This window comes from Anomaloglossus baeobatrachus, chromosome 11 (genome assembly GCF_048569485.1).
Source record: "Anomaloglossus baeobatrachus isolate aAnoBae1 chromosome 11, aAnoBae1.hap1, whole genome shotgun sequence".
In the NCBI taxonomy this organism is placed as follows: domain Eukaryota; kingdom Metazoa; phylum Chordata; class Amphibia; order Anura; family Aromobatidae; genus Anomaloglossus; species Anomaloglossus baeobatrachus.
Window position 1 is genome coordinate 122326581 of NC_134363.1, and position 72089 is coordinate 122398669.

At 42.2% G+C, this 72089-nt stretch overlaps 2 protein-coding genes across 2 annotated transcripts; both read left to right on the top strand.

Moving 5' to 3' along the window:
• The first annotated feature begins 27028 nt into the window (after positions 1 to 27028).
• LOC142255834 (olfactory receptor 5V1-like) lies at positions 27029 to 42270 on the top strand. Its single transcript, XM_075327281.1, has 2 exons — positions 27029 to 27055; positions 41326 to 42270. The coding sequence occupies exons 1-2, from the start codon at positions 27029 to 27031 to the stop codon at positions 42268 to 42270; spliced, it is 972 nt and encodes a 323-aa protein (XP_075183396.1).
• Positions 42271 to 55228: 12958 nt separating this feature from the next.
• LOC142255835 (olfactory receptor 5A2-like) lies at positions 55229 to 56146 on the top strand. The gene has a single exon (XM_075327282.1). It carries the CDS (start codon positions 55229 to 55231, stop codon positions 56144 to 56146), a length of 918 nt encoding a protein of 305 aa, XP_075183397.1.
• The last annotated feature ends 15943 nt before the right edge of the window (positions 56147 to 72089 follow it).

Here is a 72089-nt window from a genome sequence, read left to right on the forward strand (position 1 = left end):
TATCTATACTATCAACAGGATTGTAATCCTATAGAATATAACCACAATGATCATAAAAATCAATCATGAATATATCAAGTGGTATAACCACCAAGATAATTCCCCAAGTACCAACAATCCTAAAAAAGGAGGGACAGGATCTCAACCAGACATATGGAAATAAAGACAATATATAAGATTGGTGCCAGAATACAACATTTCAACAACGGCGCTAGACATATGAAAACCTCATTCCCAATGCTGCAATATATGGCAAAAGTTATAACAAGCCAAAAGGGCCATAGCTACAGTATCAGCATTGGTAAACCTTTAAAGAGTGGCCAAGCCGGCCATAGGAACCGACCTTAACACAAGGTGATAAGCCCACAAAGACACACACCTACAAGATGTTAACCTGAGGGTAAAATATACCCCAACACGTGTTTCGCAGAAAGCTTCTTCCAAGGGGTGCTAATGATAGTCAGTACCCAGGTATATATACCCCCACTCACCAGCGTAATGTGTGACAGCGGCGCTCCATCGCAGCTCCACTATCGCGCACATGGGGTCCGGCGTCTGACGTCACCATGGTCCGCCCATGTCAGACGCGTCATAACATGGGAGGAGCATGGCGAGATAGAAAGACACGTCGCCCCAGAGCGCAGAAGGTGGGCGGAGAACTGGAGCGCTCCACACACGCTGGGAGATAAAAAGATATTGCCATTGAAGCAAGGCAAAACAACAATGTGTCAGTGGCACGCAGCTAGAGACCATCCATACTAACATGGATTACACAGAAGTGCATGCAAAGTTCCAGGCTGAAATAGAATATAAAATATAAAAAAAGATTGAGAGAAAGAAAACTTACAATAATTATATGAAAAGGAGACTCAATCCTTTTAATATTCAAAATAGGAGAAATATATATATATAAAAAAAGAATATACGAAGAAAAATATAAAAAGATGCAAAGAATCAGTGCATAAAAATGCATGAACACATATATATCTTAATGCAAGCATGTATGTGTAAACATACACACGCATGCCCTTACAAGGAATCTACACGTGAATATAATATAAAATAACCATGTGACAATTACATATGAAAATGTTAAAAAGTGCAAAATACAGTACCAATGATGCTGTAATTTAGAATAACAGTACAAAAGTGCATAGTGCAATATAATTCTGATACAAAAACGCAAAATGGTAAAGGTATAAAGTGCTTCACATAATACTAAAGGTGACTCAACATGATTAATAAAATACATACAAAAAAGCGATGTGTCAGTGGCGCACATCAAAAATCAACCATACTGATACTTGGTGCATATGGTGCATACAAAGAGTGTTCGAAACCAATATAAGGACAATGCAAAAGAGGAATAGTGAAAGAAATATATAGAGGAAAAAGAAATATATGTAAAGGAGAAAAAAAGGGGGGACAGATGGAAGACTACAGAAAATTAGGCATATAAAAACATGATATCTTTATTATTTCATAAAAGGGAAATAGTATAGTGAAAATAAGAATGAAATAGAATAAATATAAATACATAGCCATACGTACACACATGTATGTACATATATATACATATACGTGCACATACATGTACATACACACACACATATAAAGAGGATGGTCACATAATTAAGATAAAAAATGTGCCAATGATATTACAATTAAAATTACAATACAAAAAGGGACGAAAGTGCATATTGTGATTTATAGAAATCCACTTGTAAAGATGTCAGCAGGGATAAAACTAAAAAACAAACAAAAACAGGGGAAGATTAAAAACATATTTATTATAAAAACATACAAATAAAATATACCAATGGGCATAGACTAAAAAACACGAGATTAAAATTATAAGAATGGGACAAAACTCATAACGTCATTAAGACCATATGGACGAACAGAACCAATCTTAGAAATCCAACGGGTTTCCAATTGGGCTAACCGCTTCTTGAAATCACCTCCTCTGTTATCCAGAATCACCTTGTCAATTCCGAAAACCCGTAATCCACTGCTATTACAGCCATGCTTAGACTTAAAATGTCGTGGAATAGGTTTCAAGGTGGAGGTATCCTGAATAGTAGCTGCCTTTTCAATGTCACGTACATGTTCTCTAATACGTGTTTTCAGTGGTCTAGATGTAAGACCAACATATATAAGGTTGCATGGGCATGTGGCATAATATACCACATGCGTCGTATTACAGGTCATGTGTTGGGTAATCCGAAATTCGTGATTGCCATCGCTGGACTTAAAATTCAAGGCTCTGACCATGTTTGGGCATGCAATGCAGCTGCGGCATGGATAAAAACCCCATTTGGGTCCCGTTGTTCCGAAGGAATTGATCTTGGGGCCTTCATAACAACTATGTGTAAGAAGATCTTTCAAATTAGGGGATCTCCTATAGGTAACGGCAGGAATAGGTGGAAGATATTTAGACAGAGTTGGATCAGACCGAAGAATAGGCCAGAATTTCTCCAAGATTGTTTTGACTTCTTGCCATCTATTATTGTAGGTAGAAATAAATCTTACCTGCTGGTCATTCTGCTTCTGCCTATGCGAATGTAACAAAACTTCTCTCTTCGTGTTCTTGGCTCTCAAAAACCCTTTCTTAATGCTCCTATTTGAATATCCACGATTCCTGAAGCGATTGCTCAGGTCCTCAGCTTGTTTACAAAAGTTCTCTTCAGACGAACAAATTCGTCGAGTCCTCAGAAACTGGCCTGTTGGAATACCAGAAATGAGGGAATAAGGGTGCGATGAAGTGGCATGTAACAATGCGTTAACAGACGAGGGTTTCCGAAAAACCTCAGACTGTAAAAATCCATCCACATCCTTGGAGACAAAAACATCAAGAAATTCAATACTAGATTGACTATACTTATATGTTACCTTGATGTTCATGGAATTCAGGTTGAGCTTCTGTAGAAACATCACCAAATCTCCCTCTGAACCCTGCCAGATCATAAAAACGTCATCAATATATCGTGTCCAAACAAGAACTTGTTCAATATACTCAGAGAAGTCAGGTGAGAAGAAGACGCCCCTCTCCCACAGCCCCAAGAACAAATTTGCATAAGAGGGCGCAAAAGCCGCCCCCATTGCAGTGCCTTGGAGCTGCAGGTAGAGGGCGCCCTTGAACAGAAAATAATTATGGGTGAGAGCAAAATCAATAAGGGAAAGGAGAAAGTGTATATCATCCTGATCCATCGTGGTCATGTTTAAAAAAGTTTCCACAGCTCTCATCCCATCGTGATGGCGTATGGACGTATATAGTGACTCAATATCACAAGTCACCAGCCACATATCAGCATCCATTTGGATATTCTCAATTTTACGGAGGAAGTCATTGGTGTCTTTTAAGAAAGATGGTAAATTTTCCACAATGGGTTTCAAATAGAAATCTATGTACCTACCCACGATTTCGCATAGACTCCCATTTCCAGATACGATTGGACGCCCAGTTGGTGACACTGCGTCCTTATGGACTTTCGGTAATAGATATAGGCAAGCCGTCCTAGGAGACTTAGGAATAAGGCCCTCTTTCATCTCCTTATTAATTATACCATTTTCACAGGCCTCTTCCAGAATGGCAGATAACTGTGTGTGAAAAGAAGATGTGGGATTGAAAGTAAGTTTCTTGTAGCAGGTACCATCATTCAGCTGCCTGAATGCTTCCTTTTCATACATCGCAATGGGCCATATAACAACATTACCCCCCTTGTCGGCAGGTTTGATAATTACATCCCTCAATTTCTTCAAATCCTGTAAGGCCCTTCTCTGAGATTTTGAGAGGTTATCATTTTGTACCTTAGTGGGAATTCTGCTAAGTTCTTCAGAGACCAACCGTACAAATACATCTATATCAGGATACATGGTAAGGGGAGGAAATTTCTTGGGTTTCGGAATCATAAACTTACCACACTCAGTAGAAGCATCCTGTTCACCACTCAATTCTTTAAGAATTTCTATGGCCTGTAGTTCTTCACTAGACCAACCATCTGATTTTTCATGAATTTTCTTTAGGACAAGTTTACGAGCAAAAAGATGTAAATCTTTTATGGCTGTAAAAGAATCAAACGAATAGGTGGGGGAAAAACTCAGACCCAACCTCAGGACATCGATTTGATCAGTTGTAAGAAGGGTATCAGATAAATTAATTACCTTCAATTTAGTATCCGGAAGATGAGGAGTCTTTTTCTGTGCAATACTCTTGCCAACGTATTTACGCTTCCCAAACCGATCATTCATATTGCTCCTCAAATTATATGTTTCCAATTCATCTTCAGTGGAGGAAATAGACGTTGATGCTATGGATCGTCTAGGATGTCCCTTATTCTGTGTTGTCCCCTGCCATCTATACACTCTCTTAAGTTGATAATCCTGAAGGTCTCTCTGAAATTTCTTAACTTTCTGTTCTTGAACTTCCTTCTCCCAAATAAGAAATTGCTTGTCAACTTCTACTTTAAAAGATTCCATGCTCAGTGTGGACAGGATCTCATTCAATTTCATCTGGTTATTTTCAATCTCCTTTTCCACAGAAGCCAAACTGCTTTGATTAATTTCAATTAGCAGTCGGATCAAGTCCTTGGAGCAGGTATCACAAACCTGTTCCCACTTAGTTCTAAAATCAAGGTCTTCTACAGGAAAAGAGGGTAAAATTCTTACCCGAAGGCCCCGAGGTATCAGGTTTTTACTCAAATATTTTTCAAGGGTAGCCTTACCCCACCAAATCCTAAGTCGTTTTTTCAACAAATATTTCAGATTGTTCTTGATTTCAGAGGAGTGTCCCATTCCTACTGTCTCATTGATCGTGACCTCATCATTAAACAAGGTATCAATACTGGACAACCAATTTTTGTCACGGGATTTAATATCCATAGTTGGGTCGATCTGTAAACCACAGAAAAGATATAAGAACCAATTAAATGACCAAAAAATAAATGGTAGCTACACTCATTCAATAATAAAACCTATAAAGATGTGAGTGAACAAGCCAGATAAAAATGTATATTCTTTATTGAAAATTTTGATTAAAACAAACAAGAATGAACAATGACAAGGACACATTCAAATACCCTCAGGTAGACAAAATATTAGGGCAATAAATAGCATGAATGCATAGTAGCCGTGTGTCAAAAAACCATATGAGATGGTACATCAAAAGGATCAGATGAAAGATACCTTTAATATTTCTTTAAGGAACCAATAGTCTTTAGCTAGATGAAAAATAATGTCCTGAAGAGAATATATGGGGATAAGGTATATACAATCAATTCATGCCAAACAGAGCTTTTCCTTCACTGAAGACTAGGCATGTAAAAGCCTCATTCCTAATGCCATAACATGTGGTAGGTATCAAGGGAAGTCAAAAAGAGCATATCTATACTATCAACAGGATTGTAATCCTATAGAATATAACCACAATGATCATAAAAATCAATCATGAATATATCAAGTGGTATAACCACCAAGATAATTCCCCAAGTACCAACAATCCTAAAAAAGGAGGGACAGGATCTCAACCAGACATATGGAAATAAAGACAATATATAAGATTGGTGCCAGAATACAACATTTCAACAACGGGGCTAGACATATGAAAACCTCATTCCCAATGCTGCAATATATGGCAAAAGTTATAACAAGCCAAAAGGGCCATAGCTACAGTATCAGCATTGGTAAACCTTTAAAGAGTGGCCAAGCCGGCCATAGGAACCGACCTTAACACAAGGTGATAAGCCCACAAAGACACACACCTACAAGATGTTAACCTGAGGGTAAAATATACCCCAACACGTGTTTCGCAGAAAGCTTCTTCCAAGGGGTGCTAATGATAGTCAGTACCCAGGTATATATACCCCCACTCACCAGCGTAATGTGTGACAGCGGCACTCCATCGCAGCTCCACTATCGCGCACATGGGGTCCGGCGTCTGACGTCACCATGGTCCGCCCATGTCAGACGCGTCATAACATGGGAGGAGCATGGCGAGATAGAAAGACACGTCGCCCCAGAGCGCAGAAGGTGGGCGGAGAACTGGAGCGCTCCACACACGCTGGGAGATAAAAAGATATTGCCATTGAAGCAAGGCAAAACAACAATGTGTCAGTGGCACGCAGCTAGAGACCATCCATACTAACATGGATTACACAGAAGTGCACGCAAAGTTCCAGGCTGAAATAGAATATAAAATATAAAAAAAGATTGAGAGAAAGAAAACTTACAATAATTATATGAAAAGGAGACTCAATCCTTTTAATATTCAAAATAGGAGAAATATATATATATAAAAAAAGAATATATGAAGAAAAATATAAAAAGATGCAAAGAATCAGTGCATAAAAATGCATGAACACATATATATCTTAATGCAAGCATGTATGTGTAAACATACACACGCATGCCCTTACAAGGAATCTACACGTGAATATAATATAAAATAACCATGTGACAATTACATATGAAAATGTTAAAAAGTGCAAAATACAGTACCAATGATGCTGTAATTTAGAATAACAGTACAAAAGTGCATAGTGCAATATAATTCTGATACAAAAACGCAAAATGGTAAAGGTATAAAGTGCTTCACATAATACTAAAGGTGACTCAACATGATTAATAAAATACATACAAAAAAGCGATGTGTCAGTGGCGCACATCAAAAATCAACCATACTGATACTTGGTGCATATGGTGCATACAAAGAGTGTTCGAAACCAATATAAGGACAATGCAAAAGAGGAATAGTGAAAGAAATATATAGAGGAAAAAGAAATATATGTAAAGGAGAAAAAAAGGGGGGACAGATGGAAGACTACAGAAAATTAGGCATATAAAAACATGATATCTTTATTATTTCATAAAAGGGAAATAGTATAGTGAAAATAAGAATGAAATAGAATAAATATAAATACATAGCCATACGTACACACATGTATGTACAAATATATACATATACGTGCACATACATGTACATACACACACACATATAAAGAGGATGGTCACATAATTAAGATAAAAAATGTGCCAATGATATTACAATTAAAATTACAATACAAAAAGGGACGAAAGTGCATATTGTGATTTATAGAAATCCACTTGTAAAGATGTCAGCAGGGATAAAACTAAAAAACAAACAAAAACAGGGGAAGATTAAAAACATATTTATTATAAAAACATACAAATAAAATATACCAATGGGCATAGACTAAAAAACACGAGATTAAAATTATAAGAATGGGACAAAACTCATAACGTCATTAAGACCATATGGACGAACAGAACCAATCTTAGAAATCCAACGGGTTTCCAATTGGGCTAACCGCTTCTTGAAATCACCTCCTCTGTTATCCAGAATCACCTTGTCAATTCCGAAAACCCGTAATCCACTGCTATTACAGCCATGCTTAGACTTAAAATGTCGTGGAATAGGTTTCAAGGTGGAGGTATCCTGAATAGTAGCTGCCTTTTCAATGTCACGTACATGTTCTCTAATACGTGTTTTCAGTGGTCTAGATGTAAGACCAACATATATAAGGTTGCATGGGCATGTGGCATAATATACCACATGCGTCGTATTACAGGTCATGTGTTGGGTAATCCGAAATTCGTGATTGCCATCGCTGGACTTAAAATTCAAGGCTCTGACCATGTTTGGGCATGCAATGCAGCTGCGGCATGGATAAAAACCCCATTTGGGTCCCGTTGTTCCGAAGGAATTGATCTTGGGGCCTTCATAACAACTATGTGTAAGAAGATCTTTCAAATTAGGGGATCTCCTATAGGTAACGGCAGGAATAGGTGGAAGATATTTAGACAGAGTTGGATCAGACCGAAGAATAGGCCAGAATTTCTCCAAGATTGTTTTGACTTCTTGCCATCTATTATTGTAGGTAGAAATAAATCTTACCTGCTGGTCATTCTGCTTCTGCCTATGCGAATGTAACAAAACTTCTCTCTTCGTGTTCTTGGCTCTCAAAAACCCTTTCTTAATGCTCCTATTTGAATATCCACGATTCCTGAAGCGATTGCTCAGGTCCTCAGCTTGTTTACAAAAGTTCTCTTCAGACGAACAAATTCGTCGAGTCCTCAGAAACTGGCCTGTTGGAATACCAGAAATGAGGGAATAAGGGTGCGATGAAGTGGCATGTAACAATGCGTTAACAGACGAGGGTTTCCGAAAAACCTCAGACTGTAAAAATCCATCCACATCCTTGGAGACAAAAACATCAAGAAATTCAATACTAGATTGACTATACTTATATGTTACCTTGATGTTCATGGAATTCAGGTTGAGCTTCTGTAGAAACATCACCAAATCTCCCTCTGAACCCTGCCAGATCATAAAAACGTCATCAATATATCGTGTCCAAACAAGAACTTGTTCAATATACTCAGAGAAGTCAGGTGAGAAGAAGACGCCCCTCTCCCACAGCCCCAAGAACAAATTTGCATAAGAGGGCGCAAAAGCCGCCCCCATTGCAGTGCCTTGGAGCTGCAGGTAGAGGGCGCCCTTGAACAGAAAATAATTATGGGTGAGAGCAAAATCAATAAGGGAAAGGAGAAAGCGTATATCATCCTGATCCATCGTGGTCATGTTTAAAAAAGTTTCCACAGCTCTCATCCCATCGTGATGGCGTATGGACGTATATAGTGACTCAATATCACAAGTCACCAGCCACATATCAGCATCCATTTGGATATTCTCAATTTTACGGAGGAAGTCATTGGTGTCTTTTAAGAAAGATGGTAAATTTTCCACAATGGGTTTCAAATAGAAATCTATGTACCTACCCACGATTTCGCATAGACTCCCATTTCCAGATACGATTGGACGCCCAGTTGGTGACACTGCGTCCTTATGGACTTTCGGTAATAGATATAGGCAAGCCGTCCTAGGAGACTTAGGAATAAGGCCCTCTTTCATCTCCTTATTAATTATACCATTTTCACAGGCCTCTTCCAGAATGGCAGATAACTGTGTGTGAAAAGAAGATGTGGGATTGAAAGTAAGTTTCTTGTAGCAGGTACCATCATTCAGCTGCCTGAATGCTTCCTTTTCATACATCGCAATGGGCCATATAACAACATTACCCCCCTTGTCGGCAGGTTTGATAATTACATCCCTCAATTTCTTCAAATCCTGTAAGGCCCTTCTCTGAGATTTTGAGAGGTTATCATTTTGTACCTTAGTGGGAATTCTGCTAAGTTCTTCAGAGACCAACCGTACAAATACATCTATATCAGGATACATGGTAAGGGGAGGAAATTTCTTGGGTTTCGGAATCATAAACTTACCACACTCAGTAGAAGCATCCTGTTCACCACTCAATTCTTTAAGAATTTCTATGGCCTGTAGTTCTTCACTAGACCAACCATCTGATTTTTCATGAATTTTCTTTAGGACAAGTTTACGAGCAAAAAGATGTAAATCTTTTATGGCTGTAAAAGAATCAAACGAATAGGTGGGGGAAAAACTCAGACCCAACCTCAGGACATCGATTTGATCAGTTGTAAGAAGGGTATCAGATAAATTAATTACCTTCAATTTAGTATCCGGAAGATGAGGAGTCTTTTTCTGTGCAATACTCTTGCCAACGTATTTACGCTTCCCAAACCGATCATTCATATTGCTCCTCAAATTATATGTTTCCAATTTATCTTCAGTGGAGGAAATAGACGTTGATGCTATGGATCGTCTAGGATGTCCCTTATTCTGTGTTGTCCCCTGCCATCTATACACTCTCTTAAGTTGATAATCCTGAAGGTCTCTCTGAAATTTCTTAACTTTCTGTTCTTGAACTTCCTTCTCCCAAATAAGAAATTGCTTGTCAACTTCTACTTTAAAAGATTCCATGCTCAGTGTGGACAGGATCTCATTCAATTTCATCTGGTTATTTTCAATCTCCTTTTCCACAGAAGCCAAACTGCTTTGATTAATTTCAATTAGCAGTCGGATCAAGTCCTTGGAGCAGGTATCACAAACCTGTTCCCACTTAGTTCTAAAATCAAGGTCTTCTACAGGAAAAGAGGGTAAAATTCTTACCCGAAGGCCCCGAGGTATCAGGTTTTTACTCAAATATTTTTCAAGGGTAGCCTTACCCCACCAAATCCTAAGTCGTTTTTTCAACAAATATTTCAGATTGTTCTTGATTTCAGAGGAGTGTCCCATTCCTACTGTCTCATTGATCGTGACCTCATCATTAAACAAGGTATCAATACTGGACAACCAATTTTTGTCACGGGATTTAATATCCATAGTTGGGTCGATCTGTAAACCACAGAAAAGATATAAGAACCAATTAAATGACCAAAACATAAATGGTAGCTACACTCATTCAATAATAAAACCTATAAAGATGTGAGTGAACAAGCCAGATAAAAATGTATATTCTTTATTGAAAATTTTGATTAAAACAAACAAGAATGAACAATGACAAGGACACATTCAAATACCCTCAGGTAGACAAAATATTAGGGCAATAAATAGCATGAATGCATAGTAGCCGTGTGTCAAAAAACCATATGAGATGGTACATCAAAAGGATCAGATGAAAGATACCTTTAATATTTCTTTAAGGAACCAATAGTCTTTAGCTAGATGAAAAATAATGTCCTGAAGAGAACATATGGGGATAAGGTATATACAATCAATTCATGCCAAACAGAGCTTTTCCTTCACTGAAGACTAGGCATGTAAAAGCCTCATTCCTAATGCCATAACATGTGGTAGGTATCAAGGGAAGTCAAAAAGAGCATATCTATACTATCAACAGGATTGTAATCCTATAGAATATAACCACAATGATCATAAAAATCAATCATGAATATATCAAGTGGTATAACCACCAAGATAATTCCCCAAGTATCAACAATCCTAAAAAAGGAGGGACAGGATCTCAACCAGACATATGGAAATAAAGACAATATATAAGATTGGTGCCAGAATACAACATTTCAACAACGGCGCTAGACATATGAAAACCTCATTCCCAATGCTGCAATATATGGCAAAAGTTATAACAAGCCAAAAGGGCCATAGCTACAGTATCAGCATTGGTAAACCTTTAAAGAGTGGCCAAGCCGGCCATAGGAACCGACCTTAACACAAGGTGATAAGCCCACAAAGACACACACCTACAAGATGTTAACCTGAGGGTAAAATATACCCCAACACGTGTTTCGCAGAAAGCTTCTTCCAAGGGGTGCTAATGATAGTCAGTACCCAGGTATATATACCCCCACTCACCAGCGTAATGTGTGACAGCGGCGCTCCATCGCAGCTCCACTATCGCGCACATGGGGTCCGGCGTCTGACGTCACCATGGTCCGCCCATGTCAGACGCGTCATAACATGGGAGGAGCATGGCGAGATAGAAAGACACGTCGCCCCAGAGCGCAGAAGGTGGGCGGAGAACTGGAGCGCTCCACACACGCTGGGAGATAAAAAGATATTGCCATTGAAGCAAGGCAAAACAACAATGTGTCAGTGGCACGCAGCTAGAGACCATCCATACTAACATGGATTACACAGAAGTGCATGCAAAGTTCCAGGCTGAAATAGAATATAAAATATAAAAAAAGATTGAGAGAAAGAAAACTTACAATAATTATATGAAAAGGAGACTCAATCCTTTTAATATTCAAAATAGGAGAAATATATATATATATAAAAAAAGAATATATGAAGAAAAATATAAAAAGATGCAAAGAATCAGTGCATAAAAATGCATGAACACATATATATCTTAATGCAAGCATGTATGTGTAAACATACACACGCATGCCCTTACAAGGAATCTACACGTGAATATAATATAAAATAACCATGTGACAATTACATATGAAAATGTTAAAAAGTGCAAAATACAGTACCAATGATGCTGTAATTTAGAATAACAGTACAAAAGTGCATAGTGCAATATAATTCTGATACAAAAACGCAAAATGGTAAAGGTATAAAGTGCTTCACATAATACTAAAGGTGACTCAACATGATTAATAAAATACATACAAAAAAGCGATGTGTCAGTGGCGCACATCAAAAATCAACCATACTGATACTTGGTGCATATGGTGCATACAAAGAGTGTTCGAAACCAATATAAGGACAATGCAAAAGAGGAATAGTGAAAGAAATATATAGAGGAAAAAGAAATATATGTAAAGGAGAAAAAAAGGGGGGACAGATGGAAGACTACAGAAAATTAGGCATATAAAAACATGATATCTTTATTATTTCATAAAAGGGAAATAGTATAGTGAAAATAAGAATGAAATAGAATAAATATAAATACATAGCCATACGTACACACATGTATGTACATATATATACATATACGTGCACATACATGTACATACACACACACATATAAAGAGGATGGTCACATAATTAAGATAAAAAATGTGCCAATGATATTACAATTAAAATTACAATACAAAAAGGGACGAAAGTGCATATTGTGATTTATAGAAATCCACTTGTAAAGATGTCAGCAGGGATAAAACTAAAAAACAAACAAAAACAGGGGAAGATTAAAAACATATTTATTATAAAAACATACAAATAAAATATACCAATGGGCATAGACTAAAAAACACGAGATTAAAATTATAAGAATGGGACAAAACTCATAACGTCATTAAGACCATATGGACGAACAGAACCAATCTTAGAAATCCAACGGGTTTCCAATTGGGCTAACCGCTTCTTGAAATCACCTCCTCTGTTATCCAGAATCACCTTGTCAATTCCGAAAACCCGTAATCCACTGCTATTACAGCCATGCTTAGACTTAAAATGTCGTGGAATAGGTTTCAAGGTGGAGGTATCCTGAATAGTAGCTGCCTTTTCAATGTCACGTACATGTTCTCTAATACGTGTTTTCAGTGGTCTAGATGTAAGACCAACATATATAAGGTTGCATGGGCATGTGGCATAATATACCACATGCGTCGTATTACAGGTCATGTGTTGGGTAATCCGAAATTCGTGATTGCCATCGCTGGACTTAAAATTCAAGGCTCTGACCATGTTTGGGCATGCAATGCAGCTGCGGCATGGATAAAAACCCCATTTGGGTCCCGTTGTTCCGAAGGAATTGATCTTGGGGCCTTCATAACAACTATGTGTAAGAAGATCTTTCAAATTAGGGGATCTCCTATAGGTAACGGCAGGAATAGGTGGAAGATATTTAGACAGAGTTGGATCAGACCGAAGAATAGGCCAGAATTTCTCCAAGATTGTTTTGACTTCTTGCCATCTATTATTGTAGGTAGAAATAAATCTTACCTGCTGGTCATTCTGCTTCTGCCTATGCGAATGTAACAAAACTTCTCTCTTCGTGTTCTTGGCTCTCAAAAACCCTTTCTTAATGCTCCTATTTGAATATCCACGATTCCTGAAGCGATTGCTCAGGTCCTCAGCTTGTTTACAAAAGTTCTCTTCAGACGAACAAATTCGTCGAGTCCTCAGAAACTGGCCTGTTGGAATACCAGAAATGAGGGAATAAGGGTGCGATGAAGTGGCATGTAACAATGCGTTAACAGACGAGGGTTTCCGAAAAACCTCAGACTGTAAAAATCCATCCACATCCTTGGAGACAAAAACATCAAGAAATTCAATACTAGATTGACTATACTTATATGTTACCTTGATGTTCATGGAATTCAGGTTGAGCTTCTGTAAAAACATCACCAAATCTCCCTCTGAACCCTGCCAGATCATAAAAACGTCATCAATATATCGTGTCCAAACAAGAACTTGTTCAATATACTCAGAGAAGTCAGGTGAGAAGAAGACGCCCCTCTCCCACAGCCCCAAGAACAAATTTGTATAAGAGGGCGCAAAAGCCGCCCCCATTGCAGTGCCTTGGAGCTGCAGGTAGAGGGCGCCCTTGAACAGAAAATAATTATGGGTGAGAGCAAAATCAATAAGGGAAAGGAGAAAGTGTATATCATCCTGATCCATCGTGGTCATGTTTAAAAAAGTTTCCACAGCTCTCATCCCATCGTGATGGCGTATGGACGTATATAGTGACTCAATATCACAAGTCACCAGCCACATATCAGCATCCATTTGGATATTCTCAATTTTACGGAGGAAGTCATTGGTGTCTTTTAAGAAAGATGGTAAATTTTCCACAATGGGTTTCAAATAGAAATCTATGTACCTACCCACGATTTCGCATAGACTCCCATTTCCAGATACGATTGGACGCCCAGTTGGTGACACTGCGTCCTTATGGACTTTCGGTAATAGATATAGGCAAGCCGTCCTAGGAGACTTAGGAATAAGGCCCTCTTTCATCTCCTTATTAATTATACCATTTTCACAGGCCTCTTCCAGAATGGCAGATAACTGTGTGTGAAAAGAAGATGTGGGATTGAAAGTAAGTTTCTTGTAGCAGGTACCATCATTCAGCTGCCTGAATGCTTCCTTTTCATACATCGCAATGGGCCATATAACAACATTACCCCCCTTGTCGGCAGGTTTGATAATTACATCCCTCAATTTCTTCAAATCCTGTAAGGCCCTTCTCTGAGATTTTGAGAGGTTATCATTTTGTACCTTAGTGGGAATTCTGCTAAGTTCTTCAGAGACCAACCGTACAAATACATCTATATCAGGATACATGGTAAGGGGAGGAAATTTCTTGGGTTTCGGAATCATAAACTTACCACACTCAGTAGAAGCATCCTGTTCACCACTCAATTCTTTAAGAATTTCTATGGCCTGTAGTTCTTCACTAGACCAACCATCTGATTTTTCATGAATTTTCTTTAGGACAAGTTTACGAGCAAAAAGATGTAAATCTTTTATGGCTGTAAAAGAATCAAACGAATAGGTGGGGGAAAAACTCAGACCCAACCTCAGGACATCGATTTGATCAGTTGTAAGAAGGGTATCAGATAAATTAATTACCTTCAATTTAGTATCCGGAAGATGAGGAGTCTTTTTCTGTGCAATACTCTTGCCAACGTATTTACGCTTCCCAAACCGATCATTCATATTGCTCCTCAAATTATATGTTTCCAATTCATCTTCAGTGGAGGAAATAGACGTTGATGCTATGGATCGTCTAGGATGTCCCTTATTCTGTGTTGTCCCCTGCCATCTATACACTCTCTTAAGTTGATAATCCTGAAGGTCTCTCTGAAATTTCTTAACTTTCTGTTCTTGAACTTCCTTCTCCCAAATAAGAAATTGCTTGTCAACTTCTACTTTAAAAGATTCCATGCTCAGTGTGGACAGGATCTCATTCAATTTCATCTGGTTATTTTCAATCTCCTTTTCCACAGAAGCCAAACTGCTTTGATTAATTTCAATTAGCAGTCGGATCAAGTCCTTGGAGCAGGTATCACAAACCTGTTCCCACTTAGTTCTAAAATCAAGGTCTTCTACAGGAAAAGAGGGTAAAATTCTTACCCGAAGGCCCCGAGGTATCAGGTTTTTACTCAAATATTTTTCAAGGGTAGCCTTACCCCACCAAATCCTAAGTCGTTTTTTCAACAAATATTTCAGATTGTTCTTGATTTCAGAGGAGTGTCCCATTCCTACTGTCTCATTGATCGTGACCTCATCATTAAACAAGGTATCAATACTGGACAACCAATTTTTGTCACGGGATTTAATATCCATAGTTGGGTCGATCTGTAAACCACAGAAAAGATATAAGAACCAATTAAATGACCAAAAAATAAATGGTAGCTACACTCATTCAATAATAAAACCTATAAAGATGTGAGTGAACAAGCCAGATAAAAATGTATATTCTTTATTGAAAATTTTGATTAAAACAAACAAGAATGAACAATGACAAGGACACATTCAAATACCCTCAGGTAGACAAAATATTAGGGCAATAAATAGCATGAATGCATAGTAGCCGTGTGTCAAAAAACCATATGAGATGGTACATCAAAAGGATCAGATGAAAGATACCTTTAATATTTCTTTAAGGAACCAATAGTCTTTAGCTAGATGAAAAATAATGTCCTGAAGAGAACATATGGGGATAAGGTATATACAATCAATTCATGCCAAACAGAGCTTTTCCTTCACTGAAGACTAGGCATGTAAAAGCCTCATTCCTAATGCCATAACATGTGGTAGGTATCAAGGGAAGTCAAAAAGAGCATATCTATACTATCAACAGGATTGTAATCCTATAGAATATAACCACAATGATCATAAAAATCAATCATGAATATATCAAGTGGTATAACCACCAAGATAATTCCCCAAGTACCAACAATCCTAAAAAAGGAGGGACAGGATCTCAACCACACATATGGAAATAAAGACAATATATAAGATTGGTGCCAGAATACAACATTTCAACAACGGGGCTAGACATATGAAAACCTCATTCCCAATGCTGCAATATATGGCAAAAGTTATAACAAGCCAAAAGGGCCATAGCTACAGTATCAGCATTGGTAAACCTTTAAAGAGTGGCCAAGCCGGCCATAGGAACCGACCTTAACACAAGGTGATAAGCCCACAAAGACACACACCTACAGATTGTTAACCTGAGGGTAAAATATACCCCAACACGTGTTTCGCAGAAAGCTTCTTCCAAGGGGTGCTAATGATAGTCAGTACCCAGGTATATATACCCCCACTCACCAGCGTAATGTGTGACAGCGGCGCTCCATCGCAGCTCCACTATCGCGCACATGGGGTCCGGCGTCTGACGTCACCATGGTCCGCCCATGTCAGACGCGTCATAACATGGGAGGAGCATGGCGAGATAGAAAGACACGTCGCCCCAGAGCGCAGAAGGTGGGCGGAGAACTGGAGCGCTCCACACACGCTGGGAGATAAAAAGATATTGCCATTGAAGCAAGGCAAAACAACAATGTGTCAGTGGCACGCAGCTAGAGACCATCCATACTAACATGGATTACACAGAAGTGCATGCAAAGTTCCAGGCTGAAATAGAATATAAAATATAAAAAAAGATTGAGAGAAAGAAAACTTACAATAATTATATGAAAAGGAGACTCAATCCTTTTAATATTCAAAATAGGAGAAATATATATATATAAAAAAAGAATATATGAAGAAAAATATAAAAAGATGCAAAGAATCAGTGCATAAAAATGCATGAACACATATATATCTTAATGCAAGCATGTATGTGTAAACATACACACGCATGCCCTTACAAGGAATCTACACGTGAATATAATATAAAATAACCATGTGACAATTACATATGAAAATGTTAAAAAGTGCAAAATACAGTACCAATGATGCTGTAATTTAGAATAACAGTACAAAAGTGCATAGTGCAATATAATTCTGATACAAAAACGCAAAATGGTAAAGGTATAAAGTGCTTCACATAATACTAAAGGTGACTCAACATGATTAATAAAATACATACAAAAAAGCGATGTGTCAGTGGCGCACATCAAAAATCAACCATACTGATACTTGGTGCATATGGTGCATACAAAGAGCGTTCGAAACCAATATAAGGACAATGCAAAAGAGGAATAGCGAAAGAAATATATAGAGGAAAAAGAAATATATGTAAAGGAGAAAAAAAGGGGGGACAGATGGAAGACTACAGAAAATTAGGCATATAAAAACATGATATCTTTATTATTTCATAAAAGGGAAATAGTATAGTGAAAATAAGAATGAAATAGAATAAATATAAATACATAGCCATACGTACACACATGTATGTACATATATATACATATACGTGCACATACATGTACATACACACACACATATAAAGAGGATGGTCACATAATTAAGATAAAAAATGTGCCAATGATATTACAATTAAAATTACAATACAAAAAGGGACGAAAGTGCATATTGTGATTTATAGAAATCCACTTGTAAAGATGTCAGCAGGGATAAAACTAAAAAACAAACAAAAACAGGGGAAGATTAAAAACATATTTATTATAAAAACATACAAATAAAATATACCAATGGGCATAGACTAAAAAACACGAGATTAAAATTATAAGAATGGGACAAAACTCATAACGTCATTAAGACCATATGGACGAACAGAACCAATCTTAGAAATCCAACGGGTTTCCAATTGGGCTAACCGCTTCTTGAAATCACCTCCTCTGTTATCCAGAATCACCTTGTCAATTCCGAAAACCCGTAATCCACTGCTATTACAGCCATGCTTAGACTTAAAATGTCGTGGAATAGGTTTCAAGGTGGAGGTATCCTGAATAGTAGCTGCCTTTTCAATGTCACGTACATGTTCTCTAATACGTGTTTTCAGTGGTCTAGATGTAAGACCAACATATATAAGGTTGCATGGGCATGTGGCATAATATACCACATGCGTCGTATTACAGGTCATGTGTTGGGTAATCCGAAATTCGTGATTGCCATCGCTGGACTTAAAATTCAAGGCTCTGACCATGTTTGGGCATGCAATGCAGCTGCGGCATGGATAAAAACCCCATTTGGGTCCCGTTGTTCCGAAGGAATTGATCTTGGGGCCTTCATAACAACTATGTGTAAGAAGATCTTTCAAATTAGGGGATCTCCTATAGGTAACGGCAGGAATAGGTGGAAGATATTTAGACAGAGTTGGATCAGACCGAAGAATAGGCCAGAATTTCTCCAAGATTGTTTTGACTTCTTGCCATCTATTATTGTAGGTAGAAATAAATCTTACCTGCTGGTCATTCTGCTTCTGCCTATGCGAATGTAACAAAACTTCTCTCTTCGTGTTCTTGGCTCTCAAAAACCCTTTCTTAATGCTCCTATTTGAATATCCACGATTCCTGAAGCGATTGCTCAGGTCCTCAGCTTGTTTACAAAAGTTCTCTTCAGACGAACAAATTCGTCGAGTCCTCAGAAACTGGCCTGTTGGAATACCAGAAATGAGGGAATAAGGGTGCGATGAAGTGGCATGTAACAATGCGTTAACAGACGAGGGTTTCCGAAAAACCTCAGACTGTAAAAATCCATCCACATCCTTGGAGACAAAAACATCAAGAAATTCAATACTAGATTGACTATACTTATATGTTACCTTGATGTTCATGGAATTCAGGTTGAGCTTCTGTAGAAACATCCCCAAATCTCCCTCTGAACCCTGCCAGATCATAAAAACGTCATCAATATATCGTGTCCAAACAAGAACTTGTTCAATATACTCAGAGAAGTCAGGTGAGAAGAAGACGCCCCTCTCCCACAGCCCCAAGAACAAATTTGCATAAGAGGGCGCAAAAGCCGCCCCCATTGCAGTGCCTTGGAGCTGCAGGTAGAGGGCGCCCTTGAACAGAAAATAATTATGGGTGAGAGCAAAATCAATAAGGGAAAGGAGAAAGTGTATATCATCCTGATCCATCGTGGTCATGTTTAAAAAAGTTTCCACAGCTCTCATCCCATCGTGATGGCGTATGGACGTATATAGTGACTCAATATCACAAGTCACCAGCCACATATCAGCATCCATTTGGATATTCTCAATTTTACGGAGGAAGTCATTGGTGTCTTTTAAGAAAGATGGTAAATTTTCCACAATGGGTTTCAAATAGAAATCTATGTACCTACCCACGATTTCGCATAGACTCCCATTTCCAGATACGATTGGACGCCCAGTTGGTGACACTGCGTCCTTATGGACTTTCGGTAATAGATATAGGCAAGCCGTCCTAGGAGACTTAGGAATAAGGCCCTCTTTCATCTCCTTATTAATTATACCATTTTCACAGGCCTCTTCCAGAATGGCAGATAACTGTGTGTGAAAAGAAGATGTGGGATTGAAAGTAAGTTTCTTGTAGCAGGTACCATCATTCAGCTGCCTGAATGCTTCCTTTTCATACATCGCAATGGGCCATATAACAACATTACCCCCCTTGTCGGCAGGTTTGATAATTACATCCCTCAATTTCTTCAAATCCTGTAAGGCCCTTCTCTGAGATTTTGAGAGGTTATCATTTTGTACCTTAGTGGGAATTCTGCTAAGTTCTTCAGAGACCAACCGTACAAATACATCTATATCAGGATACATGGTAAGGGGAGGAAATTTCTTGGGTTTCGGAATCATAAACTTACCACACTCAGTAGAAGCATCCTGTTCACCACTCAATTCTTTAAGAATTTCTATGGCCTGTAGTTCTTCACTAGACCAACCATCTGATTTTTCATGAATTTTCTTTAGGACAAGTTTACGAGCAAAAAGATGTAAATCTTTTATGGCTGTAAAAGAATCAAACGAATAGGTGGGGGAAAAACTCAGACCCAACCTCAGGACATCGATTTGATCAGTTGTAAGAAGGGTATCAGATAAATTAATTACCTTCAATTTAGTATCCGGAAGATGAGGAGTCTTTTTCTGTGCAATACTCTTGCCAACGTATTTACGCTTCCCAAACCGATCATTCATATTGCTCCTCAAATTATATGTTTCCAATTCATCTTCAGTGGAGGAAATAGACGTTGATGCTATGGATCGTCTAGGATGTCCCTTATTCTGTGTTGTCCCCTGCCATCTATACACTCTCTTAAGTTGATAATCCTGAAGGTCTCTCTGAAATTTCTTAACTTTCTGTTCTTGAACTTCCTTCTCCCAAATAAGAAATTGCTTGTCAACTTCTACTTTAAAAGATTCCATGCTCAGTGTGGACAGGATCTCATTCAATTTCATCTGGTTATTTTCAATCTCCTTTTCCACAGAAGCCAAACTGCTGTGATTAATTTCAATTAGCAGTCGGATCAAGTCCTTGGAGCAGGTATCACAAACCTGTTCCCACTTAGTTCTAAAATCAAGGTCTTCTACAGGAAAAGAGGGTAAAATTCTTACCCGAAGGCCCCGAGGTATCAGGTTTTTACTCAAATATTTTTCAAGGGTAGCCTTACCCCACCAAATCCTAAGTCGTTTTTTCAACAAATATTTCAGATTGTTCTTGATTTCAGAGGAGTGTCCCATTCCTACTGTCTCATTGATCGTGACCTCATCATTAAACAAGGTATCAATACTGGACAACCAATTTTTGTCACGGGATTTAATATCCATAGTTGGGTCGATCTGTAAACCACAGAAAAGATATAAGAACCAATTAAATGACCAAAAAATAAATGGTAGCTACACTCATTCAATAATAAAACCTATAAAGATGTGAGTGAACAAGCCAGATAAAAATGTATATTCTTTATTGAAAATTTTGATTAAAACAAACAAGAATGAACAATGACAAGGACACATTCAAATACCCTCAGGTAGACAAAATATTAGGGCAATAAATAGCATGAATGCATAGTAGCCGTGTGTCAAAAAAACCATATGAGATGGTACATCAAAAGGATCAGATGAAAGATACCTTTAATATTTCTTTAAGGAACCAATAGTCTTTAGCTAGATGAAAAATAATGTCCTGAAGAGAACATATGGGGATAAGGTATATACAATCAATTCATGCCAAACAGAGCTTTTCCTTCACTGAAGACTAGGCATGTAAAAGCCTCATTCCTAATGCCATAACATGTGGTAGGTATCAAGGGAAGTCAAAAAGAGCATATCTATACTATCAACAGGATTGTAATCCTATAGAATATAACCACAATGATCATAAAAATCAATCATGAATATATCAAGTGGTATAACCACCAAGATAATTCCCCAAGTACCAACAATCCTAAAAAAGGAGGGACAGGATCTCAACCAGACATATGGAAATAAAGACAATATATAAGATTGGTGCCAGAATACAACATTTCAACAACGGGGCTAGACATATGAAAACCTCATTCCCAATGCTGCAATATATGGCAAAAGTTATAACAAGCCAAAAGGGCCATAGCTACAGTATCAGCATTGGTAAACCTTTAAAGAGTGGCCAAGCCGGCCATAGGAACCGACCTTAACACAAGGTGATAAGCCCACAAAGACACACACCTACAAGATGTTAACCTGAGGGTAAAATATACCCCAACAGGTGTTTCGCAGAAAGCTTCTTCCAAGGGGTGCTAATGATAGTCAGTACCCAGGTATATATACCCCCACTCACCAGCGTAATGTGTGACAGCGGCGCTCCATCGCAGCTCCACTATCGCGCACATGGGGTCCGGCGTCTGATGTCACCATGGTCCGCCCATGTCAGACGCGTCATAACATGGGAGGAGCATGGCGAGATAGAAAGACACGTCGCCCCAGAGCGCAGAAGGTGGGCGGAGAACTGGAGCGCTCCACACACGCTGGGAGATAAAAAGATATTGCCATTGAAGCAAGGCAAAACAACAATGTGTCAGTGGCACGCAGCTAGAGACCATCCATACTAACATGGATTACACAGAAGTGCACGCAAAGTTCCAGGCTGAAATAGAATATAAAATATAAAAAAAGATTGAGAGAAAGAAAACTTACAATAATTATATGAAAAGGAGACTCAATCCTTTTAATATTCAAAATAGGAGAAATATATATATATAAAAAAAGAATATATGAGGAAAAATATAAAAAGATGCAAAGAATCAGTGCATAAAAATGCATGAACACATATATATCTTAATGCAAGCATGTATGTGTAAACATACACACGCATGCCCTTACAAGGAATCTACACGTGAATATAATATAAAATAACCATGTGACAATTACATATGAAAATGTTAAAAAGTGCAAAATACAGTACCAATGATGCTGTAATTTAGAATAACAGTACAAAAGTGCATAGTGCAATATAATTCTGATACAAAAACGCAAAATGGTAAAGGTATAAAGTGCTTCACATAATACTAAAGGTGACTCAACATGATTAATAAAATACATACAAAAAAGCGATGTGTCAGTGGCGCACATCAAAAATCAACCATACTGATACTTGGTGCATATGGTGCATACAAAGAGCGTTCGAAACCAATATAAGGACAATGCAAAAGAGGAATAGTGAAAGAAATATATAGAGGAAAAAGAAATATATGTAAAGGAGAAAAAAAGGGGGGACAGATGGAAGACTACAGAAAATTAGGCATATAAAAACATGATATCTTTATTATTTCATAAAAGGGAAATAGTATAGTGAAAATAAGAATGAAATAGAATAAATATAAATACATAGCCATACGTACACACATGTATGTACATATATATACATATACGTGCACATACATGTACATACACACACACATATAAAGAGGATGGTCACATAATTAAGATAAAAAATGTGCCAATGATATTACAATTAAAATTACAATACAAAAAGGGACGAAAGTGCATATTGTGATTTATAGAAATCCACTTGTAAAGATGTCAGCAGGGATAAAACTAAAAAACAAACAAAAACAGGGGAAGATTAAAAACATATTTATTATAAAAACATACAAATAAAATATACCAATGGGCATAGACTAAAAAACACGAGATTAAAATTATAAGAATGGGACAAAACTCATAACGTCATTAAGACCATATGGACGAACAGAACCAATCTTAGAAATCCAACGGGTTTCCAATTGGGCTAACCGCTTCTTGAAATCACCTCCTCTGTTATCCAGAATCACCTTGTCAATTCCGAAAACCCGTAATCCACTGCTATTACAGCCATGCTTAGACTTAAAATGTCGTGGAATAGGTTTCAAGGTGGAGGTATCCTGAATAGTAGCTGCCTTTTCAATGTCACGTACATGTTCTCTAATACGTGTTTTCAGTGGTCTAGATGTAAGACCAACATATATAAGGTTGCATGGGCATGTGGCATAATATACCACATGCGTCGTATTACAGGTCATGTGTTGGGTAATCCAAAATTCGTGATTGCCATCGCTGGACTTAAAATTCAAGGCTCTGACCATGTTTGGGCATGCAATGCAGCTGCGGCATGGATAAAAACCCCATTTGGGTCCCGTTGTTCCGAAGGAATTGATCTTGGGGCCTTCATAACAACTATGTGTAAGAAGATCTTTCAAATTAGGGGATCTCCTATAGGTAACGGCAGGAATAGGTGGAAGATATTTAGACAGAGTTGGATCAGACCGAAGAATAGGCCAGAATTTCTCCAAGATTGTTTTGACTTCTTGCCATCTATTATTGTAGGTAGAAATAAATCTTACCTGCTGGTCATTCTGCTTCTGCCTATGCGAATATAACAAAACTTCTCTCTTCGTGTTCTTGGCTCTCAAAAACCCTTTCTTAATGCTCCTATTTGAATATCCACGATTCCTGAAGCGATTGCTCAGGTCCTCAGCTTGTTTACAAACGTTCTCTTCAGACGAACAAATTCGTCGAGTCCTCAGAAACTGGCCTGTTGGAATACCAGAAATGAGGGAATAAGGGTGCGATGAAGTGGCATGTAACAATGCGTTAACAGACTAGGGTTTCCGAAAAACCTCAGACTGTAAAAATCCATCCACATCCTTGGAGACAAAAACATCAAGAAATTCAATACTAGATTGACTATACTTATATGTTACCTTGATGTTCATGGAATTCAGGTTGAGCTTCTGTAGAAACATCACCAAATCTCCCTCTGAACCCTGCCAGATCATAAAAACGTCATCAATATATCGTGTCCAAACAACAACTTGTTCAATATACTCAGAGAAGTCAGGTGAGAAGAAGACGCCCCTCTCCCACAGCCCCACACTAACAACACGGACATCATGTTGCAGATAGTGCAGCTAGAAGGCGCTCATGTGTCAGACACTTTCATGAGGTCTCAGTCCATAATGTGTTGGAGGTGGGGTAACGCTCAAGCTCGCCTCCTCCATCCCCTCCCACCAACCACGGACAAAAGAGATGGGATCAAGATCTTCTTCGTCTCCTGAGTTTTCTGAGTCCATCACCTCTTCCTCCTCCATTTTTTCCTTGGCTCCTGCACCTTCACTACCAGTTTGTCTGTTACCATGAGCCCGCCTCGATCAATGGACTCCACCCTCCCATGACACCCGTCTGTGCGACGATTGTGCAGACCTTACAGGAAATGGTATCCCTTCCTCATCCTTCTCTTCTTCCTCCTGTTCCTCTGGGACCCCACCTCCTCCCACAGACTATTCAAACTGTGCGTCAACATGTAGACGAGCGGAATAGTGATGTTTATGATTGCATTGTCAGTGCTAAACATCTTTGTAACCATTTCAAAACTGTGCAGGGGGGTGCAGGGGTCCTTCATTTGTGCCCACATTCACATTGCGTACTCCCAGGCTATATCTCATGGTATAGTGCACCAGGGCTTGCTGCTGCTGCCTCACAGTTGCTGCAACATGTGCTTAGTGGAATTCCACTATGTCGGCACATTGCATATCAATGTGATAGTAAAGTGTCCGTCTTTGCCGATGACACCAAGCTATGTAGGATATTAAAAACTGACCTTGACAGTACAATATTACAAAAAGATCTGGATAAGATGTTAGAATGGGCAGATACTTGGCAAATGAGATTTAATGTTGATAAATGTAAAGTAATGCACCTAGGACGGAGTAATCCTATAGCGATATACATTAAATGGAAGTAAACTCGGTACTACAGAACAGGAGAAGGACTTGGGTATTCTTATTACAAATAAGCTGAGCAGCAGCACTCAATGTCAAGCAGCAGCTGCTAAAGCAAACAAGATTTTAGGGAGTATAAAAAGAGAGATTAGATCCCGTGATCCCAACGTATTGTTACCACTCTATAAATCACTTGTAAGGCCACATCTAAAATATGGGATCCAGTTTTGGGCTCCACATTTTAAAAAGGACATTCAGAAGTTAGAGTCAGTTCAAAGGTGGGCAACTAGACTACTACAAGGGATGGAGGCCTCCCATATGATGACAGGTTGACAAAGTTAGATATGTTTAGCTTAGAAAAAAGACGTCTCAGAGGAGATCTCATTTATTTGTATAAATACATGTGTGGTCAATATAAAGGACTGGCACATGACTTATTTCTTGCAAAGACAATACTAAAGACCAGGGGGCATACACTGCGAGTGGAAGAAAAGCGATTCCGGCAGCTAACTAGGAAAGGGTTCTTTACAGTTAGAGCAGTCAGACTGTGGAGTGCCCTACCACAAGAGGTAGTAATGGCAGATACTATAACAGCTTTTAAAGAAGGGCTGGATGATTTCCTCAGTACACAACATTGTTGGTTATAAATTACTTAGTGAAAAAATGTAGAACTGGTGGAGGAAGGTTGAACTAAATGGACCTAGATCTTTTTTCAACCTAAGTAACTATGTAACTATGTAACCAGTTAACTGGTAGCCTGAAAGATCTTTGCAGCATTGCAAATTGATTAGTTGTGGGGTGCAAACGGCGGAAGTAAGTCCACAGCGACCGTGCCTTCTGCAGCAGCACATCCAGGCTGGTATAGTCGGCTAGAAATTACTGTACAACCAGGTTGAGGGTGTGAGCCATGCACGTGTGATGTGGCCCACGCTTAAGTCCGCTAACAGGTTTGCACTATTATCACACACGGCCTTCCTTAGTTCCAAGCTCAGTGGAGACAGCCATTTATCAAACCCGGCTCAGACAACACTTAACAAAACTTTCCTGCTATATGACTTGCTTCTCCAATGCATATTAATTGAAGCACTGACTCATTGCATTGAGCCCTGGATGAGCTGTACGGAGGTAGGGGGGATTCTCTCTGCACTCTTGGAACGTGTGGTACTTTAAGGGAGAGGTTGAGGGTGCAGGTGGAGGCATTAGAAAAGGTGGAGGGAGTAGAAGCAGCGGAGAAAACGGTAGATCCGGAGGTTTTTCCCACAAGACTTGGGGATATCAAAACTTGGGAAGCAGCCCCTTACCCGCCTGCCCCTGCAGCTAATAGAGTAATGCAGTGCCCAGTTAGTGAGATGTTAAGCCCCTAGCCATGCTTGCTTGTCCAGGTGTCAGTGGTAAAATGCACCCTGGAAGACACAGTTTTTCAAGGAAAAGGTAATGTTGTCTGTGACATAATGGCGTAGCTCAGGCACAGCTTTATTAAAGAAGTAATTGCAACTGGGAAACTGGTACTGGGGGACTGCAATAGCCAGGAGGTTTCAGAAACTTTTTGTATCCACCAGGCAGCAAGGCAGCATTTCCGTGGACAACAGTTTGGATATGGCCAAGTTCAAGCTCTTCACTTTGGTATGTGTGGGAGGAAATGACCTTTCACATGACCAAAACTGCGGGACCGAGGGTTGGCTAGTGTGCTGAGAGAGGGTGGAGTAAGATGTACACGACCATCCAGTGGACTGTGAGAGACGTGTAGGTGGAGATGTAATGCTGGATTGAGAAACATGTGGTGTGCTCGGTGTCTCACATGGGTCAAAAACACCAGGCATAGTCATTTCCATAACAGCTGACAGGCTCTCACTCGCCTCAACTGTGAACAAGTGGAGGTTCTGTGGTCAGAGAATAGTTTTGACGGTGATGCAGGAGGAGGAAGAAGCAGCAGACCCAGTTGAGTTGGCGGCCGATGGTTGGGTAGGCCCGGTAGTCCGCATTTTAGTGCAGTAAAATTCCCACAGTATTGAATGTTGGATGCGCATGTAGCGGTTCATGCATGTAGTAGTCAAAATATTTTAATTTTTGCCTCTACTGAGTTGTTGTTTACAACTTTGGCAGATAGCAAAAGTTGGATCATCCTTTGCAGTCTCAAAAAAGGCCCAGGCTAGGCAACCCTTCCTGCAAACTGCAGACCCGTGACTGCTACTGGCCACAGCAAGAGTTGAGGGTGAGGATGCAGTGCTTCTCTTAATTGCATCACTACATGTTTGTGCCGCAATCCCAACGTGACATCCTCGTGTTCCTCCTCCTCATCTGCTGAGCTACTCAGCTGCGTGCTTCTGGGTTCACACCAAGTGGGATCTACAGCTTCATCATCATGCTCTATGTTGCCTCACTTCTCTTCCTTACCTGACATCACAGCACAGTACATGTGTGCCTTAGGTATCTGAGTTTCATCATCATCACTTCCACCCCCAGGAGTGAATGTCAGTTGAAGAGGGATGGATCCTGCTCAGACCCTACTTCTCTGGGCCAGTATCCAACTGACAAAAATGTATTGCATCAGTGCAGATGCTTTCCTCCTCTTGAGTCTGCAAATCTTTGGAGCAGAACTCTGATGACCATGAGATAGAATGTGTGAACAGCTCTGCAGACTCGCCCATGTGTGTTTCACTACATTCAGTTTGCTGGTTGGAGATTTCTGATGTGGGTGGAAACAAGTGGAATTGGGGTGGCCCCTCTGAGGAATGAACTGTGTGATGTTGAGGTAGAGATAGAGGAAAGGCCGCATGATGCAGCACTTGCCATCCACTCTAGCACATGCGGTTTATCAGCCTTATTTTGAAGTTTAAGCGATGTGTGGCTGCCAAGGAAATGTAGTGGAGTTGGCTATCCAGTAATGGAAGTTGTTTTCATTTCTCTTGGGATGGGATGAGCCAGTGTTTGCTCACTAGAGGTTTGACTAACAGAACTTTCCACACATACACTCGAACATGCCACCTATTCACTCTACCACCACAACCTCATTGTTATTTAGTACTCATGGTTCATGTACCCTTCCCCTTTCAAACAGATGTTTCGCAACCCTATGGCCACACCTGTCAGACACCTGACACAAAAGATAAATTGTTTATTTCCTGCCTGAGTTGTCAATATTGTGACTGCACTAAAAAGTACAAATAACTAGAAATGTGGTTCACTGCATAATTTTGAGCAGACACTGAAAAGTGCCAAGACCTTTTTAGCTAGTTCGCTAGCGAATTTACATCAGGAAGTACTAACTAACAATACCTACAAATGTGATTGACTGCATAATTTTGAGAAGGTGATGAAAACTGCCAAGATTTTTTTTCGTAGTTCACTAGCAAGTTTACAGCAGGCACTACTAATGAACAATAACTAGAAATGTGATTGACTGCATAATTTTGACCAGCCAATGAAAGCTGCCAAGACCTTTTAACCTAGTTCATCAGCAAATTTACAGCAGTCGGTACTAACTAACAATACCTAGAAATGTGATTGATTGGCTAATTGAAAGCACGCTGTAATAAGTAGCAATAGCTATTTAGATCCTTCATTGGCAACTCTTTAGAAGGCATTGACAAGTAGCTATACCTATTTCTACAATTAAATGCCAATTTTTGGCACACATCTTTCCCTACACTGCACATTCCTATTCTACACTATGACATTCCTATCTATCTCCACTACCTATCATTAAACCCCTAGCTAAGCTAACTGTATAGCAGCGCCAGCAGCAGCACCTTCCCTAATGTTTCACATTTAGAAAATGGTGCTGACACTGCATGTCCACTTTCTATATGCAGATAGACATGTGGCTTAGGGAGCCAGTGACAACATCCCTTTTCACTGAACCTTGTGGATGTTTGCTGCGCTGCGATTGGCTGCAGGAACTTCTGCAAATAAAGTTAAGGAAAACAAAATGTCGCTGCACACGTCTGGCTTCTCCCGAGTCCCCACCCCCTCCACTCATTAAACACATTCCCCGTTCATCATACAGCACCACAATCCTATCCAAAAGCATAAAGTGATCAGTGATCAAACAAAACTGAATATTACTGACTTTTGAAGAAAGTTACCAAACCCTTACCGAACAGGCCAAAGTTTGTATGAAATTGTTGAACCTTTATTGAACAGGTTTGCTCATCTCCAATGGAGACACATTTTTAAGGGAGCTATTCATCAAGTCATAGTTGTGGTGGGTCATAAAAATCTAGGTTATATTGAATAAGCTCAACGGTTGACCCCCAAAGACAGGTCAGATAATTCTTATTTTTCTCTGGATTCAATTTTTCTATCAAGTTCAGGCCGGGGTCTAAGAATGTGAGGGCTGACGCTTTGTTATATAGCCTTTATTCCATTTTTCCTCCAGAACCTCCCTCTTCGATTTTACTTCAGCATATTCTGGTTTCTATGGTATCCTAGGAGTTGGAAGCAGAAATTTGTGAACCCCAGTCATTGGTTTCTTCCATTACTTCAGAGTCCAATTTATTTGTTCTGTGTATCTGAGATTACATCTGTTGTAGGAATTTCATAGCTCCATTGAATGGTCACTCTGGGGTCACAGCAACCCAGAAAGCTACTGTGAGACATTTTTGGCAGTCATCCATGCATAATGATGGTCATAATGAGGTCAATGATGGCTCCAAGACTTCTCTCAAGCTGCACCGGTTCTCTGGAATGTTCTACCCCAAGAAACTAGGATGAACTACAATTTACTCAACTTCAGACATCCCCTAAAAACACATCTTTTTTAAAATTGGTTATACAGTTGCGCTAAGGAAAACAATCTAATCCTATAAATTAATTGACCCTGTGGATTTATTTCAAGTGTTTTCCCCTGGTGTCTTATCCTCTCTTGTATTTCCATGATTCAATAAAAACCATAACACTTAGAAGATGCTAGTGCAAGAAAAAATAGAAGTGAAATCAAATGTTTATGGAAAGCAGTGATGGACATGAACGCCGAAGATCCTGGTGCAGGAAAGGTATATTGGTACTTTGTAACACGTCACTTGTTTTATCACTTTTGAGACTCATATCTTTTTTATATTGGAATGGGTTATTGATAGTTTATGGAATAATTTTAATATTTATCTTTCACAGCAAGGCCAAAAAACCCTGTAATTCTGCTGCTGTCTTTTAGAATACACAAGTACAGTTTTCCAAAAGTGTTGAATGTAGTCTTACCCTGACTCGCAGATCATTAGGAAATGCTTTTGGCAAGACCTGAGAAGCAGACGCTTATGGTAAACCTGGGGACCAAAGTTCCACCTCTGGCAGGTGTGCAGTCTAAAGCTGGGTTCACACATAGCGACAGCGACATCGCTGTTACGTCACCATCTTCTGTGACGTAACAGCGACCTTGTAAGTCGCTGTTATGATCGCTGCTTAGCTGTCAAACACAGCGACGCAGCAGCGATCATAACGACGCTACATGTGCAGAGAGTAGGGAGCCGCGCACACTGCTTAGCGCTGGCTCCTTGCTCTCCTAGCTACAGTATACATCGGGTTAATTAACCTGATGTGTACTGCAGCTACATTTCACAGTGCAGAGAGCAGGGAGCCGCGCACACTGCTTAGCGCTGGCTTCTTGCTCTCCTAGCTACAGTACACATAGGGTTAATTACCCGATGCGTACTGCAGCTACATGTACACAGAGCATGAGCCGGCACTAGCAGCGAGAGCGGCGGAGGCTGGTAACGAAGGTAAATATCGGATAACCAGGGAAAGGTCTTCCCTTGGTTACCCGATGTTTACCCTGGTTACAGCTTACCGCAGCTGCCAGATGCCGGCTCCTGCTCCCTGCTCGCTTCATTTTGTCGCTGTCTCGCTGTCACACACAGCGATGTGTGCTTCACAGCGGGAGAGCGACGACGAAAAAATGAAGCAGGACATTCAGCAACGAGCAACGACCTCACAGCAGGGGCCAGGCCAGGGGCCATCCGTTGCTGGATGTCACACACAGCGACAGCGACGGGACGTCGCTGCAACGTCACAGAAAATGGTGACGTAGCAGCGACATCGTTGTCGCTGTGTGTGACACCACCTTTAGGGGCTAAAACAATCAAGTGGCTTTATGGGTCCCCAATTAGAGCCCTGATGCCAAAGTTTGTTTTTGCAGCTGCCTGGGCATTCAATTTGCCCAGTGCCCAAAAACTTTTTAGGCATCTCCATCAAAAAGTGGCTCATCAGATGAAGGCACTAAAGCCGCATGTGGTTTGCCCCCATTAAAGCCCTCTCATTTGTCACCATCCAGAATGATTATAAAATCCACAGGGCCATAAATGCAGACATGTTCTAGTCCCAGAGTCATTATAGAAGGTTTAATACCAGTGCATTCAATTTTACACTGAAATACCTGTAAATATTCGCAATTTTATATTTTTCCTCATCTAATATATCTTAATTGCGCCATGAGGACCGAAACCGCGAATGAAGATCCCTTTGACCACCAATTCCGCCATCTTCCGCCATCTTTTGGCGCCAAAACGCCGTCTTCTCCACAAAAGCGTGCGAAATAGAAGCCCCGCCCTTTGTCCTGAGAGTGAGCCTAGAACCGGAAGTTCCCAGAGGGCCACAGCATCGAAGAAAGTGCTGAGCGAAAACCGAGGGGGTGTGACGGCATGTAGCAGCAGCGGAAGAGAAGCAGGGACGCCAAGACTCTGCCATAACATTCCTGGACAGCGCAGAAGAAAGATGGCGGAACGGAGATGGTCACCGGAACGGGCTGTTCCCGGGACCGCAACCTGGATTGAGGAAGAGACGGAGTAGCTTTGCAGGAAAATGCGGACGCAGTTCCTGTTTATACACTGGACCACTGGAGGGAAGAGATGAGGAGCCTGGCGATGGCGGTGCGAGCCCATGAGATTGAGATCCCACGTGAAGAGAGGGTAAGCTGTTACCAAGTCCCTAATAATTACCCCAATCCGGCCGATACAGCTGAGGGATCTGGACCCCGGTGAGCAGTCCGCCGCCACCAACCCCGTCCTCAGTGGATGCCGAGCTGCCTGCTCCCAACCTGGCAGCGGAACCTTCAGCCCCTGTGCATGAATATACAGCTGCACAACCCCCGGTTCCATCCCTCGACCTGGTCACGACAGTGGTCACCCCGACACCAGCCAGACCAGACCCGGCCGCATCACCGGGCCCATCCTTAGAGGTGGAGCACCCGAACTCTGCAACCCCAGCTGCGGAGCAGTCGCTACATCTACCCGATGTAGCGGAGGTGGAGTTTGAAGAGCTGCCGGTTCCACCGCCACGCGGCATCCCAATGGCTGTTGGGGCCGCAAGAGTGCACCGAAAGCCAGAGCCAGCTAGGCAGCCGAGGCCGGACGCTGACGCCCCTACTGGGAACGATGCCAACAGAAGCTGCAACAGGAGATGGTAACACGAGACCGGCGATGACGGGAGCTTGCCACCCATACACATCAGGAGAAGGAGCAGGTGAGGAGCGCTGCTTCCCGAGTCTGTGGGCCACGGTGCCGTGGTCTATTGGATCGATTTGACCCCGTGCAAGGATGGGGGTTCATCCGGGAGGCAGCGCCTCACAACTGGGGTGTTTGTGTCCCGACGGGATGTCGCACAGCACTTCCCCAGGGGACATCCTGAGTGGAATCTAGACCCCGAAGATATGGTTACCTACACCCGGCATTGTGGAGAGCAGGGCTGGTATGCCCTAGAGGTGGCCAAGCATGTAATGTTAGAGGAAGAGTTTGTGCCGGTGTCGGTAGTACGTAGTCACAAGGAAGCAAGGCTACAGGACCTGGTAGTTTATTATGTGTAATGCTGTTACAGTGGTATCTGTGTTTCGTTTATTATTTTTCTAAGTTTGTTATTTTTCATATAGGAAACATTCTGGCGGTGTGGACTAACTGCTTCACATTTCTTGGTCTTCAGGAAGATTGTTGACCACGATTAGGTGTGGGTTCTATACCCTTCTTACGGCAATGTGAATTCTAATATGGTCTGGGACACAATAAACACATATATATGTATGGTTATACATTTTTTATTCAACAATGATGCATTTTTATTTTATGTTAATTGTTTTTAATTGTTTTTGATTTACATTGGTCATTTTATTACAAAGAGACTGTTGCTTTTGATACAGTTCTTTTTCTTTGTTTTTTTCCACCGGATCACGTCACTCCTTGCAGGGATTGAAGTTTTTTCCCGCCGATTTTTTTCTTTTTGAGGGCGGTTCTTTGATCTTCCACTGGGTATATACTGTCTGTATGCATGTGACTTTGCAGATTTGATGTATCTTGTGCTTGCTGGTCCTGAGGAAGGGGGCTGAGACCCCTGAAACGCGTAGACCTATGCCGAAATAAAGTGTACATTGATCAAGTTTACATCTAGGATCTCTGGCGCGGTTATTAAGAACCCATCTCCGCTATCTCTCTCTGTTGTCTGCCAATCGGGGTACTGCTGCCGTTGATCCACATATGCGGTTACAGGAGTTGTGCCTTTCACAACTCTAACTGGTGAGTAGGATTACTCTTTACTACACCCCCTGTTTGTCAGGGTAAGACCCTATGCGCTTTTTTTCCCACAGGTTTCTGCTTATGATATAGGAAACATTAGCAGATATGTGTCTAATCAATAAGGTTTAAATGAAAGGAGAAAAGTTAGCCGATTAACGAGAATATTTTTATAGTGTACACCCGGTACATGGACTACATTGCATGTATAGTAGTAAAAATGGACCAAGGTCATAGGATTGGTTGTGATCAACACAGACTTGTGTTTTTGTAAATAGTTGCACCTCCTGTGCCCACCAGAGTCGTTTTTTACAACACCCGGACCTTAACCTGGTCACGGACCCACAATAGGTTTGCAGCGGGTCAGGTTGTTTGGGTGGCGGGTTAATGGGATCCGGGACATTGGAACTGGACTGTTGCAGAAAGAGGCTGCAACAGAGCATGTTGAGCCTCTGCTACTAACTAAACCGGTAGTGTTCCATCGTTGGAATGATGATCTCTGAATTACGTAACGTTTAAGTATCCAGCCTCCCTAATGTGGGAAGTGTCTTGTAAATAAAAATGTTCCTTTTTCCACTTTTGCAGTTTAAAAAAAAACAAAAAACCTCTGATGTTCTGTAGCTCGAGGACGAGCTACGTTTAACCAAGGGGGAATGTGACTCACCTGGACTATCAGGTCGTCACAGGGTATTGTACAATCTTCTCTCCCATGCAATATCCACCTTCTCCTTGGCTTAGGATCCTTAACTACATGGTGTTGCCTACAACAGCTAATAAAATCCTAGGTACACTCTGCAGCACACCCACCAGACACACCAGTGGACGGCCTGAGTGGAATAGGGTCGCCCACTTGGGGGGTTGGTTAAGGGGAGGTCAGGAGTGTCAGGAGCAAGTCCGTGAAGTGTAGGAAGTGAAGGAGAGAGGAGGTCAGGAGCCGGACTCCTTGGAAGCAACTAGGTAGCAGACGGTGGTCTGGGCGTAGTAGGAGCTGGACCCCGGTTGCAGGGGATCGTGACAAGGGGCACGGAACTGTCGAGGAGGACAGCTGGCGGCCTTGTACCATCACCAGGCTGGGACCAGGGCACGATGGGATACGTGGACCCTATGTCAGGGAGTAGCTTCAGGCAACCTGACAATTTACCCGACAAGAACGGAGTCTTCAAGATCCACTCTCCAGCCACTCCAAAATCAGGGTACTAGCGCAAAAGAGGGGGATAGGACTTTCCACTAAAATGGTCCAGAAAATCCTAAGCGTGAACCCTGAGAGAAAGCTCCCACAGTTAGCCATACTGGGGAGCGGGACCCGACTAGTTCCATTCTACCAGGACCAACAAAGAAATGAACTTAGTGCCAGGAGGAAGGTCACAGATCACCAGGCAGCACCATCGGGGACGGGACCAAAACTGGCTCCCCTCAGCAGCAGCGGTGTCCAGAACTTTGGTTTATCCAGTTGTCGGTGTCAGCTTTATGGACTGAGTGAGTACGCAAGTGAACCCTTCACTCCCCACGGCACTCCCGCAACACCGTTACTGAGTCCCGGGGCATCACCCCTACCCGTGGAGGGTTCTAATATCTGGTGCCTCACTCCATCGTCCACGGGTATTCCCAAGTGCAGCGGTGGTACTCCACATTACCACACAGCACAGGTGGTGTCACGAACTCTAAATACAATCCCCTGTAAATACCCCCTTCATCTGAGTGGCCGCACAACCCCCAGGTCCGGACGCCCCTCGATCTGGATCCGAGCAGCCCGGCTGCTGACACGGGGGCGGCACAGTTGTATATACTGTATTGTTTTGTCCTCTTTCTAGTTTCTGTTGTATATTTTTATAAACTGCCTACTTTGCAGATTGGATATATAAAATTTAATAGCGTCATTCCTCTTGCTCTATAAACTGCATCCTGAAGCAACATATGGCCATGCTTTACTAGTAATGGCGGTCCTACAATAAAGAAAAAAATATATAGGACCTGCACATCTTTAGTGTTGAATTAATGTACAGGTGCTCAAATCCGCTATGTGGCCAATATACAGGCATTAGGTGTGTAAATTCCAGCACCAAATTTGAATCTCTTGGCAAAAAAAACTGCACAAAAGCAGTAAACAGTTTTGATGCCGTTTCAGAGCGGTTCTCTGCCAGGAGATGAAAATTTGGTGCTGAAATGTCTGCACCAGATTTCTGCACCAAATTTGCATTGTCAGAAAAACTACACCGAAATGGTATCAAAACCGTTTTTGTGTGTTTTTTTGCCAAGAGATGCAGATTTGGTGCTGACATACAGTTAGGTCCAGAAATATTTGGACAGTGACACAATTTTCGCGAGTTGGGCTCTGCATGCCACCACATTGGATTTAAAATGAAACCTCTACAACAGAATTCAAGTGCAGATTGTAACGTTTAATTTGAAGGTTTGAACAAAAATATCTGATAGAAATTGTAGGAATTGTACACATTTCTTTACAAACACTCCACATTTTAGGAGGTCAAAAGTAATTGGACAAATAAACCAAACCCAAACAAAATATTTTTATTTTCAATATTTTGTTGCGAATCCTTTGGAGGCAATCACTGCCTTAAGTCTGGAACCCATGGACATCACCAAACGCTGGGTTTCCTCCTTCTTAATGCTTTGCCAGGCCTTTACAGCCGCAGCCTTCAGGTCTTGCTTGTTTGTGGGTCTTTCTGTCTTAAGTCTGGATTTGAGCAAGTGAAATGCATGCTCAATTGGGTTAAGATCTGGTGATTGACTTGGCCATTGCAGAATGTTCCACTTTTTTGCACTCATGAACTCCTGGGTAGCTTTGGCTGTATGCTTGGGGTCATTGTCCATCTGTACTATGAAGCGCCGTCCGATCAACTTTGCGGCATTTGGCTGAATCTGGGCTGAAAGTATATCCCGGTACACTTCAGAATTCATCCGGCTACTCTTGTCTGCTGTTATGTCATCAATAAACACAAGTGACCCAGTGCCATTGAAAGCCATGCATGCCCATGCCATCACGTTGCCTCCACCATGTTTTACAGAGGATGTGGTGTGCCTTAGATCATGTGCCGTTCCCTTTCTTCTCCAAATTTTTTTCTTCCCATCATTCTGGTACAGGTTGATCTTTGTCTCATCTGTCCATAGAATACTTTTCCAGAACTGAGCTGGCTTCATGAGGTGTTTTTCAGCAAATTTAACTCTGGCCTGTCTATTTTTGGAATTGATGAATGGTTTGCATCTAGATGTGAACCCTTTGTATTTACTTTCATGGAGTCTTCTCTTTACTGTTGACTTAGAGACAGATACACCTACTTCACTGAGAGTGTTCTGGACTTCAGTTGATGTTGTGAACGGGTTCTTCTTCACCAAAGAAAGTATGCGGCGATCATCCACCACTGTTGTCATCCGTGGACGCCCAGGCCTTTTTGAGTTCCCAAGCTCACCAGTCAATTCCTTTTTTCTCAGAATGTACCCGACTGTTGATTTTGCTACTTCAAGCATGTCTGCTATCTCTCTGATGGATTTTTTCTTTTTTTTCAGCCTCAGGATGTTCTGCTTCACCTCAATTGAGAGTTCCTTAGACCGCATGTTGTCTGGTCACAGCAACAGCTTCCAAATGCAAAACCACACACCTGTAATCAACCCCAGACCTTTTAACTACTTCATTGATTACAGGTTAACGAGGGAGACGCCTTCAGAGTTAATTGCAGCCCTTAGAGTCCCTTGTCCAATTACTTTTGGTCCCTTGAAAAAGAGGAGGCTATGCATTACAGAGCTATGATTCCTAAACCCTTTCTCCGATTTGGATGTGAAGACTCTCATATTGCAGCTGGGAGTGTGCACTTTCAGCCCATATTATATATATAATTGTATTTCTGAACATGTTTTTGTAAACAGCTAAAATAACAAAACTTGTGTCACTGTCCAAATATTTCTGGCCCTGACTGTATATACACCAAATTACTGCACCAAATCTGCATCTTCTATCACATCAAAACCACATCGTGTTTAGTTGCTTTTTTTGCCAAAAGATGCAGCTTTGGTGCAGAGATTTGGTGTATACATTTCAGCACTAAAGCTGCATATCCTGGCAAAATATTGCATCAAAATTGCATCGCGTTTTTTTTTTCTAGGCAATGTAGTATTGATGCAGGAAATTGGTGTATACATTTGAGCACCAAATCTGCATCTTTTGGCAAAAAACCCTGTACTTTTCTGCCAGGAGATGCAGTGATGTCACTGCTGACAGCTGTGGCTCTGCCTGAATTCGCAGCCTGCGATCTTGTTCTGTACCCGACTTCAGTATATAGCAAAGCTGGGATCGCCGTAGGACCTCGTGTAGATAACGTTGGACCTACAGGGCTGTTTTGGGTATAACAAATTGGAGAAAGAGGGTATTTTTTTTGTATTTTTAGGCTGCTATTTTTAGGCTGGGAGCCCAATGGCCTCCAAAGCCTGAGAACACCAGCCACCAGCTGTTGGCTTTATCATGGTTGGGTATCAAAATTGGGGGGGGACTGCATGCCGTTTTTTTAAATGATTTGCTTAAATAATTTAAAAGAAGCCATTTGGGGTCTCTCTTATTTTGATACACAGTCAAGATAAGCACAAGGCTGGGGGCTGCAGCCTGTATCTGTATGCATTATTTGCGCTAGGTATCACAACCAGGGGGGTACTCTATGCCAATTTATTTATTTATTTTTTACACCACTATAGGGACGTAGACTGCATGTGTGAATCCAAGAAATCAAAGATGCTGTCACACAGGATGGGAGCGTGGTCTGGCTGCAACCAATCATAGACTCCAGAACTGACGGTGTGCGAGAGAAGTAGTGATTATGTATGAGGGATAATGAGTGAACCCGGAAGTAGTGTTACAGCCATGTGGGAGACTCGGTAATTATAACGTTCCTGCTTTATTTCTTATTTTCTTTCTTTTTCCTCTTTTTTTTTTAAATTATATGGGTGGCTGAACCCGAACAGTAACACAGAGTTCCCTGAGAAGTCTGTGTTTGGAGTCCATGCACAGACACTAGTTATCTGGTACGGACCCCGAGCTTTACAGTTCAGGTTCACCCATCACTAGTTGCTAGTAAAGTATGGCCTCAAGTGGCTTCAGGGATGTAGTTTATAGAGCAAGAAGAATGAAGCTATTAAATTTTATACATCTAATCTGAAAAGTAAGCAGTTTATAAAAATATACAAAAGAACCGTTACTGACATATACATACAATATGCATAAGCACACTGCGATTAATTAATAGATGAATTCCATTATTGCTATAAATATTAAAAACGTAAGTTACTTAACGTTTTTTGATTAAAGAAACTCAAGCCATCCAAGTACGTCAATGTGTACCTTTAATAGTGATGGTCCCTAAGCACAATTGTCCTATCTCTCCATGTGACAAAACCAGCCTGATCTGAATGGGGAGTGAAAACGAGACCAGTAATAGCTCACAATTATCAGAAAGGTTTTAATTACAACTAAGTACCTTACATTTATAACTTTCACAGTATTATTGGAGTTTATTTCTTCAATAATCACAGTGTGCTGACGCACCGTCTATGTATATGACAATAACGATTGTCCAATCGGCCTGTATACACAATTGATGGTGGTAATTAGTTCTTCTTGGGTTATTGCAGGGCTTGGCAGTGACTGTACTAAAGTACATATACTGTCGTTGCCAAAAATGTTGGCACCCTTGACATTATTCCAGTTGGGGTTTTGTGGGAAATTATGTCCAATTTGCCTTTATTTCCTCTGTTTTTTTGTATTGTTCCAATACACACAAAGGAAATAAACGTGTATAACAAAGTATGCATAAATGCAATACATTTCTAGGAGAAATATTTAATTTTATAGATCATTCTCAATGGTGTCAACACATGTGGCAATGACTATATATTTAGAGATGAGCAAAGCCGAGATTCGATGTTCGATGTTCATACCAAACCCAGACATTACAGAAAAAAAACAGAGTTCAGATTCGGAGTTCGGGTGCTTCACACTACTTGCAGGAGCATCGCTGTGCTCGGGTACGCTCGGTGCTCAGCCCGGTGTGAGTCACTTGCAGTGCTTGAATGGCTCACACTGTGGGTAACAACAGAGTGATTGGATGTAGTGTATAGCAAAAAAAATAAAATTGGAAAAACCCAGCCCACCTTCCCTACAAAAATTCTATTTATTGCTGGCTGCATGTGGTTGTAGACCCAAACTGCCCAATTAGTGACTTCAATGGGGGTTGAGGTCAAGTCCGGGTCCCAAGCCAAACTTTATCTAAATTCTAGATGAACCCGCTGAACCGAACTTCCACGGTTCTGCTCATCTCTCTATATATTTCATGTGTTGGAATCGGGTATGTATATATTATATGTTCACTGGGAAAGCCCCCACTATTTGGCCTAGTAGTCAAAGCAGCCATCGCCTCCTTCATCAATCAGCTGTGAATTGCGCATTGTCTTGACAATTGGAAGCATTGGAGTGCTGTTTGTGACAAATTGGTGGGAGCAGTGGGATATCTGCAGCTAAACTGTCCCTAACAATACTGACAGCGTACAACACCCCTAAATTCAATAGACGGCTGAGCTGTCACTCACTGTGTCCCTAGGACACTGTGAGTGGTGAAATCGGGACACTGTTCTACTCTGTTGTTCTTATTTCCTCATTTTATTACTGACTGTTTGTGATAAGTCAGTGTCCAAAAGAGGAAGAAATCCACACCCCCCAGTGAAATCTCTCTGGCAATGCCCACATGGACTTAAAAAAATTAACTGTTTAGATGCCAAATACTTTGATAATATTTCTAGAACGAAGAGGTGAAATTAAAAAGAAAAAAGGAAATGTTTTATTCTGCTCTGCAAAATTTGGTGAAAGGTTCTTTTAACTTAAATTTTGCTAAAGGTTAAGATATTCATACTGTTCAATACATTTTCTTTTAAAGGCTGATCCATATTATTAAATATTTTATGTTTTTTATATTTTATATTATTTGGTTGTATTTATTCTACAGTATATATTATATTTTGCAGTTCTATTTAAACGGAATATTTTTCTCAATAGATTTTAATGCAACAATTAAAACATTCCTTCATGTGTTGTGTGCCAATCAGATGTCTCCCCATGCTGCCTCTCCTTCTGATAAAACACTGATTGTATTTAAACAGCAAAACACAGCCCAGTAAGTAACACATCATTGGAATCAGGGCATATGTTCCTATATTAAGATGCTCTCGGATTACATAGAAAATACCTGGCGGCAGGTTCTTTTAATATTTCACTGTGTTATTATTAAAAACGTGGAAGCAACTTAGCTATGAAGTGGCAGACCACACAAAATTACAGATCTTTGCATTTTCTCCATGAGTTTTAAGCTATGATTCTAATTTTATGTTGTCCTTCTGTTGTTTCCTTAGATTTTTATTATGTCTGTAAACAAGACTTCCATGGATGATTTCATCCTTCTTGGATTTTCCAGGGTCAAAGTTGGCTGTTCACTATTACTTGGCCTGACATACATGGTGGTTCTTCTTGGAAATCTCTCTGTGTTTAGTATTATCCAAGTATCCAGCCAACTCCAAACCCTCATGTATTTTTTCTTGAGTTGTCTATCCATCTTAGATGTCTGCTATGCTACGGTCACCCTCCCCGCTATGCTGGTGAACGCTATGACAGGGAACAGAGCAATATCATTTTATGAATGCATTTTACAGCTCTATTTCTTTGTTTATGTTGGAGGGTCGGAAAGTCTTCTTCTCGCTGCCATGGCCTATGACCGATATGTGGCCATATGTAACCCCTTACGTTATTCCATTATTATGAATAGGCTGTTCTGCTTTTATGTTGTGGTTGGATGTTGCCTCATTGGGTGCTTGAACTCAATGTCTCACACCTTCATGACTTTGAGACTGAGGTTTTGTGGTAAACAGCACATTAACAATTATTTCTGTGATGTCCTTCCAATGTTGGAAGCTGCTTGTAGTGATACCAAAACCATCGAAATGTTACTGCATATAGACACTGCCTTGCTAGGTGCCTCAACATTTCTAGTTGTGATGAACTCCTACATCCACATCATAGCCACCATATTGAAAATTAATTCTTCCAAGGGGAGGCAGAAGGTCTTCTCCACATGTTCCTCCCACCTCATTGTTGTCATCGTTTTCTACATCACGGGTGTTTTTAGCTACAATGTTCCTAAGTCTGCAGATTCATTTTATGTTGTCCAGGCCTCATCTATTGTATATAGCGTCCTTCCTCCATTGGTGAATCCCATCATATATTGCTTGAGAAATAACGATGTGAAGAAAGCCTTGAAACTGAAAATAACAAAAATATTAAAAATAAAAAAAGCAATTTGAAACAATAAATGGAATATAAAAATCATTGGACATCCTGGGACAAAACATTCTACAATTTTACAAGGATACCAAATCACTCATATTTTTTTTACTATTTTTTCTTATACAATGAATTTTATTTTTGTTACCATAGAAATAAAAAAAAATATTAAAATATTACTGTTTTCTTGATTTTCGTTAGAGCACACACAATAGGCAGATGCAGTTGCAGCACACTTGTCAGCTTTGCTGTGTAGACTGGGACAGTTAAATAGAGTCATCTCATTATCATTAGTAGAGGATGATTTCATAATAGCTTTGTTTTACTGCTGCAGGTGTAGATATAGTAGAGCAGAGGTCTCAAACATGCGGCCCCTGAGGCTGCTTGTTGCGGCTCGCAGGCCCCGTGACGATTGAGGCCCGCAGACCCCGTGACGATCGCGGGCCGCCGACCCCGTGACGATCGCAGCTCTATGCCCGGGGCCGACGCCAGCAGGACTTTACTGCATTTGAATCCATTTGCGGTGCCGCGCAGAGGAGCTGTCAGCTGTAGTCCAGTTGCTGTTGCCTGCCAATCAGATGCAAGGGGGTGACGTCATACAGCGTCGTCACTTCCTTGCATCTGATTGGCAGGCAGCAGCCATTGGTCCAGACACAGCTCCTCTATGCGGCACCGCAAATGGATTCAAATGCAGTAAAGTCCTGCTGGCGCCGATCCTCAGCATAGAGCTGCGATCGTCACTGGCCGCAACAAGCAGGTAAGGTACGTGCACAACATCAGGACCCACTGCGTCCTGGATGCAGCGGGTCCTGATCGGCGGCGCTGCATGTCTCTTCCTTAGGAGACCTCAGCTGACCGTGCCCGCGATGAGGGTTTGGACCGCTGCAATCTCCTCGCTGTGTTCTGCCAAGGGAGGGCATGCGACTTTGCAGCATAAATTTACATGCTGCAGCCTCTGAATGCCGCACCGCAGGTCCATTTTCACTGCTGGCTGTACGTACACACACAGTGGGCTGTACAGTACATCGAAGGGTTTTGGACGCAGCTGAAACATGCTGCATCCAAAACTCTGCAAATACTGATCGTGGACACACAGGGAATGGAGGAAAGGTGAGAATTTTTTTTCCCCACATTTCTTAAGGGTGGGCAGAATACTACAGGGATGGCCACAATACTACAAAGCACAATACTACAGGGATGGCCACAATACTACAGAGCACAATTCTACAGGGATGGCCACAATATTACAGGGATGGCCACAATTATTCAGAGCACAATACTACAGGGATGGCGACAATACTACAGGGATGGCCACAATACTACAAGGATGGCCACAATACTACAAGGATGGCCACAATACTACAAGGATGGCCACAATACTACAAGGATGGGCACAACACTACAGAGCACAGTACTGCAAGGATGGGCACAATGCTACAGAGCACAATACTACAGGGATGGCCGCAATACTACAGGGATGGCCACAATACTACAAGGATGAGCACAATACTACAGGGCACAATACTAGAGGGATGGGCACAATACTATAGGGCACAATTCTACAAGGATGAGCAGAATACTACATGGAAGGGCACAATATTACTGAGCACAATACTACAGAGCACAAGGATGGGCACAATACTACAGGGCACTATACTACTGGGCACCTACATGGACGGGCACAATACTACTGGACACAATACCACAAGGATGAGCACCTTACTTCAGGGCACACGGATGGGGACATTACTGCAGCATGGGCACATAACTACAAGATGTTGGCTAAGATTACTATATGATGCTGCTAATTGTAAAACAATATTACAAGAAGGTGATAAAATGTAAAAAAATTCAAAATAAAGCATGAAACTTCTTTTTTGCCATTAAAAATGCTTTTTTATATATAAACTTAACAAAAAAGTGCACCTTTGTTATAATATACAAGCAAAAAATGTAAAAAAGTGATCCAGAGATGTACAGAAAAAAACATGGATTCATTAAACATGTTCACTTTGTCTTGCAAATAATGCGGCCCCTCTAATTTTTTTTTTCTATATGCGGCCCATATACCCAACTGAGTTTGACACGCCTGTAGTAGAGACTCATGACATGCACACAGCTGTAGAGTGGGGTGCAAGCGGAAGTTGGTCTTGAGCTCCTCTAACATCTAAGTAGAAAAATTTCGCTGCAAACTGTGATCTACATCAGCGTGATTCAGTATAAAAATCCCCCCTTGCATGATAAGGACACCGCAGCAAGCACATTAGAAGGATCGGGAGTGCTTCATTCCCAAACAGCAAATCAATCATGCATTAATGTTCACAGCCTTCCAAGCTGATATAATATGACTAATATTGGGCATTTGTAATATTCTGCTGACATCTTGTTCACAGCATTAATTCTTGGTGAGCCATTCGCCATTGCTTCAGGGATTTCACACTATCTTGTTTACTCATGGGATGTAACCAGTACAGGTATACTTATGTAACGGGGTGCCAGGGGCGCCTCTGGGCTTGTAGTCGTGGCCCCTTCTGTCAGGCTTACCCCTGGCTCCGCCGTCACTATCGGGACGGGAGATGTCTTGGTGGGGCAGAGTGTGGTGGTGCAGATGTCGTCCGACGTATAAACACTCTCCAGGCATGGTTCGATGCAAATAAAAGACATTCTTTATTTCACAACTCTTTCCAAAAACCGGCAGTTACAGATGACTTCACGTTCTTTTCTTAGCTGGGGAAAGCCTGCCCTGACGTCTCCTCCAGTGGGGATGTGCCCGGCTACTCTACTTCACCTGGCTCCCACTTATGGCTACCCACAGCCCGGACCCACACCGGGACTGCTTCGCACTATGAGGTTCCGCCCGCTCCTTTTCTCTCCGGCTTCCCTGTTCTTCCAGCTCCCTTCTTTCTTTCTTTCTTTCTGCCCACTCAGCTCCACACTCTGCCCCTGGCTGTTTCTTCTCTCCCGTCCCGGACACAACTGCCTTCAGCACACACTTCCTTTCCCCCTAAGCTGCCGGCTCCTCCTCCCTCCTCTACAGTTTCTATGGGACAGCATTAACCACTTCAGAGAAAACCTGTGCTTCCTTGTAAGGGGTCTGCCCACCCCTTACATACCTCCCCTCTTTAAGCCTAAGCCTCCCGGCAAGGCACAAATCTAAAATCACATTTTAAAACTAAACAAAGTCATTTTAATGAAACTGCGAACATGTTCACCTGAGGGCACCGCAAGGGCACACCAGTCCAGCGCCCGGAGTTCCTCCTGGAAGCTCCCGGTCTTAGTCGTGGCCGGAGGCCGTCGGCAGGCACTCCCGGTCTTAGTGGAGTTTCTGCCCGGAGGCTTTTGCAGCACTCCCGGTCTTAGACGTTAGCTGGCAGGAACACAACTCGGCAAAAATCTTCTTAACGACGCGGAGGGAGCCCCTGGCTCAGTCCAGCATCAGGCTCTCTTCCGGGCTCAGCAACTTGAACGGTTACAAACAACACACCTTCTTCCGGCTCAAAACAACGCCGGTGTTGAACAAAAACAGGCCCGCCATCTTCCGGTCTTGAAAAGTCACTCCGGATGATATGCACGTTGCCATTCGGCTCGTTGGGCCTGCACGTACACCGACAGGGACTGTCCGGGCAACCGGCGCAGCCTCCGGAAGGGCTCGTAGTTGGCGGGTTGCTCCAACGTCTCGGGTGGGAGAGGCACCGGTCTTTGCTGCGACCGCCGCCGGTATTGGCATTCCTCCCACTCGATTTCCTGTTGCCACTGTGCGGCCTCTTGTGTAGTGGGCCGCTCCGGTCCTCCTGGCACAGCCGGTAGGTTAAGGGTGGGTCCTTCCGCAGCCACAGTCTGCTTCGGGCGTCCTCTGCCCAGGCTAGTCGCTACTAGTGTGGCTACCGCAGCTTGCTGTCTTCCTGGAGTCTCCATCTTGCTCGGAGTCAGCGTTTCTGGTAATGGCGTCGGGGTCAGTGGAGATGCTGGAGGAAGTGGAGGCGGGCTTACTTTTCCCGCTCTTGGGTATACTCCACCCCCAGTCTCACACATCAGGTCGACCCCTACGCGGCGGTTCTTCTTTTTCTCTGGAACACCGCCCACTTCACATATCTTCCTTCGTGCCCTGGGACCGGCACCTCCCCTCTTTGGGCGGAGTACTCCGAACTTCTTTTTCGGCACCGGCCAGCCCCAGGCTCTTCTTTTGGCGCCAATTCTGCGCGCACTTTCTGTGTCTTCACAGACAATGGCCATCTTGCCGCCATCTTGTGCCCGGTCCAACGCCTCAGGCACTGTTTCTTCTTCCCACCATGGGACTGGAAATCTTCGCTGAAAGTCCGGATCAGGGGCCCTTGGCACCACTTGGTCTCCATCTTCTTGGAGCGGGTCCCCTTGCATACGATCCGGATCCTGCCGACTACACCACATGTAACGGGGTGCCAGGGGCGCCTCTGGGCTTGTAGTCGTGGCCCCTTCTGTCAGGCTTACCCCTGGCTCCGCCGTCACTATCGGGACGAGAGATGTCTTGGTGGGGCAGAGTGTGGTGGTGCAGATGTCGTCCGACGTATAAACACTCTCCAGGCATGGTTCGATGCAAATAAAAGACATTCTTTATTTCACAACTCTTTCCAAAAACCGGCAGTTACAGATGACTTCACGTCCTTTTCTTAGCTGGGGAAAGCCTGCCCTGACGTCTCCTCCAGTGGGGATGTGCCCGGCTACTCTACTTCACCTGGCTCCCACTTATGGCTACCCACAGCCCGGACCCACACCGGGACTGCTTCGCACTATGAGGTTCCGCCCGCTCCTTTTCTCTCCGGCTTCCCTGTTCTTCCAGCTCCCTTCTTTCTTTCTTTCTTTCTGCCCACTCAGCTCCACACTCTGCCCCTGGCTGTTTCTTCTCTCCCGTCCCGGACACAACTGCCTTCAGCACACACTTCCTTTCCCCCTAAGCTGCCGGCTCCTCCTCCCTCCTCTACAGTTTCTATGGGACAGCATTAACCACTTCAGAGAAAACCTGTGCTTCCTTGTAAGGGGTCTGCCCACCCCTTACACTTACATACACCTACCTCCATAACTTTAGTACTTCCTCCTTCTCTCCTCTGGATACACAGATAATAGTATTGCAAATGTATCTGATATTGTCATATATAATTATATTCTTACTTTAATTATATTATATCCATGGATTTTAATTATGTACTGTATATGTGTATATTTTGTATCATTTCTCTTGTATATATTTTCTTGCACACTTATGTTATTTCTGTTGTACCCATTTCCCCCCTTTTTTATAGTGACACTATGAAAAAGACCTTGTTTTGGGTCAAAACGTTAATGTCTTTTATATCAACCTCTGTAAATAATTTGCACCTTTCCACGGAGCTATGTGTGTGAAGCGGAGAGTCATATCCCGGTCCAGGGTCACTCGCTCCCCTGCTTCACTCAATGTGTGTGTTCATGTGATGCTCCCGTTGGGGCATGCGACACTTACAATACTGTCCGGTATTACCCCTATTCTTCACTGCTGGTCCTTGATGTAGACATGGAGGCTACATAAGTCACACACACAAGTCTCTTTGCAAAACAAATCAGGAACCGGTTTATTGGGAGTCACCACTTCTTCCTTACTTCAGAACAAAATGGGCCTTGTCGTGCTGTCACTCCTCTCCCGGGGGGTTTCTAGCTTCCTGGCACCCGCCCTGGGTAACTATCCTCTAGCAGCTGATTCCAATATGTGCTTCCTCCCTGTAATTTGTCCTAGCGGCTTTCATGTATCACTCAGACCCTCGGACAACTTAGCATCTCCTGACCAGTTCGGGATCCTGCCGGCGGTTTCTATACCCTGACATCCCATGTCAGGATGCTCTACAGCCTGTCCGCAGGGTGAGGTCTTGACACATGGGAGGATTCCTCCCATCTTGGATAGGCCCTCACTTCTGTCCCTGTCCGCTCACTTGGACCTCTGCAGATTCACTGACCACTCACTTCCCTGTGTTCCTGATCCTCCCCTCCTTGTCTCCGTCTACCTGGTTACCAACTGGCTATTTACAACTGTTCCTGCTCTAACCTACCAAACTCACTACCTGCCACTGACACCCCACTCCTGCACACTTGGTGTCTAGTTGTACTACACTAAAACATCCTATCTTATTAATACTATACAGTTAGGTCCAGAAATATTTGGACAGTGACACAAGTTTTGTTATTTTAGCTGTTTACAAAAACATGTTCAGAAATACAATTATATATATAATATGAGCTGAAAGTGCACACTCCCAGCTGCAATATGAGAGTTTTCACATCCAAATCAGAGAAAGGGTTTAGGAATCATAGCTCTGTAATGCATAGCCTCCTCTTTTTCAAGGGACCAAAAGTAATTGGACAAGGGACTCTAAGGGCTGCAATTAACTCTGAAGGTGTCTCCCTTGTTAACCTGTAATCAATGAAGTAGTTAAAAGGTCTGGGGTTGATTACAGGTGTGTGGTTTTGCATTCGGAAGCTGTTGCTGTGACCAGACAACATGCGGTCTAAGGAACTCTCAATTGAGGTGAAGCAGAACATCCTGAGGCTGAAAAAAAAAGAAAAAATCCATCAGAGAGATAGCAGACATGCTTGGAGTAGCAAAATCAACAGTCGGGTACATTCTGAGAAAAAAGGAATTGACTGGTGAGCTTGGGAACTCAAAAAGGCCTGGGCGTCCACGGATGACAACAGTGGTGGATGATCACCGCATACTTTCTTTGGTGAAGAAGAACCCGTTCACAACATCAACTGAAGTCCAGAACACTCTCAGTGAAGTAGGTGTATCTGTCTCTAAGTCAACAGTAAAGAGAAGACTCCATGAAAGTAAATACAAAGGGTTCACATCTAGATGCAAACCATTCATCAATTCCAAAAATAGACAGGCCAGAGTTAAATTTGCTGAAAAACACCTCATGAAGCCAGCTCAGTTCTGGAAAAGTATTCTATGGACAGATGAGACAAAGATCAACCTGTACCAGAATGATGGGAAGAAAAAAGTTTGGAGAAGAAAGGGAACGGCACATGATCCAAGGCACACCACATCCTCTGTAAAACATGGTGGAGGCAACGTGATGGCATGGGCATGCATGGCTTTCAATGGCACTGGGTCACTTGTGTTTATTGATGACATAACAGCAGACAAGAGTAGCCGGATGAATTCTGAAGTGTACCGGGATATACTTTCAGCCCAGATTCAGCCAAATGCCGCAAAGTTGATCGGACGGCGCTTCATAGTACTGATGGACAATGACCACAAGCATACAGCCAAAGCTACCCAGGAGTTCATGAGTGCAAAAATGTGGAACATTCTGCAATGGCCAAGTCAATCACCAGATCTTAACCCAATTGAGCATGCATTTCACTTGCTCAAATCCAGACTTAAGACGGAAAGACCCACAAACAAGCAAGACCTAAAGGCTGCGGCTGTATAGGCCTGGCAAAGCATTAAGAAAGAGGAAACCCAGCGTTTGGTGATGTCCATGGGTTCCAGACTTAAGGCAGTGATTGCCTCCAAAGGATTCGCAACAAAATATTGAAAATAAAAATATTTTGTTTGGGTTTGGTTTATTTGTCCAATTACTTTTGACCTCCTAAAATGTGGAGTGTTTGTAAAGAAATGTGTACAATTCCTACAATTTCTATCAGATATTTTTGTTCAAACCTTCAAATTAAACGTTACAATCTGCACTTGAATTCTGTTGTAGAGATTTCATTTCAAATCCAATGTGGTGGCATGCAGAGCCCAACTCGCGAAAATTGTGTCACTGTCCAAATATTTCTGGACCTAACTGTATGTATCCTATCTTAACCCTTTATCTACAGTACTCCTGGCTCTATATATCAATTCTCCCACCTGACACAACACGAGAGGCCAACATCTTACATTACACATTATTTACAGTGTTATAAAATATGCATATTATCAAATACATTACTTGCTATAAAACATATGACACCTGCAGTCACTAGGTGGCACCAAACTCTGTGCCTGTCTAAGCTCTGCTACATCCTACATTGAATACATTACACTCTTTAGAATACAATAGCACTTCCCTGTCGGAGTGGACGTAGCTCGGCCACCTCCTACATGTCCACCTACATTGAGTTAAAAAATAAAAATAATTTTTCAAAATAAAAATCAAGGAGTGTGCAGCAAATTTTTTCTACTTTGACATGAAGATATGACAGGATCAGAAAGGTAGTGGTCTTTTGGGAAGCGGGTTCTACTCCATTACTCTCCTTGACTGCCCTGTCCTTCAGCAGTGCCTGACTGTCAAGCTGCTATTTTTGCGCTTATAGACTGCCCACTGACTGTGAGTGGCAGGGAAGGAGGAGATACAATGCCATCATGAATACATCAGAGATTTCTGTGTTTTTTAATTGAGTCCTTATATAGGGCAGAATATCCTGATGATCAATATCCAATAATATTCACTTCTGTTTGCATATACAATACCCTGAAAAAATATTTGTAACCCATGAAGTTTTCCACATATGGTTCACATTACACTCAAAAATGTAAGTGTATTTTATTGGGACAGGGAAGCTGGTCAGATTTTATGGGAAGATGGCTGGAGATAATTACAGGGCTATGCTGGAGGAAAAACTGATAGTGGCTTCAAAAGACTTGATACTGGGGTGTAGGTTCACCTTCCAGGACAACAGCTCTAAACATACTGCCCAAGATAGAATGGATTAGATCAAAACATATTCCTGTGTGTGTAAATTGACCAGTCACAGTCCAGACCTAAATCCTATTGAGAATCAGTGACAAGACTTGAAAATTGCTGATCACAGACTTCTCCGTCCAATCTCACTGAGATAGAGCAGGTGTGCAAAGAGGAATGGTCAAAAATTTCAGCCTCTAGATATGCAGATCTGGTAGTGACATACCCCAAAAGACTTGCAGCAGTAATTGCAGCTAAAGGTGGTCCTACAATGTAATGCAAATCTCAATTTTCAGATTTGTATTTTTAACATTTTTAGAAAGCCACATATCATTTCCTTTACACTTAACAAATACTTGCTACTTAGTGTTGGTATATATCAAAATCCCAATAAAATACATTTAATTTTGTAGGTGTTATATGAAAAAATGGGAAAAAGTTCTCGGTCATTAATACTTTTTAAAGGCGATGTTTAGCATAATTGGGTATGTGGTTATTTCTTTGATCCACTAGCGTCCATAAGACAAAGCTGTGTAAGTGGTATGGGGACAGAACACATCTGATCTCCACTTTCCATCACTCATAACACTATCAGGTAACCTATCAAATAATTTTTACATTTTTAATGTCGACTCGTCAAATTAAATATTGTTTAAAACATAAATGTATTAAATTCTCTCAATGAAAACAAATGCAATTAATTTACAAATTCCCAACTCTCTTAAGTCTTGAACGTCCCTTAAGATCCCCTGAATCTTATATTCCCAGGTTGCCCTCTGATATTCTTATATAAGTCCCTAAGTACTATGACGCTTATGAAACACAATGCTGATCAAAGCCTCCTGCAGGAACTTCCTAAGGATTAATATATTACACCATAACCTATTCCTCTGATGAAAAATTATTACTGCACTCACAATTCACATAAAGCACAGGATTGTCTTTATTGCTAAAAAATCAGTAAAGATCCATATATCCAGCTACAGCTCTATTTGGGCCATGCTTATCAATGCTAATCCAGGTCAGGGACCCACCTAATTCAGGGCTGAGATAAAGGCTAGGGCAGGGAGAATATTGTTTTATTTTTTACCCCATTAGAGTTGCTAAATACGGTAGGTCCCATGTCATTAGTGCTTTGGTGTAGGGATGTAAATGATCACACATGTAAAGGTTTTTGCCATATGTCTGACAAACGTCTCCGGTAGCAAGACGTTGCCCACTGAAGAATGACAGGTGAAAATGTTATAGGCAAGCGAAACCCACTACATATACTATGTGGAGGTCGAATTTAGCAATTCTGTTTACTTATATAGTGATAACATATTCCACAGCTCTTTATAGACATCATCACCCTTGTCCTTATCGAGGCTCACAAACTAAATTCCCCATCCCATTCCCCATCCCCGTCTTTGGAGTGTGGAGGAATTCCAAACAAGCATGAGCTCTTTGCAGATGTCATCCTTGGTGGGATTTAAACCCAAGATCCCAGCGCTTCAAAGCCTCTATGCCCAAAATAACCAGTCAGTCTTGCACATAAGAGATCACTGGGGTATGTATGACATATATTATATGTTTTAAAATAAGAATTGGTAAAGAAAATAGGTTCCGAAGGCTTTTAAAAGAAAAATGTTCCAGTGGTATTTAAATAAATGTGTAGTCAGGTAATCTTTATCTTTATCCCACCTTCACTAAATACATTATAGAGACCTGCATTCTGTGAATCTGTGCTCCCACTGCCGGCTATTTAACCGTGCCTACAAATGTTATTTTCGTATATATATTTATATAATAGTTTCGTATAATTTATTTATATATTTGTATATGCCTAGCAAAAAAATCGGCGTGGAGTGTTTATTTTTTTGTATTTTTTTTCTATTATCATGTTAATTACCGAACCCTGTCTTGGTCTAAATCTATTGTGGATAATCATGGCACTTATATGTGGTCGGTGCTCAAGTAGGATCTAGTCCCATATGTAGCAAAGATCAAATATTTGGCACTCACATAGTCATATCAATTTGTATTTTATTGCGTAAGCTTGACCAGACATAGCACAAATGTTTCGGTCTAACATAGATCTTCATCAGTGTGCAGTGTAGATGGTCTGCTCAGCTCGTGAGTGAAAGTAGCCAAGGTTTAGATCATGGTGTCCACTATTTGAGTGCCAAGTATTTACTCTTTGCTACATATGGGTCTAAATCTAGACAGGAATCTAAATAGATCATTGCCCAAATTGTTCATATGATTAAGTTAAACATTATTCATTTGACCTATTAAGACATATAGATGCCATAGGGAAAGTGTCCACTATTATAGACCTCCTAATTTAGCAATAGTAGAAACTGGATAGATTGCAAAGCGAGGCTTCCACTTTGGACGACTTAAAGGGAACCTTTCACATTGTACATGCTATCCAATGTGTAGACAGCATGGTATAGAGAAGGAAAAGATGAGCAGGATTATATATAGCTTTGTTAGAAAAGATTCAGAATAACTAGTATTTTATCAATTGAAATACCTGATGTTTGATGCATCAAGTGGGCAGTTATACTCAATAATTAACAGCAGTGTCTGCACACAGTCATATCTGAACGACTGTCTGTCACTGAATAGGACCGCCTACTGAGCTTGCATGCAAATACCAGGAATTTCAATGAATAACATTTGACCAGCTCCTCTTGTTCTATATCATCCTGTCTGTAGACCAGATACCATTTTTAACATGACAGGTTCCCTTTAATACAGCTTTTATTACATAGTCACCTGTTTTTGCATCCTTTACAGAAGACATGTTCAATCACTTGAAGGTGGTAACACATGATTGATCACTTGTAAGATCCTTCTTTACAGAAGTTGATCACACTTGATCTTCAATAATGTTTAAAGATATCTACTAGTGAAAATATCTACGCTGCACTAATAGTCATTAGGTGCCTTGGAGAAAGCTGAATCTCCCTTTATGAAGGTGGACATTTTCATTCCTATAACATGAAAAGAGGTGCTTTGAGAGGAATTCACCTTTAAATTTTTTTTTGTTCATTTCTAATGACGCTTGGTGGGACATATTGTATTTTCAACCATGGTGCCCTCACTTACTACTGAGTCCTTCATCCTAGTCAGTGACATAAGTTACTTTTGTTGTCCTCCCACCACCATAATATTAAGCTAAAACAATAGAGAGTGCAAAATAAGGCTTTACCAGATAAAAATTGATATGTGTAAGATGAAACACACTCACCCGGCAGGGTTGTGAAAGGCACAACCCCTATGTAGGCATAAGATGTAATGGCGGTTACCGCAGCTCCACGTGGACGATCTATAAATGCTGGAGATGAGAATGGATGTAATGCCACGCTACCACCAATGCGAAGATTTGTTGATTAATATTAGTACTTAATTTTGTAGGTCGACGCGTTTCTGGGATCAAGTCCCCTTCATAAGGATTGTGGAAATCAAGAACATGTCGACAATGGTGGTAGCGCGGCATTACATCCATTCTCATCTCCAGCAATTACAGACCACCATAATATTGTGATATCCAAAATGTTGACCTTAATGGTCCATCAGATTAACACTGTGATCTTGTTTCCATAGAATTTTTAATGGCATCTGAACACAATGCTTCTTCGGATGACTTTATCCTACTGGGATTTTCCAAGGGACCAATGATCTGTTCATTTTTAATCTCTATGGCTTATATCATGGTTCTTATAGCTAATTTGTCTGTATTTAGTATTATCCAGATAGACCGCCACCTCCAGACTCCAATGTACTTTTGAGCCCTTTAAAACCAGGGTGGCACATGTAAAGGAGCTGAGACTCCTAAACCCTTCATCAAATTTTAATGTGAATACTCTCAAATGAAAGACTTTATGTCCATGTCAATTATATATATATATATCAATAACTTAAATATGTTTCAGTAAACAGGTAAAAAAAACAAATTTGTATCCGTGTCCAAATATATATGGACCCAACTGTATCTAAGCTGCACTAATAGTCATTAGGTGCCTTGGAGACAGCTGAATGTCCCTTCATGAAGGTGGAAATTTTCATTCATATGACATGTAAAGAGGTGCTTTGAGTGGAATTCACCTTTGAAATAATTTTTGTTCATTTATAAAGACAATTGGTGGGACATATTGTATTTTTAACCATGGTGTCCTCACTACTACTGAGTCCCTCATCCTAGCCAGTGACATGTTACTTTAGTTGGCCTCCCATTTCTATAATATTGTAATATCCAAAATTTTAACCCTATGGCCCATCAGATTAACACTGTGATCTTGTTTCCATAGACTTTTTAATGGGATCTGAAAACAATACTTCTTCAGATGACTTTATCCTACTGGGATTCTCCGAGAGACCAATTATCTGTTCATTTTTAATCACTATGACATACATCATGGTTCTTATAGCTAATTTGTCTGTATTTAGTATCATCCAGATAGACAGCCACCTCCAGACTCCAATGTACTTTTTCTTGTGTTGCTTGTCCATCCTGGATGTGTGTTACTCTACGGTCACCCTTCCAGCTATGCTGGTAAATGCTGTAACAGGGAACAGAAAAATATCCTTCAGCTGGTGCTTTATCCAGCTTTATTTTTTTATCTGTGTTGGAGGTACTGAAGGTCTTCTTTTGGCCACCATGGCCATTGATCGATATATAGCCATATGTAAGCCACTCCGCTATATTCTAATTATGAACAAAAGGTTCTGCGCCTACGTTGTGGCAGGATGTTTCTTGATTGGATTCATAAACTCCATGTTTCACACATTTATGACTTTGAGGCTAATATTTTGTGGACCTCGTCATATCAACAATTTTCTCTGTGATGTCCTTCCGATGTTGGAAGCTGCTTGTAGTGACATACACAGTAATCAGACATTCATACAAGTAGACACAGTGGTGCTTGGAGTAACCACATTTTTAGTTGTTATGATCTCCTACATCCACATAATTTCCACCATAATGAAAATCCACTCTTCAGCGGGAAGACAGAAGGTTTTCTCTACGTGTTCCTCCCACCTCATTGTCATCACAGTTTTTTACATAACAGGTTTTTTCAGCTACAATGGTCCAAAGTCTGGAGAATCTTTTACAGTCGTTCGAGTTTCATCCACTATCAACAGCGTGCTGCCTCCATTGGTGAACCCCGTTATATATTGTTTGAGAAATAAAGAGGTGAAGACAGCTCTAAAAAAAGCAATTACTAGTTTTTAAAAATGGAATACAAAAAGACCTAAAACTTGAAGTTCATAGTTACATAGTTTCCTATTTAGCTGCCAGAATCGCTTTTCTTCCACTCGCAGTGAGTGCCCCCTGGTCCTTAGTATTGTCTTTGGAAAAAATAAGTCATGTGCCAGTCCTTTATATTGACCACACATATATTTATACATATAAATGAGATCTCCTCTGAGACGTCTTTTTTCTAAGCTAAACATATCTAAGCTTTTCAACCTCTCAGCATATGGGAGGCCTTCCATTCCTTGTAGTAGTCTAGTTAGCCACCTTTGAATGGACTCTAACTTCTAAATGTCCTTTTTAAAATGTGGAGCCCAAAACTGGATCCCATATTCCAGATGTGGCCTTACGAGAAATTTATAGAGGGGTAACAATACGTTGGGATCACGGGATCTAATCTCTCTTCTTATACACCCTAAAATCTTGTTTGCTTTTGCAGCTGCTGCCTGACATTGAGTGCTGCTGCTCAGCTTATTTGTAATAAGAATACCCAAGTCCTTCTGTTCTGTAGTCCTGAGATTTCTTCCATTTACTGTATACGCAGTTATAGGATTACTCCTTCCTAGGTGCATTACGTTACATTTATCAACATTACATCTCATTTGCCAAGTATCGGTCCATTCTGACATCTTATCCAGATATTTTTGCAATATTGTACTATCAAGGTCAGTTTTTAATATCCTACATAGTTTGGTGTCATCCGCAAAGACTGACACTTTTCTATCAATCTCATCCACAAGGTCATTAATAAAGGGATTAAAAATATTTGGTACTAGTTCATATGTAGAATGTTCCCCTAACACCTGCCTCCAGTAAAGAGTCATTATTCAGCCGTAGTAGGAGGTGAACTTCCAAGCAGTTTCTCTAGGAAGGTCCCTCATCTACTATGTGCCATTTATTTTGCTGTTGTCTTCTTTTGCTGCAAAAGGGTCTATTGCACCCCTTGCGACTAGGTGGTGTAACATGGTAAGATATGTAATATATACATATACTGTATATATATATATATACTGTATATGACCAGCCACATCCTGGGAAGGCGGCTTAAAGGAGAAACTCCACTCCACCAATGCAAAGTCTAATATTATCACTGTGATACAGATGGAGGTTGGCATAATCAGAATATTAAAGAATTCATGCACTACGGTTATCATTCCCTCAAGTTAGTTCCAGGTATAACTTACCATAAAGACCCTCTGGCTCCAACAATTAATGACCCAGCCTATCATCCGCACAAGGGACTGAACCTGCAAAAAACTAAAAAAGAAAAACCTGTGGATAACACTAACCAGACTTTACCTCCAGTGACACTCACTACTAAAAAAACGCTGTTGGTGGATTTCTCCTACATTCTCTTTTCTTCTTTTGAAAAATTCTCCTGTGAAAAATTCCTCGGTGAAGTGACTTGGCGTGATAAAGGCCGCGTAGGGCCGAAACGTCCCATGTCCTCTTAGTCACCATATCAATAAAAGTACAAGTGTGTTTGCAAAAGAAACATTCAACTTCGTCTCCTTTTTGCTTCAAAAAATTCTTCTACTCCAAGAGACTGCAGTGTCTATTGGTTGCAGTGAGACAGCTGTCACTCAGTGTGGGGGTGTGTCTGACTGCAACCAATCATAGGCATCGGTGGGCGGGGGAAGCAGTGAATACGGGATGGAATAATGAGCGGCCGGCATTTTTAAAAGCAGGAGAAGCCGCCGGAGCAGTATGACAGCCATGCAGTGCCGTGTTGGTGATCGGTGAGTATGTGAGAGGGGGTGAGAGGGAGATACCGACCGACAAACCGACAGAGAGAGAGAGACCGACCGACAAACAGAGAGAGAGAGACCAACAGAGAGAGAGAGACTTCAATTACAGCTTTCCTGTCCGATGCTTCCCTCCCCGCTGCTTCGCTCCCCCACCTGGTGCTTTCCTCTCCGCTGCCCGGTGCTTCGCTCTCCCTGCACCTCCGTGCCTGACCCTAAGTTAGGACAGGGCGGGGAGCACAGCAGCAGGGAACGGGGAGTGCAGCACCAGGGAGCGAAGGACCCGGGTGGGGAGTGTGCATCAGCTGATTGCATAAAAAAAGCCGGCTGAACTTTACCACCCGGCTTTTAAACAATCATGAATCCATTTCAGCCTTTTACTCAGCCCCCAGACCGCTTTGTAGGGTCCAGCAGACAATTACTCACATTTCCCATTGACTTACATTGGACTCAATACTCCTAACAAGTAATTACAAGGATACTCGCGGAGTTACGAGTAGCCCAAATACCGTACTACTTGGCGAGTACCAAGTAGTAACGAGTATACTCGCTCATCCCTACTCAGAACCACACCAAGTGAGGCTTCTGAGTTGGCGAGGCTGCAATTCAAGTGCGGCTGCAAGGTAAGTGTATATATAGCATAGTTGGACATAATATCATAGATGTTATAACTGCATAGCTGTTTACATCGCTTAGGGTATTATCTATCTGTGCTATCTATGTTACTGGGGGGGATGGGGAAGTCTTGTGATTTGTGTCAGGTGATTCATGGTGTTTGCTTTGCTAGCTAGGTAGTGATTTATAAATTCAAGTCACAGTAAAGGCCCCGTCACACTAAGCAACATCGCTAGCAACATCGCTGGTAACGAACAACTTTTGTGACGTTGCTAGCGATGTTGCTGTGTGTGACATCCAGCAACAACCTGGCCCCTGCTGTGAGGTCGTTGGTTGTTGCTGAATGTCCTGGGCCATTTTTTAGTTGTTGCTGTCCTGCTGTGAAGCACAGATCGCTGTGTGTGACAGCGAGACAGCAACAACTAATGTGCAGTGAGCAGGGAGCCAGCTTCTGCTGAGGCTGGTAACTAATGTAAACATCGGGTAACCAAGAAGCCCTGTCCTTGGTTACCCGATATTTACCTTTGATACCAGCCTCCGCCGCTCTCACTGCCTGTGCTGCCGGCTCCTGCTCTGTGCACAGATAGCTGCAGCACACATCAGGCAATTAACCCGATGTGTGCTGTAACTAGGAGAGCAAGGAGCCAGCGCTCAGTGTGCGCTGCTCCCTGCTCTGTGCACATTTAGCTGCAGCACACATCGGGTTAATTAACCTGATGTGTGCTGTAACTAGGAGACTGGGGGCTGGTCACTGGTTGCTGGTGAGCTCACCAGCAACTCGTGTAGCCACGCTCCAGCGATCCCTGCCAGGTCAGGTTGCTGGTGGGATCGCTGGAGCGTCGCAGTGTGACAGCTCACCAGCAACCTCCTAGCAACTTACCAGCGATCCCTATCGTTGTTGGGATCGCTGGTAAGTTGCTTAGTGTGACTGGACCTTAAGCAAGGCTTCTGAGTGGGCAAGGCTGCAGTTCAAGTGTGGCTGCAAGATAAGTGTATATATAGCATAGCTGGACATAATATCATAGTTTGATAGAAGAGCATAGTTTGGTGTTGCCTTTCTAATTTTCCATTGTTTTTTATCTGTACTGTTTATCCCCATTTAGTATATGCTCTTTGACATGTATTCATGTCTAGAACAGCTGTTCGAAGGTGAATATGTCTGCGCTTGATGTTAGCGTGTTACATCTATGGAAGCACAGGTATTGGACCTTGATATGTAGCCTGTAACACTCAGGAGCATTGCAAACCTGGAGAGGAGTTTAGAGCTCACTGAGCATTCTCTGGCTGGGGCCAGTAATATCGAGGAGGGTGGAGATGGGGAAGTTCAAGACCTAGAGGAAGGTAGCTGGGTGACAGTCAGAAGAATGGGTAACTTAAAAGTGTCAGGGAGCTTAGTCCTGACCTGGCACAACCTAGTAAATATGCCTGTTTAACTGATATTGGTGATGCAGGGCCAGGAGTAGGATCACTACAGCAGGACATTGCTCCTATCAACCAGGAAAATGACTGCTGTAGGAAGGAGGAAAATAGTATTGCAAAGGAAAGACAGATGTTGATGTAAGGGGACTTTATAATTAGGTGCACATACAGGGTCATCTGCCGATATTGTGAATGCTGAACAGTGTGTTGTCTGCTAGGTACTTGGGTATGGCATATTAGACAGATTGCTGGGTGGGGCTGGGGAAAACCCAGTAGTCATGGTGCATATTGGTACTAATGACAAAGTTAGAGGGAGGTGGAAGGACTTTAAAAATGATTGCAGGGAGCTAAGAGAGAAGCTGAAGTCCTGGACCTCCAAGGTGGTGTGTTCAGAAATACTACTGGTGTCACAAGCGTCACTAGAAAGACAACGGCAGCTTAAGGACTTAGAAATTGGTACAGGAAGGAGGCGTTTGGGTTCATGGAGAAGTGGGCCAACTTCTCTGTCAGCTACAGGCTCTATGGTAGGGACAGGATGCAGCTCAAAGGGGAAGGTGCAGCTGTGCTGGGGGAAAATAATGGCCAGCTGGATGGAGGAGCTTTTAAACTAGGATCTGGGGAGGGAGGGTAGTTGTGGAAAAAAGAGAATAGAAAGGGTAGACAGAGCGAGTGAGACAGTAGGGGTCAAGGGGTCAAGGCAGGTTTAGGCGAGGCAGGGATAGGCAAGGAAAGTAGGGAGATGTGGAGTAAAAAAAGTGTTAATAGTATTAAATGTCTGCTGTAAATGTAAGAAGTCTTGTAAACAAAAATGAATAAGTTGGAGACTCTTATATCAACCATGCATTACGATGTGGTGGGCATTACAGGAACCTGGCTGGATGAGTGCCATGACTGGGTGACAAATGTAGAGGATTATACTAGATTGAGAAAGGGGAGGAAAGACAAAAAAGTTGGAGGGGTGTGTATATTTATCAATTCTAACTTAAGATCTGTGCTCAATGATGACTTTGGGGGGAACTGCAACAATGTAGAGTCAGTATGGGTAAATGTACATGGGGAGGGGAATAATGGAAAGCTGCTAACTGGAGTTTGCTATAAGCCTCCTAACATAGCTGAATAGGTAGAGGGTGAAATGCTGCAACAAATTAAAAAGCAGCAAATATTAATAATAATCGGGTTCTTATTATGTGGGATTTCAACTATCCAGACATTCAGTGAGACCTATAATCTTCTGGTTGTTCGAAAAGCTACAAGTTCGTATCCATAATTCAAGATAATTTCCTCTCTAAGGCCCCCTTCCCACGTCCGTGTCTCCGGTACGTGCTAGGTCCGTGCCCGTATGTACCGGAGACACTGGCACACGTATACCCGTTAAAATCAATGGGTATATGTGCACGCACGTGCTCTGCCAGAGGCCCGTGCCTCCGTGTGGAGCAGACGTGTGCCGTGTGCTCCACGCGGATGCATGTCAGTGTTTCTCCGGTAGCACTGTCCCGCACACGTACCACACGGAAGTAGTGTGGATGCGGGTGCATGTGACTCGTGCCGGAGAAACACACGTGGCATTGTAAAAAATAAAAAAACACATACTCACCTCCACAAGTCCTGCAGTCTCTGCCGCGGCTGTCACCTGCATCCATCCCCCAGTGAATTTGAACAACGTGTCTTCTTCACTGGGGGCCGGAAGCAGTGTCAGGGGCGCGTGGCCTGTGCTGGAGCTGTCATTCAGCACCACAGACAGCGCCGGATGATGCAGGTAAGGCAGGGCTTTCCGTTCTTCGTGTGTTATTACGTATAACACACGGTGAACAGGAATGTGCCACAAACACGGCACACGGGGAGCAAACCACCCCTTTAACACGTACGTGAAAAAACGGAAAGTTTTTTTCACGGACGTGTGAAGGGGGCCTAAGATGGTAGATGAACCGACCAGGGGAGATAATTTGCTAGATCTGGTCCTGTTAAATAGACCGGATACAATTTCAGATCTACAGGTCCAGGAGCACTTGGGCACCAGCGATCATAATATGGTAAGCTTCAACGTAATATTTAATAGAACATTTGAAAGGGAAAATGCTAAAACCTGGAATTTCAGGAAAGCTGATTTCAACAAATTACTAGAAGACCTTAATCGTGTAATTTGGGACAATGTCATGTTAACTGGTGATATCGAACATTAATGAGGCAATTTTAAGGATATACTGCTAGAATCCTGTAAAAAAAACATACCCTGGTAGGACAGATTCTTTTTAATCTCTTTATTAATGACCTTGTGGATGGGATTGATAGTAAAGTGTCAGGCTTTGCTGATGAAACCAAACAATGTACAATATTAAAATTGGATCTTGATAGCACAATATTATAAAATGATCTGGATAAGATGTCAGAATGGGCAGATAATTGGCTAATCAGATTTAACATTTATAAATGTAAAGTAATGTGAGAGTGATGATATTTCAGCTGCAGTGTCTCCTCCCGAACACCACAGTGGTGTCTGCGCAGTCTGGGAGGAAGATTCTGTGAGAAGCAAGAGAGAAGAAAAGAGAAGGGGAGAGAGAGACTGAGCCACAGAGCTCCTGAAGCATGGTGGCCTTTACCTGCACTGGTCTGCAATACCTGGATTGTTAAAGACAGGACAGCCTACTGATGGCTGTGCGAATAGAGGCCACTCAGCTAAGTGCCAACATTCAGAAACTGTTGCCAGTGAGTTATATATATATATATATATATATATATATATATATATATATATATATATATATATATTATATTTCACTATGTGTTATAGTATCTGCCATTACTACCTCTTGCAGTAGAGCATTCCACTACCAGACTGCTCTAACTGTAAAGAACCCTCTCCTATTTAGCTGCCGGAATCGCCTTTCTTCCACTCGCAGTGAGTGCCCCCTGGTCCTTAGTATTTTTTTATATATATATATATATATATATATATATATACACACATATATATATATATATAAACACACACACATATATATATATATATATATATATATATTAGTATTATACATACTGTATATATATATACAGTATGTATAATACTAATATATATATATATATATATATATATATATATACAGTGCCTTGCGAAAGTATTCGGCACATTTGAATTTTTCAACCTTTTCCCACATTTCAGGCTTCAAACATAAACATAAAAATTTTAATGTTATGGTGAAGAATCAACAACAAGTGGGAGATAATTGTGAAGTTGAACGAAATGTATTGCTTATTTTATACTTTTATAACAAATAAACTGAAAATTAGGGCGTGCAATATTATTCGGCCCCCTTTAAGTTAACTCTTTGTAGCGCCACCTTTTCCTGAGATTACAGCTGTAGTCGCTTGGGGTATGTGTCTATCAGTTTTGCACATTGAGAGACTGAAATTCTTGCCCATTCTTCCTTTGCAAACAGCTGGAGCTCAGTGAGGTTGGATGGAGAGCGTTTGTGAACAGCAGCTTTCAGCTCTTTCCACAGATTTTCGATTGGATTCAGGTCTGAACTTTGACTTGGCCATTCTAAAGGCCCCGTCACACACAGAAATAAATCTTTGGCAGATCTGTGGTTGCAGTGAAATCATGGACATATTGTTCCATTTGTGCACAGCCACAAACCTGGCACTGATTGTCCACAATTTCACTGCAACCACAGATCTGCCGCAGATTTATCTCTGTGTGTGACAGGGCCTTAACACCGGGATACATTTATTTGTGAACCATTCCATTGTAGATTTTTCTTTATGTTTGGGATCATTGTTTTGTTGGAAGACAAATCTCCGTCCCAGTCTCAGGTCTTTTGCAGACTCCAACAGGTTTTCTTCAGGAATGGTCCTGTATTTGGCTCCATCCATCTTCCCATCAATTTTAACCATCTTCCCTGTCCCTGTTGAAGAAAAGCAGGCCCAAACCATGATGCTGCCACCACCATGTTTGACAGTGGGGATGGTGTATTTAGGGTGATGAGCTGTGATGCTTTTACGCCATGTAAAGCTGTAGGGGAAAAAAGCGCAATAGGGTCTTACCCGGTATGAGGGTAGAGAGACAGAAACAGACACACTCACCTGGTAGGGTTGTGCCAGTCACAACACCCTATGGTCGCATGTGAGTGATTATAGTGGTTTAGCAGCGGCCCCGGGGAGCAGTTAATAAATAAATCAAATGGAATGAAACCGGTTTAAATGCCGCACTAGAAACCACAGATGCTGTAGATAAAAAGATTTTCTTTATTTCACAATTCTACACGTTTCAAAGGCATCTCCGCCTCCTTCTTCAGGAACAAAAATCATAATAATTATTATTATTATGATTTTTGTTCCTGAAGAAGGAGGCGGAGATGCCTTTGAAACGCGTAGAATTGTGAAATAAAGAAAATCTTTTTATCTACAGCATCTGTGGTTTCTAGAGCGGCATTTAAACCGGTTTCATTCCATTTGATGCTTTTATGCCAAACATATCATTTGGCATTGTGCCCAAATAGTTTGATTTTGGTTTCATCTGACCAGAGCACCTTCTTCCACATGTTTGGTGTCTCCCAGGCAGCTTGTGGCAAACTTTAACCAACACGTTTTATGGATATCTTTGAGAAATGGCTTTCTTCTTGCCACTCCTCAATAAAGGTCAGATTTGTGCAGTGTACGACTAGAGTTGAGCGCGGTTCGTGGTTCTCCAGTTCTAGGCTCGAGTGATTTTGGGGCATGTTCTAGATCGAACTAGAACTCGAGCTTTTTGCAAAAGCTCGATAGTTCTAGAAACGTTCGAGAACGGTTCTAGCAGCCAAAAAACAGCTAAATCATAGCTTGGTTTCTGCTGTAATAGTGTAAGTCACTCTGTGAATCAAACTATTATCACATTTCAGTGTATAGTGTGCGTGAACAGCGCCTTCAGATCACTGCTGTTTCTATAATGGCGATCGCCATTTTTTTTTTTTTTTTCTTGTCTTCCTTCCTTAAGCGCGCGCGTCTTGTGGGGCGGGCCAGCATGTCAGCCAATCACAGACACACACACAGCTAAGTGGACTTTGAGCCAGAGAAGCAACGGCATGTGTGATAGGATCTGCATGTCACATGTCCCTGCATTATAAAACCGGACATTTTCTTCACGGACGCCATTATCTGCCTTCTGCGTCTTTGGTGTCAGACATCACTGTCGCAGCTCCGTCTTGAGTCCTATCGCTGATACAGCTGTATGCGCTGCATACACAGCGTTAGACAGCATAGGGAGAGCACTTTATAGCAGTCCTTTTAAGGGCTCAAACCGGCAGGGTCAGAGTTAAGGTGACAGGTCCTGAAAACAGCGCCAGCGTCTGTGCAGCCAAGGTCAGGGATTTCCTCCCTGCATTTCACCATTAGGAGGGAATAGAAAGGCAGGCTTCCATTCCTCTACCCAGAGCACCACAATCCTGCCACTGTACCCTCCTGTCCTCTGCACACTCCAACTCATAACTAAGCCATTATACTAGCAAACACTCAGTGTACCTAGTGGCATCCTATACGTGGCTATTGGACTTTGCTATAGTCCCACTAGTGCCAAGACATTTGCAGAGCGCATCTGCCTGCGTTGCACACTCCAACTAATTATAACTAAGCCATTATACTAGCACACACTTAGTGTACCTAGTGGCATCCTATACGTGGCTATTGGACTTTGCTTTAGTCCCACTAGTGCCAAGACATTTGCAGAACGCATCTGCCTGCGTTGCACACACCAACTAATTATAACTAAGCCATTATACTAGCAAACACTTAGTGTACCTAGTGGCATCCTATACGTGGCTATTGGACTTTGCTTTAGTCCCACTAGTGCCAAGACATTTGCAGAACGCATCTGCCTGCGTTGCACACTCCAACTAATTATAACTAAGCCATTATACTAGCACACACTCAGTGTACCTAGTGGCATCCTATACGTGGCTATTGGACTTTGCTATAGTCCCACTAGTGCCAAGACATTTGCAGAGCGCATCTGCCTGCGTTGCACACTCCAACTAATTATAACTAAGCCATTATACTAGCAAACACTTAGTGTACCTAGTGGCATCCTATACGTGGCTATTGGACTTTGCTTTAGTCCCACTAGTGCCAAGACATTTGCAGAACGCCTCTGCCTGCGTTGCACACTCCAACTAATTATAACTAAGCCATTATACTAGCACACACTCAGTGTACCTAGTGGCATCCTATACGTGGCTATTGGACTTTGCTATAGTCCCACTAGTGCCAAGACATTTGCAGAGCGCATCTGCCTGCGTTGCACACTCCAACTAATTATAACTAAGCCATTATACTAGCACACACTCAGTGTACCTAGTGGCATCCTATACGTGGCTATTGGACTTTGCTATAGTCCCACTAGTGCCAAGACATTTGCAGAGCGCATCTGCCTGCGTTGCACACTCCAACTAATTATAACTAAGCCATTATACTAGCAAACACTTAGTGTACCTAGTGGCATCCTATACGTGGCTATTGGACTTTGCTATAGTCCCACTAGTGCCAAGACATTTGCAGAGCGCATCTGCCTGCGTTGCACACTCCAACTAATTATAACTAAGCCATTATACTAGCACACACTCAGTGTACCTAGTGGCATCCTATACGTGGCTATTGGACTTTGCTATAGTCCCACTAGTGCCAAGACATTTGCAGAGCGCATCTGCCTGCGTTGCACACTCCAACTAATTATAACTAAGCCATTATACTAGCAAACACTCAGTGTACCTAGTGGCATCCTATACGTGGCTATTGGACTTTGCTTTAGTCCCACTAGTGCCAAGACATTTGCAGCACGTCTGCCTGCGTTGCACACTCCAACTAATTATAACTAAGTTACATTGTCAGGGATATTTATTCTTTATTATTCTGCTGTTAATAAAGCTAGACCACCACTGCAATCTTCACCACCTCTCAATTTTTACTACCACATTTTCAGTCCACAATCTTGTCGCAATCAACATGAGTGGCAAAATGACAGATGCTGGTGGAAAGGGGAAGAGGCGTGGTGGAAAAGGCAAAAAAGGTTTTGTCAGTGGGGAAGGTGGCAAAGCTCCATTATCATCTGCTGCAGATAGACCATCTACTAGCAAAAGTAAGATGTCTACTACTTATTGTGGACAATCCGATGTGCTCCCTTTTTTACGGACACGAACAAGAGGAACAAAGGTAGATGATGGGCAAAAAAGGAAAATGCTTGAATGGATCTCAAGTGGTCCAACAAGTGCCCTCTCAGCCACTTCAAGTACCGCATCCAAAAAACACCAGTCCTCTGAGTTGTCATCCCAATCACACTTGATTTCTCCCAGCTCTGAAGTCTCCATCAGCCCTGCACAGTATGGTGGAACTGAGATGGCTGAGTCTGCAGAGCTGTTCAGTCACACTATAGCCTGGGAATCAGAGGTCTGCTCCCAAGCTACAGTGAGTACAGAACAGGAAATGGTCTGCAGTGATGCCCAGAACCTTTGTGACTCTGATTCAGGCCGTGAGGACCAAGTTTCTGAGCATAATGTTGACCCTTTGTCACAAACTGTAACACCTGTGGTTATAGACAATGAGGAACATACTGATGAAGATGAGACGCAGATACCCGATTGGGATGACAACTTAAATATTCGGTCAGGGCAAGAAGAGGCTCGGTCTGAGGGGGAGGGGAGTGCAAACACAACAATTGATGATGACGTTCTAGATCCCACCTACTGTCAACCCCCAGTCAGGCACTCGAGGAGGTCAACAGAGGCGGTGGAGGAGGATGCAACCGACGACGAAGTTACCTTGCGCCTTCCTGGACAGAGTCGGAGTACTGGTAGCACGTCTACAACTGCATCCTCAGCCACCACTCTGCCTATGAGCATTATTCGGGGTGGATCAACAGGTCGCATGGCCTCTAAGCCTTGCCTAGCCTGGTCCTTTTTTCACATCGAAAAAGATCGCCCAACTCATGTGATATGTAACATTTGTCATGATTCTGTTAGTAGAGGTCAAAACCTCAGCAGTTTGACAACTTCTTCCATGAATCGTCACATGACTAAATATCATAAGTCCCGGTGGGAAGCTCACCGTGCTGCAATGCGGCCTAGCGGAGCGAACCATCCACCGCCCGCCCCTTCCAGTGCATCCGCGCGCTCTTCATCTTCTAGGACTGTGGGGACAGCTGTCACACCTGTTTTTCCACGCAAAACTTCCACCACTGTAACCGCAACAGGCAGTTTGCTTGTAAGGTCGTCAGTTGGTTTGGAAGGGGAAACAAGTGAGTGTGTACAGCTCTCTCAGACATCGATAGCACCAACGTTGGATGAAGGCAACATCATGTCTCCGCCTGCACTTTCCTCACAAACCTGCATTTTTCCAGGGACACCCTACTCAACACCGTCTACATACAGCAGCCAGATCTCTGTCCCTCAGATGTGGTCAAATAAAAGGCCACTTCCTCCGACCCATGACAAAGCTAAGAGGTTGACTCTATCCCTCTGTAAGCTGTTGGCTACCGAAATGCTGCCTTTCCGCCTAGTGGACACACAGGATTTTAGAGACCTTATGTCTGTCGCTGTGCCCCAGTACCAGATGCCTAGTCGCCACTACTTCTCTAAGAAAGGTGTGCCCGCGCTACACCAGCATGTCGCACACAACATCACCGCTTCCTTGAGAAACTCTGTGTGTGAACGGGTGCATTTCACCACCGATACTTGGACCAGTAAGCATGGACAGGGACGTTACATGTCGCTGACTGGGCACTGGGTAACTATGGTGATAGATGGTGAAGGGTCTGCTGCACAAGTCTTGCCGTCCCCACGACTTGTGTGTCAATCCTCTGTCTGTCCAAGTTCCGCCACTGCTTCTGCATCCTCCACCTCATCTGGGTCCTCCACCTCCGCCCCAAGCCTGCCTGGTCAGGCCACCAGCGTTCTCACTGCGCAGAAGGAATCACGCACCCCTCATTACTATGCTGGCAGCAGAGCGCAACGGCATCAGGCGGTCTTTAGCTTGACATGTCTTGGTAATAAGAGTCACACAGCTGAGGAGTTGTGGTCAGCTCTGCGGTCCGAGTTTAATAAATGGTTGTCTCCACTCAACCTGCAGCCTGGTAAGGCCGTGTGCGACAATGCTGCAAACCTGGGTGCGGCCCTTCGCCTGGGCAAGGTGACACACGTACCTTGTATGGCTCACGTGTTGAACCTTGTCGTGCAGCAATTTTTAACACACTATCCCGGCCTAGATGGCCTTCTGAACAGGGCACGAAAACTGTCTGCTCACTTCCGCCGTTCAAGCGCCGCAGCTGAGCGACTTGCATCGCTCCAGAAGTCTTTCGGCATGCCGGTTCATCGCCTGAAATGCGATGTGGCGACACGCTGGAATTCAACTCTCCACATGTTACAGCGACTGTGGCAGCACCGCAGAGCCCTGGTGCAATACGTCATGACGTATAGCCTGGGCCAACGAGATGCAGAGGTGGGGCAGATCACCCTGATGGAGTGGTCTCAGATCAAGGACCTATGCACCCTTCTGCACAGTTTCGACATGGCGACGAATATGTTTAGCGCTGACAATGCCATTATCAGCATGACGATTCCAGTCATTTACATGCTGGAGCACACGCTAAACACTATTCGGAGTCAGGGGGTGGGACAACATGAAGGGGAGGAACTACAGGAGGATTCATATGCGCAAGGGACAACAACATCACCAAGGTCCAGACGTTCATCATCACCAACGCAGCAGGCATGGGACCAAGGGGGACAGGGATCGACAAGGGCGCATAGTAGCAGGCGAAATGTTGAGCAAGGTGCAGGAGAACATGAAGAAATGGAGGACGAACTGTCCATGGACATGGAAGACTCAGCGGATGAGGGAGACCTTGGTCAAATTTCAGTTGAAAGAGGTTGGGGTCAGATGTCAGAGGAAGAAAGAACGGATAGCACCTCTATGCCACAAACACAGCGTGGACTTGGTCCGCATGGCTGCGCAAGACACATGAGTGCCTTTTTGTTGCACTACCTCCAACATGACAGTCGTATTGTCAAAATTAGAAGTGATGATGACTACTGGATTGCCACACTATTAGATCCCCGGTACAAGTCCAAATTTTGTGACATAATTCCAGCCATAGAAAGGGACGCACGTATGCAGGAGTATCAGCAGAAGCTGTTACTAGATCTTAGCTCGGCTTTTCCACCAAACAACCGTGCAGGTGCAGGGAGTGAATCTCCCAGTTGTAACTTGACAAACATGGGACGGTCTCGTCATCTTCAACAGTCTACCCGTACCAGTAGGATCGTATCTGGTGCCGGTAACAGCAATTTTATGGAATCTTTTCATAATTTTTTTAGACCCTCTTTTGCAAGGCCACCAGAGACAACAAGTCTGACACATAGTCAACGGCTGGAGAGGATGATACAGGAGTATCTCCAAATGAACATCGATGCCATGACTGTGCAACTGGAGCCTTGCTCCTTTTGCGCTTCAAACCTAGAAAAATGGCCAGAGCTCGCAACTTACGCCTTGGAGATTTTGTCGTGTCCAGCTGCCAGCGTTGTCTCTGAACGTGTATTCAGTGCTGCTGGGTGTGTGCTGACAGATAAGCGCACGCGTCTGTCCAGTGACAATGTGGACAGACTGACGTTCATCAAAATGAACAAGTCATGGATCCAGAAGGAATTTACTACCCCTGTGTCATCCTGGGGAGAGTAAATGCTTGTTGATTTGGAATGTGCTTGATGCAAATCAAAACATCCTGTTTGCAACTAGGGCACAAGTGCTGCCACTGAATGGGTGGGTGTGTGGGGCCCAATTTTTGGAAAAAAAGGGAGACTCCGCTTGGAGTAACCCTTGCTTGCTGTGTTTTTAAAAGAAGCCAAGATGAACAGAGCTGGGATCAGGAAAGACTTTGCTACCTACCCCGGTGTCATCCTGGGGACGGATAAGAATGACGTATTTTTGAATGTGCTTGATGCAAATCTAGCTGTGAAGTGTACAACTGGGGCACAACTGCTGCCACTGAATGGGTGGGTGTGTGGGGCCCAATTTTTGGAAAAAAAGGGAGACTCCGCTTGGAGTAACCCTTGCTTGCTGTGTTTTTAAAAGAAGCCAAGATGAACAGAGCTGGGATCAGGAAAGACTTTGCTACCTACCCCGGTGTCATCCTGGGGACGGATAAGAATGGCGTATTTTTGAATGTGCTTGATGCAAATGTAGCTGTGAAGTGTACAACTAGGGCACAACTGCTGCCACTGAAGGGGTGGGTGTGTGTGGGGCCCAATTTTTGGAAAAAAGGGAGACTCCGCTTGGAGTAACCCTTGCTTGATGTGTTTTTAAAAGAAGCCAAGATGAACAGAGCTGGGATCAGGAAAGACTTTGCTACCTACCCCGGTGTCATCCTGGGGACGGATAAGAATGACGTATTTTTGAATGTGCTTGATGCAAATCTAGCTGTGAAGTGTACAACTGGGGCACAACTGCTGCCACTGAATGGGTGGGTGTGTGGGGCCCAATTTTTGGAAAAAAAGGGAGACTCCGCTTGGAGTAACCCTTGCTTGCTGTGTTTTTAAAAGAAGCCAAGATGAACAGAGCTGGGATCAGGAAAGACTTTGCTACCTACCCCGGTGTCATCCTGGGGACGGATAAGAATGACGTATTTTTGAATGTGCTTGATGCAAATCTAGCTGTGAAGTGTACAACTGGGGCACAACTGCTGCCACTGAATGGGTGGGTGTGTGGGGCCCAATTTTTGGAAAAAAAGGGAGACTCCGCTTGGAGTAACCCTTGCTTGATGTGTTTTTAAAAGAAGCCAAGATGAACAGAGCTGGGATCAGGAAAGACTTTGCTACCTACCCCGGTGTCATCCTGGGGACGGATAAGAATGGCGTATTTTTGAATGTGCTTGATGCAAATGTAGCTGTGAAGTGTACAACTAGGGCACAACTGCTGCCACTGAAGGGGTGGGTGTGTGTGGGGCCCAATTTTTGGAAAAAAGGGAGACTCCGCTTGGAGTAACCCTTGCTTACATTGTTTTTAAAAGAAGCCAAGATGAACAAGTCATGGGTCAGCAAAGACTTTGCTACCTACCCCGGTGTCATCCTGGGGATGGATAAGAATGGCGTATTTTTGAATGTGCTTGATGCAAATGTAGCTGTGAAGTG

Coding starts and splice junctions, on each gene's coding strand:
- LOC142255835 (XM_075327282.1), top strand. CDS start 55,229: ATGGGATCTGAAAACAATACTTCTTCAGATGACTTTATCCTACTGGGA.
- LOC142255834 (XM_075327281.1), top strand. CDS start 27,029: ATGGCCAAGTTCAAGCTCTTCACTTTG. Junction 27,056..41,325: donor AGTTCAAGCTCTTCACTTTG/GTATGTGTGGGA, acceptor TTGTTTCCTTAG/ATTTTTATTATGTCTGTAAA.